The sequence below is a fragment of the Lissotriton helveticus genome, chromosome 5_1 (assembly GCF_964261635.1).
Source record: "Lissotriton helveticus chromosome 5_1, aLisHel1.1, whole genome shotgun sequence".
In the NCBI taxonomy this organism is placed as follows: Eukaryota; Metazoa; Chordata; class Amphibia; order Caudata; family Salamandridae; genus Lissotriton; species Lissotriton helveticus.
Window position 1 is genome coordinate 1,480,662,631 of NC_136065.1, and position 60,948 is coordinate 1,480,723,578.

The following is a 60,948-nucleotide window of genomic DNA, read 5'->3' on the forward strand; positions in this document are numbered from 1 at the left end:
AATATTGGCGCCAGGTCTTAAACGAGGTGGATGCCCACTTCGATACGGAAATCCCGCGCTTTCCCTCATATGTCATTCTGGGGCTGCCTAACGCGCTGACCTACCCGTTAAGGTCACGGAGAGGTCGCCTGATCGCCATTGCTCTAGGGTCAGCGATACAGAACATTATGGTGCATTGGCGATCAGCGCAGATTCCTACGCATCGGGGTTGGCTCCACCGTCTGTGGATGGTCCTGGGCATGGTAAGGCTCACATTGTCCAAAGCAGGGGAAGGGGCCAGATACGCTGAGCTGTGGAAGCCATTTCTAGTCCTCTTGTCTTCCGAGTTTGTAGAGGTAACCTGCCCGAGATACCTCAGATTGTTGAGATTGACAGATACTGAAATGGAGAGGAACGAAGCAGAGCCCGCCCGGTAGGTCGGAAGGGACCGAGGGGATGTGAGGGAGACCATGGACCATACGGGGAGGGAACTGGGAGGGGCGAGGGGAGCTGGGTAGTAGGGTGGGGGGGTTGTTCGTAGGGTATAGGATAGGATGGGGATTGTTGGAAGGGGGCCGGGGTTTCTTCTTACTGTTTGTGTCAGAAGACAGAGGTACGTTGCACCTTTAGCGGTCTGGGGAGCGCATTGGCGATGGGAGGGTGCTGGTCTGCGGGCGGGACGGCAACAGGCCACTTGACACTGTCATGGGATCTAGGCACACGCCCATGTTGGAGCCAGTAGCAAAAGGGGGTCGCTCCCAAGCCTTATTGTGTTTTTGACGCGGCCGGCCCATGCTGGGTTGTAGGCGACTTGCTGTGTATAATCAAAAACACACGAGGGTCCCTGAAATTAGATGCTAGGGGGAGGAGGCAGGGAAAAAGACTGTGATCACAAACAAGGAAACCCCTGTGTATAACCATGATCTTGAATGTCCTGATCCGCAGTGGGCGCCCTCTTGCCACATTGTCTTGCCTGTCATCCATCGGGCTGCACAGCGGCCTCTTTCAGCCTTACTGTACCCGTATTTTGTTGAAATGCTCAATAAAAAACATTTTATACTAAAAGATGAAAAAAAGTGATTTTTTTTTTAAACCAGCTACTTGTCCTGTGACTTTCAAGTATTTCATGTTCTTTTTTGCGTTCTGTGGTGATTGTGTTACAAACACACGTTCAACATTTGGGAACAGATATGAGGGAGATTTAGGAAAATGTGGGGATTTAATTATCCAATTAAACTTTACTGAAAAGGGCGACATTTAAATTGGGGAAACACTAAATTAAAGCAATGTTTTGCCTAAAAAATGAGTTTTCTGCCTACATTGGATGTCACTGCATTTATGTTATTATATGTTATTATCATGTGAGCTACTTAAATGATATTTTCTAAGGAACAGTATTAGCTGCTAAAATAGTCTTAAGCGAGCCGACATGTACAAAAACTAGGGCTACAGCAAACTTTCGAAAGAATGGTGGAAAACACACAAAGTTCCACAGCTAGAAGGGCCGGTGCGGGTGCCTTTGGTCTGGAATTGTGTACTGCATGTTTTGCTGGTTCAGAGGGAGCATCTTCAGGTGAGTGGCCACATTCTTGACGGCTTTAAGTCTGCAGAGCAGCCGCATGGGAGCCATAAGCGCACGAAGGTCTGGTAGGATAGCACTGTAAATACATACTGGGGTCTAGTTTCGCTGCATGTGAGGTGAGGGATGCACAGAACAACCCACCTCTGTTAGCAGGGGAGACAAAGAGAGTGTCGACAGGGATGACACTGAATCTGCTGGCCTCGGGGCGAAGCCGGGGGGGGGGTGTTGAATACACCAGGTGAAGGTATGAAAACCTGCACGGAACCTCTTATGGAAAGTAGGATGCCAAGTGTGGAGAAGGCACAGGTGGGGGCGAGAAGGCACGGACAACAGGAGGGCAGACGGCAGGAGAAGGCACAAACAACGGGAGGGAGGGCAGGGGGAAGAGAAGGCATGACAACAGAGGGAGGGGGGAGTAAAGAAGGCAGTAGGATAACCTCATTAAAGAAAATAGAGCTCACAGTCTGAAATAACATGCACTGTATAACACTCGAAGCAAAGGGGCCAGTCGCCATGGGAGGTGACAAATGAAGACAAGGCGATACTAAGGAGGGACTAACAAGCCTATTGATGAATAAGAAGCCAGCATTTAGGACAGACAATGACACAAGCCAATGGCAAACATGAGTGGGCGGGGCTTCTATCCGTTACTCCACCACAACAAGTCTAACAACAAGTCTAGCAGAGCAGCTCAGGCTCGATCTAAAAAGGACATAGTACATTTTCAGCACCTTTACATGTGGAAACTATTTTTTGTATTTCTGCTCTTTTGACTGATGGAAAGACATGGCATTTGGGTAAATTATCCAGAAGTAGATACAGAAGAGAAAGGGACGAGGGTAAAAAGAATTTCAGTTGGGAGGAGAGTGAGATGAAGGATGCTGAAAATTTAGAGTTGAATGAAAGAGGTTTTGGAGATGAGAATGGAAGTGTTGAAGAATGAGTGAGAATGGAGATAACTGTATGAAGGGAAGGTTTGGTAGGAAGTTGGGGGTCCATGGAAATTAGAGGATTTCATTTTTTCGTACATTTTCCCAGTGTTTATGACTATATTTTTCTCTTGGAAGTCAATTAGCTTTCATTCTTACAGCGTTTATGTATATGTTGATCTCTTTGAAGTCAATGATTTCATAAATAAGACATGTATAGTTACTTATAAATTGCCATTAGGATCATTTTCTGTGTTATATAATATTATTTGGTATATAGATTGTATTTCTTTTGTGTATTGTAGAGAGAGGGATGTGTTATGTTGTGAATTCCTTTATAGTATAATTCAGAATGTTGACTGCACCTAGGTGGTTAGAATACTGATAATCGGTTATGAGAAGTTGCTCACGGAGGAAGTTGCAGTCACCTGGGTACACCAACAAAGATTTGGAATTACTCTTCGTATCTGCCTCATCGATGGAACATATGTATCAGCAGGCACCCTGTTTGCTGCATTCTTGCTCTGTCCCTGTATGGGCCGAATAAAGTTCATGTCAGTGGTGTGGGCTTTAAAATATAGTGGAATGGTCCTAAGCTGTTTCATATCAGGATATTTGGGTTAGCTGAAGTTGTGAGAAATGTAGAGTAAAACATTTGCTCGCTTACCAACTAAGAACAAAGTCAGTTTTTATCTGGTTTCTTGTAATCTCTCCTATCTACTGGACTCAATGCCTGTCAAAGGACACCTCACTCACTAAGCGCCTTTGGTGAGGAACTAAACACACGATCCAAGTTAATCACTTGGTCAGGCATTGAAACCTATGCTTTTCTAAACATCATAGATCCATGAGCTACCGGCTGAAAATAAATTTGGAGAAAAAAACCCCAACACTGCTTTAAAATGCCAGTATAAAAATCTAAATAAGAATCAAGTTATATTATGATCACAAAAGGTGTTCCCTTGGTACTTACTTTGTTATTTTATTAATATGTCGGTGCGCTGTATGCCACAAAACATTCCTCTAAGTTTTCAGTTTAAGGTGCAGGACTATACCTGTCACGCTGTCGCATTAGAGAAACTTTCACTGTACAAGTGCAGAAAATGTCCCGTTAAGTTGATGCTGACGACGAGCCCCTCAGCTTTCGTCTGCAGTTTACTTGAGCAAGGCCAAGATGAGGTCCAAAATGGTTTTCAGAGAAATGAGACTGCCTCAGAGGACTTAGAAACCTACAGGAAATAAGCCTGAGTGATGCCATTAAAAGCAAGTTCTTTGGTTATCAGCAGATAGAGTGGTCACTGACGTTTAGCTGCGGCCCACGACCCACCTATCAACGCCAGAAGAAGTAGACAGCTAGGATAATGAAGACATATTCACAATGACAACGTCCAACAAAAGGGTTGTACCTGTCTAGAAACTGGAAGGGAAGAATAGACAGACACCTCTATTCCTCTCCATCAGGCTAACATTGGATCGCAGCAGCAACAAGTCTTTCCAAGCTTACATGCCAATTCTGCTACCCAAGCAACAGGCATGCATCAGTGCTAGGTCCACATTGCAGGATTCGGAATGCCAATTCCAGCAGCATATCAAAATGGGCCACAGAAATACACGTCTTATCCCAACCATCCAACCAACTAAGATAGTGACCAAATGAATTTCATTGGAAGCACTGGGAGATAGCTGTATGCTCAAACTACCCCAAAAAATGATGAATGTTTGAATTCTCCATGTCCCAAAAAATGTATACTAACTGCCACTTACATCATCACAGACACCATTCAGCCTGCAAAAGAGGCCGATAGGTTGTGAGCCTCAGTTTCACCCAGCTCTAAGCGATGTGTAAGTCCAGAGCATTACTATTCCCCTTTGACTTCTAAACCCTAGTTGCTGGTCCTGGTTCTCACAGCTGTTAATGGGCAGGAGCTTTTCAAACACAAATTCTCTCTGACATCATACAAGACAACTTTGAATCTTTGCATATAAATGCTCTTACAAATTAGAGAAGTGTGGTAAGAAGCGTTATACAGTTTTTATAATACATATTACTATTGTTGGGGAAGATATTATTATTAAAAGTTCTGGTTGCGTCCAGAATAAAAATAGCCATATAGAGATGCCATGGTCATCATAAAAACACTGTGGCAGCGAAATCCTTTTTTCCCTTTCAGAAAACGCCATGACGCATTAAATATACCCTGCATGCACACATTCTCTGAAAAATATATAGACCATATCAACACACCGACTCCCCCTTATGCATTTTGCTACTTCAATCTACAACTGCCACTGCAAGAACTCTTCTGCAGGCAGCTGTTTACCTACCTATGTACACAAAAGAATGTTGTGCCACCCTTTTTAATGCTGTGTTGTCTTCTTTGCTAATGTTTGGCCTGCTTTACAGTGAATGCAGGGCACCCAATGGCACTGCATGTATGTCCCTATAGAAAATGAATTTGAATGAAAAATAATTTATGTTTGCGCCTCACACTTGTTTATTGATTTATTTGTAAAGTTTTATATTGTGTGAACATGACCCAAAGAGGGTATTAGAGCACTTTACAAGAGGTCAAGAAGGAAGAAACAGTAAAGCAGATAGCAAATTCTAGAGAGAAACAGGAAGGGGGATACCCAAAATCACCAAGCCCATGCAAACTGCTATATATACATATACAAGATCCTAGAAGTCTAGTACTTTACATGGGTATATCAAATGTAGCTGGCTAGTAGAGTACAGGAGCCTTAGAGCAAACATTTGTTCATTAGTAGCACTTTGACTTCTTTTTTAAATGATACAGTTTTTTTACAGACTTTTTGAGGCTTCAGCAGTAAGGTTCTAGAGCTTCTAGAAGCTCTACAGCCACCAGATAACTCCAGTTTTTGAGTCAAGTATCTTGGGGTATTGCTGTCTAGGGCTTTATAAGTCATGCAGGCAATTTTTAACTCAATCCTTGCCGCTTTTGGGAGCCAATTTAGAGCCTGTAGATCAGGAGTGATGTGGTTGTATCTTTTACAGCCTGTGATCAGCCTTGCAGCAGAGTAAAGGGAAGCCCTTAAAGAAACCAGTGTTGATCTATGTAGGGTTGAGCAATGTGGAACATTAAGAACATTCACGTTGTTTCCTATTGGTTGTGGGTTCATTTGTTTTAAGACAGGTTCAGTTTTGTTACTTATGTAAATTGTGTGTACTAAAAATACTGTCCAGCATTATCTGTAATTTACTGTGTGTTATTGATTTAATATTCACAGGGAACTGTGCGAAGAGCCTGCCTTCTGGCTGGAGGCACTGAAAACCTGTTCAGCTACAGAACACTTGTTAAAGTCAACATTTACTTAGGTGAGCTGCAAAGCACTATGGGTATTCAAGGAAATCAGAACTGGATTACATTACTGTCAGTAAGTGGATGAGGAACATATGTCACATGTTGGTCAGTGGGTTATAATTTACATAAATGAAACAACAGCAGAATGTTTTGTTATACACCATAGTGCAGCACAATTGTGGTTATCCCTTTATAATTGAAATGTTGTGTTAGTTATAGCGGTAGTAGAAGAAACGCTTATCAAAGAACTGTCTTATCCTAAAAGCTCTGTATTTAGTGTTGGTCTTGAAATTAGCCTTGTACAAAGATGGTTCAGAATCTTTGGTCCTCCTCCATACTGTTTGTTTGGAGCCATACCCAGTGTTCACAGTAGATTATTGGAGCTACCACCCCTCCCTAAGTCTGTCATTTGAGGTTTTGCTTGCGGTTGTTTGCTGCAGTTGTAGACATGCACATACACTGGAATTACGATTTCTATAGCTGCAATACACCATAAGAGAGGTTGTTCCAGACCAGATGGTCAATGTGATGGAGAGGAGTGTGAGGACAGTTTCAAATGGTGGGTTCCAATTAGGACTCACTTCTTCTTCTTTGCTGTACATGTTCACATTAACGCACCTTAAGCTCCCACACTTTTATTCACCGCCAATTTCGCACTTAATAAATACCCACACATACATACAGAAGTAGTTGTGGGTCTTCGGTAGCCTGCAAAATTTTAGGTCATCATGTTTGTTCTGTTTTCTGGCAGAGGATTTCAGAAGCATCTACTAGGACCAGAGGTGGCCCAGGATATTAGGTGAATAGAATTAAAGTACTGGAGTTTGATGAGGAAATGAGAGGCACTTCATAGCTTGTATGTTAGATTGGCATATTTATTCATTATGTTAGGATAGGGCTTTAGTCCTGCTCATTGATGGTTATTGAGATATTAGCCCTGTCCCAAATTTAGTATCGGGGATTTAGTCCACCAAGAGATAGTTCATTGTCTACACTGTCCATCAATGCTTTACTTTCTTTAGTCCAACCCACTGATGGTTACTGAGAAATTATTCAGACCCAGGCGTGGATACAACAGATATTCCCATGTCAATGGTTGGCTAGTGAGACCGTATGGAGACAATAGTTATTGAGGCTTTCATTTCACGACTCTGCAGGTTACTGAGGCATTAGTCGCAATCAGAGATGCTTAGCAGTTAGTCTAATTTTCCAGAGGGTTATGGGGAATTTAGCCTCCACCTCAAATGTCTACTCTTGATTTGGCCATGCCAACAGATATGTACTGAGGATTTGCCCTTCAGGGATAATTATTGAGGTTAAACACTGCCCACTAGTTTTTATGTGATTTAATCATGTCTAATAAGGGTCATTATAGCTGTAGCCCTGCCTAAAGATCGTTATTTGTGCTTTGGCCATGACAGGTGTTAAAATCTAGATTGCGACGTAAACATTATCGGTGCCATCTTGTCCCCTTTTAGCTCAAATGTGCGCGTAAGTAGCAGCCATTTTGAACGCCATGGCCTCTCTGCCCACTGCCGATAGCCAGCGCGTCTCTCTCTCTCTCCCTCTCTGACCCCGCCAGCATCCCCCGCGCTCTGACAGCCCACGTTCTCACATGCTTGGGCCATAAACCACCCCTTCAGCGCGGCCCTGCCTCGGAGCCACATCCCGTACCCGACTAACACCTCCCTCCGTCCCTTTAATGATCACGCATCCTTTGATGAACCCCCTTCCTCTGTGCCCGATTGTCCCGCCCGATCCCAGGCCATCACCTAGCCCTGCGGATACAGTTTATTGCCCCTTACAGTAGGAAGCTGTCCCTCTTCAAAGAATCTATGACTGATAAAAGCCCCCACCCCATGAGATCCGATCAGCCGCACACATTCCGGGAGCCGGCGGGATATCCAGCTGCGCGATAGTCATCACCTACTGAGATCGGGGTGGGGACTTTTACTGTAAATATGTGTGGGAACGGGTTTGGAGCGGAGATTCTGAGGATGCCTTTCCATACATCAAAGTATTGACAAGAATGTGTTTTATGTAATAAAGCAATAAACCTGTGTATAAGAGGCCAGGCCTCAAGGATGCGTTTAGAGCACCTCGAGAAGATACCCTGTTGTCTGATTTGACGTGTTCTGCTCCGTCGGAATAAACTCCTGTTTCCTGCCTTCTGTCTCCAGCGCCTGCCTCTTTGTTTGATAAACTCGAATGGTATGAGAGGCGGCTAACGCCGGGCAAATACTGAAGGGTTCTTGGTCGAATTCGGCCCTACCTTTCTACAATTGGCGTCCCAAACGTGGGGCCCATCAGCGACGCGTGGATCCAGTGGGAGAGGTCCCAACGACAGAGTGAACGACTGCAACGATCGGGAAGAGCTCCTGCCCGATAGACCCTCGCCTGGCAGCCGATCATCCGAACTTCACCGGTTCCGAGCAGACCTCTCTCGACTGATCTACGGTCCTGACTGGGAACCATCAGGAGTGCCACAGCAATTACGGAGAACAGAGGACGATCAGGCGCTGGAAGCGGAAGACGAGAAACTGTCCATGCGGTCCGGGTAAGGTCGTGTAACACGACGAATTGCGAATTGATTGTTTGATTGTTTGAAAATACTAGTATTACTCATTTGATTGTTTCTGAGAGATTCTCTATTTGCAAACAAGCACAGAGTCGCCATACTCTGTTTAGTCTTTGCAGATAGTGAAGGGTAGGTAACACAGGCCTTTGCCCCCTTTGTAATCCGTCGTGCCTACTTCCCTCTCCATTTGATTGATTGTTATCCAAGCATTTACTGTTTTGGAATTGGTTCTCTTTGGATCATTCTCTATTTACAAATAAGCACAGAGTCGCAATACTCTGTTTAGTCCTTGTGAATAGTGAAGGATAGGTAACGCAGGCTTTTGATCCCGTTGTAATACGTCGTGCCTATTTTTATCCCTCATTTGATTGATTGTTTGTCCGAACATTGATCGTTCGGAATTGGTTCTCTTTGGGTTATTCTCTATTTACAAATAAGCACAGAGTCGCAATACTCTGTTTAGTCCTTGTGAATAGTGAAGGATAGGTAGTGCAGACTTTTGTCCCCTTTGTAACCCGTCATGCCTATTTTTGCCCCGTTTGTTGGTAGTTGGTTCAGCCCAGACCGCTTATTAGAGGTGAACCATCCGGCTCCACTGGAGGGCACCCCTAATAAGGACATGTTTACTAAATATGGACTAGTCACCGTGGCTTATAGTAAGCTGTGGCATAAATACACGAGAAAGGATCGGGGAAGTCAGTGGCCACTGATAGGATCCTTTGATAACGACAAAATAAACGCGCTGGAAACAGCCCTTTATAACAATAAGACAACACCCACTATGCTCGATAGCTTCGGCATGTGGCGCAAAGAAACAGAACAGCGAAAGAAGAGAAATGAGGTCAGGTTAGAAAAGGAATTACGCAAGGCAGCTCACCTGGCCGCTAACAAATTAAAGGAAGAAATAAAAGAAAGAGAGGAAACCAAGCTAAAACAAGATTCCGAATCATCAGGCCAGTGTCCCGTCAGGACACCCTCTACACTTTACCCCGAGCTACCTTCGAAACAGCGAACGAACGATGATTTACTATTAGGTCCCCCGATCATCTACATGCCCCCTCCATACGCCCCTTCCCAACCCTTAGCGCAGCACCCGCAACCCCTACCGACAGGCGAGAGTAGTGCCGGAGCCTCGGTCCCCATGGCCTCTGCGCCGACTGAACCCCTCGTGCCCAGCGCAGCACGAGCAGCGACTTCAGATGATCCCGAAGCTGGGAGGAAAGACCCTGCGAGATCGAATAGATTAAGTAAGGATGAACGAGCTGGGATCGATAAGATTGTAAAGACACTGGTGGTGCGAAAGGAAAGTGAGGATTATATAACGGATATGTACCATACATATGCCAATAGCCACAGGCGACACTTTGTCGTACGCCTTTGTTACCATACCCTTAATGCCTACGAAGACCGCTACCAAGGAAAAGGCCCTGAAAACCTAACGACTCTGTATAGAAAAGTTGATGTCAGAGATGGGGACGAGTGTGATGTGACGAACCTCTTCACGCGTACGCTTGAAGTTTTCCGCCACCTCACGGAACAGAAACCAGAGACTAACACCACGACTCCTGCAGTAACTGAGGCCGGAGTAGAAAAAATTGACACGATGATGCCCATAAAGGAGGCCGCTCCCTATTGGGTTCCCCCACGAGGACAGGGAACACACGACGATATTAACCACCAAGATGCGAGAGGGAGGGTAGTTTACAACTGGGTTTACCAACCATGGGATCGGCAAGACATCCTGACTTTCCGAAAGTCCTTGCCTGATCTGCGAAAGAACCCCACAGCCTTCTATACAGAATTAGCCACCGCTCTGGGTTCAATGATTATGACCCTAGCGGATATCGATTTGTTTTTCGGGCTATGTCTGCCAGCTGATGTGTGGAAGCAAATCCGGAAAGTCGACCACCTTGAGCTGTTCGGACATACCTGGATACAACTCGGTAATGTTGACAAACAACGGGAGCCGGGACAGAAACCTTTGAAGGCCATTCTAGACTTACCAGATAAGATTGTGCAGAAATTAAAAACCCTAGTTCCAGAAAGGAAGGTGGATTGGTCGATAGTAACGGCCTGTCGCCAGAAACCCCAGGAAGACGTATCAGAATACTTCTCCCGGTTTGAAACGGTGTTCTCCGATTACAGCGGCCAGGACATGACCACTGCGACCGGACATCACTTGTTTGTCCAGAACTATGTGAAAGGCCTGACACCAGAAGTCTCGCAGAAACTACAGACTAGCGAGAGTAGTTGGGCGGCCTCCAAGCCCGCAGCTATCCTTCAGATGGCTCAATACTATGAGCGACAAAAGAACGAGAACGATCAAGCGACTGAGAAGAAGAAAAAGGACTTGAAAGAGAGGGTGATGATTGCTCAGTTGCAAGGGGTGACTATAGGAAGGGAACAGTATAGAGGAAACTACCAGTCGAATGCTCCTAGAAATCCACCCCCTAGAGACCGCACACCCGCACCCGGCGCTCCACGAACAGACCTCGATGAGGACCAGTGTGCGTTTTGCAAAAGATTTGGCCACTGGAAGTCTCAATGTCCAGTTCTGCAAGAAGCACTAAGAAATAAAGACACGAGAGACGTAGCGGGCGGGCCGAGAAATAGAGGACAGGGACGAGGGCACACAAGCGACACCAACAATGACAGACCTGGTAGACCGAACGCGTTTGACCGTCCCCGACAGAATCAGTGCCAACAGTCTGACTGCGACAATGCCCACGACTTTGCATAGGACTGCCAAGGGCAAGGAAGGGATCCAGTCTAGCTCTATGTTGACCAGCAAGGCCCTTATGTCACCGCTAAGGTCCTAGGTACGAAGTCTCCATTTCTGGTAGATACTGGTGCAACACGTAGTGCGTTGTCTAAACGATTGATTCCCAGGGCACCCTTGTCTGGCTCACATGAGTAGGAGTAGAGTTGACCTCCGAGACACTGCCTTCCCAAACCCTGACGGAGAGCTATGGGTAGACGGCTCTTGCATTAAACTCCCCGACGGCACCACCTCAGCTGCCTATGCAGTTACCACAGCCCGAACTGTAGTTGAAACCGCCCGCATCACGCAACGATCCGCCCAGGCGGCAGAATTGATTGCCCTCACACGAGCATGTATCCTAGCAAAGGGGACGACAGCAAACATTTACACGGACAGCCAGTATGCCTTCGGGGTGGTTCATCATTTTGGGCTCTTATGGAAGGAGAGGGGATTTCTGACATCTCATGGCACGCCCATCCTGCACGGAGATCTAGTCTCCGCTCTGACTGAAGCGGTTCTCCTCCCCAAACGACTTGCCGTAATCAAATGCAATGCACACAAAAAGGTGACAGACATCATTGGACAGGGAAATGCACTGGCCGACATCACTGCCCGAACCACAGCCGAGAACAGGACGACGACTAGCATGTACGTGACTAGGTCACAAGCAGAAAAATGGACGGACGCTAGGGAAACTATTAGGGACATCCAAATGGCCAGCTCACCACAAGAATTGACTGAATGGGCATGGGTGGGATTAAAGGATGATGAAGGCTGCTGGCGGACAAAAGACACGAACAAGTGGTTGCTACCCAACTCGTACCTGATCCCCATACTGACGATGGCCCATTCCCCTGCACACATAGGATCTGCCCCTATGGCCGAACTTGTCTCCCGAGTTTGGCATAACGATAGAATTACAGACTCAGCCAAACGATTAGTCCAGCAATGTCTAGTCTGCCTGCAACACAACCCTGGGAAAGGAACTGTCGTACCCCGGGGAGGGTTTGGGGTCCCCAACCATCCATTTGAAGTCCTACAGATGGACTATATCCAGTTAGAGAGATGTCAAGGACTGAAGTATGTACTTGTTGTTGTGTGCGCTTTTAGCAAATGGGTGGAAGCCTACCCGACGCGTGACAACACTGCTATTGCCACTGCAAAAGTACTACTGAAAGAGTTCTTCCCTCGCTACGGCCTTTGCCGTATTTTATGGAGTGACAATGGCCCCCATTTTGTAGCCAAGGTTATCCAGCTCATCCTGAAAGGACAGGGGGTACGACAGAAATTCCACGCAGTTTTTCACCCCCAATCTGCTGGACTGGTCGAGCGGCACAATGCCACATTGAAACTAAAACTGGCGAAAATAGTGGCTACCACAGGACTAAAATGGCCAGACGCTCTCCCCCTAGCATTGCTGTCAATGCGTTCCACCCCCACCAAACACCACTTGACCCCTTACGAGGTCGTTTTCGGCCGGCCCATGAGTATCTGGTCCGCACCCAAACCGACATCTATTCACGACGTCCCGGACGTCCTAATGTCTGACTACCTGTATAACCTAACTAAAACACTGTCTGTTATTCATCATCAGGTGCTGCAGGCCATCCCCGATGCTTCCAGGGGCCCCGGATATACCATCCAGCCTGGAGATTTCATCCTTATTCGGAACTTCCAGCGGGAGAAGAGTCTGGAACCCCGCTGGACGGGCCCCTGGCAAGTCTTGATCACCACCCAAACAGCTCTTCGAGTGGAGGGGAAGCGAAATTGGCTGCATGCACATCATTGCAAGAAAATCTCTCCGGCCCTGACGTCGACCGAAGACGTGAGCACCCAGGAAGAGCTCCTGAACAAAGACCGACCATCCCTGAGCTGCTACCCTGAAACAGAGACACTCGAATTGGCGAAATTCCCTGATCCCACTGTGCCATCCAGAGAAGGGTATAACCTGCGACGAAAGGAGGGAGCTTCGGTTAAGTAGACCACTGACTAAGTTATCATTCTCAGAGCGGCGGCCTAACACTACAAAGGCTGCCAGGAGAGAAACCAAACGAAGTCTGTGGTTCTGCCCACTGCCGAGCACCTTGAAGATGATGGAAGCGCCCGATACGAAGATGATGGAAGCAACCGGACATCCGAAGACCCGCTACAGGAACCCGAAAATTGACAGTTTGCACAGCTCAAAGACTATTGCTCTTCTTATCACTCTTCTCTTTTGCCTCCTCCTCATGACTACCTTCTGGATCGTGGAAGAGAACGCACCGGCTCATAAGACATTTCTAACGACTGCACAGCCTACCACCATGAAAGAACACTACCTGGTCTCTCTTTCACCTCAAATCCAAGAAAGGCGTAAGGAGTTCTGGAACAACTCCTTCGTACAGTTGCTGCACCAACACAACCTTGCTGCAAATGCCACGAATTGCTGGATCTGTGGGTTGATACCACATGCCACCAGACATTCCATCCCCTTCATCCCTTCACCTTTCTCTGTTCATGGCTCCTGCCTTGCCTGGCTGATCCTCTTGCAAGAGAGCTACAGAGACAATGCCACTTCCAGCGAAACTATGTCACACTTTTATCATGGAGTCTGGCTGAACAAAACCGGGAGAGCTGCTGCTCCTTTTTGCCCTCTATCCTCCAATGCCTCTGTTCACATGGACATCCCCGCTAAAGAAATGGTGGAGATGCAAATATTCAACAATCCAGCCAGACCCACCGTCTCCTACCTCCGGAAACGAACAGCTGCCACCCTGACTGTGGCCCTATCTGTCCTCAATGTCTCCGGCCTCGTATGCATCAGAGGCCATGGGACACAAATGGTGGGCCACAGCACTTGCCGCATCACCAGAACTTTGTACTCAACCGACCCACCCTCTCTTGTCACCTCTCCAAACATGTACTTCGTCTGTGGTACAAAAGCCTACACCTGGCTCCCAAAGGGCTGGGGAGGTACCTGCTACATAGCCTTCATCCTTCCTCCAACCTATGTGGCTCCGGCAAACCATCACTGACAGAGACGAGCAAAGGACATCGAGCAGGCCGACTCCACTGGAGCACAATTCTTGGATGCAATGAAAGGACTTGTTCCACTTTGGGGTCCGATGGCGAACAGTCGAGCCATTCGACATTTATCCCAGGCAGTCGAGACAACGATGAACATTACAGCTGGTATCCTCGGAAACAATACAGCCGAGCTTCAGGCGGTCCGTCTGGTGGCTCTTCAAAACCGCCTTGTTCTAGATGTGGTTCTGGCGGACCGTGGAGGAGCATGTCGTATCATCGGGTCCAGCTGTTGTACCTACATACCAGACAATTCACCCTCCGTTTACAAGGCCATCGAACACCTCCACAGACTCTCCTCAGAAGTTCATCAGGAACAAGAAGGATGGTCGCTCGGGAGTTGGTTCTGGAGTGCTGTAAAGGACTGGGGATGGAGGTTGCTCATGATTGTACTGATACCAATCGTCGTAATATGCGGACTCTGCCTGGGTATTCAATGCTTGCCACCTCTGTGTTCACTATTTGCTAACTGTGTTTGCCCTAAGACTCCGAACTTTGAAGCTGAACGCATGAAAGCTTTGTATGATGTAGAAATCCGTAATATGATGGGGATAGAAATAAATTGACAAGCTGGCTAGATATGTTGAAAAGGGAGGACTGTTAAAATCTAGATTGCGACGTAAATATTATCGGCGCCATCTTGTCCCCTTTTAGCTCAAATGTGCGCGTAAGTAGCAGCCATTTTGAACGCCATGGCCTCTCTGCCCACTGTCGATAGCCAGCGCGTCTCTCTCTCTCCCTCTCTGACCCCGCCAGCATCCCCCGCGCGCTGACAGCCCACGTTCTCACATGCTTGGGCCATAAACCACCCCTTCAGCGCGGCCCTGCCTCGGAGCCACATCCCGTACCCGTCTAACACCTCCCTCCGTCCCTTTAATGATCACGCATCCTTTGATGAACCCCCTTCCTCTGTGCCCGATTGTCCCGCCCGATCCCAGGCCATCACCTAGCCCTGCGGATACAGTTTATTGCCCCTTACAGTAGGAAGCTGTCCCTCTTCAAAGAATCTATGACTGATAAAAGCCCCCACCCCATGAGATCCGATCAGCCGCACACATTCCGGGAGCCGGCGGGATATCCAGCTGCGCGATAGTCATCACCTACTGAGATCGGGGTGGGGACTTTTACTGTAAATATGTGTGGGAACGGGTTTGGAGCGGAGATTCCGAGGATGCCTTTCCGTACATCAAAGTATTGACAAGGATGTGTTTTATGTAATAAAGCAATAAACCTGTGTATAAGAGGCCAGGCCTCAAGGATGCGTTTAGAGCACCTCGAGAAGATACCCTGTTGTCTGATTTGACGTGTTCTGCTCCGTCGGAATAAACTCCTGTTTCCTGCCTTCTGTCTCCAGCGCCTGCCTCTTTGTTTGATAAACTCGAATGGTATGAGAGGCGGCTAACGCCGGGCAAATACTGAAGGGTTCTTGGTCGAATTCGGCCCTACCTTTCTACACAGGGTCAAACACTTGAGTATTAGTCCATCCCATTAGTGGATTATTAAGTTGTATCTCCACCCACAGATGGTTATTGGAAATGCAGCCTTTAGGAAAGTAGGATCTGCTTGTTATGGTTACCCCCCTTTTTGCTGGATGTAATACTGCTTTTGACTAGTCTGACTTGGATCCTGCAAACCAGGACCCCAGTCTATCTGCTTTCTCCCTAAACTGTTATGTTATGTACTTAGGTACAGTCCAGATTGGATACAGGGGTCCCTTGTCAGCCTCTAGTATGTGGTACACATGTACCCATGGCACATGTACCCCAGAGGCATCCCATGGGCAGAAGCATATATTATACCACCCATGAGAGGACAAGCAAAATGGAACTACATGCCTGCCATTACAGCCCGTGTAAGCTTATGCATGCCCGACTTACTTCACTATTCACTATTCAATTCAGTTTATTAAAGTTTTGGAACTCCAATGAGGTCCACTTAGAAGAATACATACCCATTAATACATAAAATACAATAAAACCATGTGAAAATACAGAATGACAAGGCAGTCCGAATAAACTTTTTTTCAACAAATAGCAGTTTCAAGGGATAAAGTTTAAAATTTAGCAGCCAACAATGAGGAAACAGGGCATATCCTGAGTTGTGCAAATAACAATTAGAAAGCAGCCGGGACAACATAGAGCACCATCATGGATCAAAGTTTGGAATTAGCAACCAGCAATGAGAGCACAGGGCATATCCTGAATTGTGCAAATAACAAGTAGAGAGCAACCGGGTCTAGTGCAAACTTACAATTTAAGGTTAAAAATGAGAGAAGCAAAAATCCTTAGAATGGAAGCAAACACAATGTGAAATACATTCGTATTTAAGAGGGCAAAACGACTACAAAGAGGGTCAACGATTCAGAAATTATATCCCACTTGGAAAATATACCGTTAAAATATGTACATAAATTCCTTTAAAAAGTTGACCAATTTTATGCACACTGCTTCATTTTTGGGATTAAGAAAAGTTGCGAGCTGAGGCTACATACTTAACACCATTTTGTAAAAACATCGGCCTAAGCCAGCGACGACGATGAAAGGCCAGTGCCGGACAAACGAACAAAGCATGATCCAAGTCCTGGATGCTCAGTTCACAAAAATAAAAAATAAATCAATTTTTCGAATTCTGAGACCAATGTGCCGTTAAATCATTTAGAGGTAGGAGACTTAATCTAAATAAAGAGAACCAGCGTCTTGTTCCATGATCTAAGTTCCAAGTTAAATATTTCTGGGGAAGTTTCGGGGAAGTGGTCCTTGCTAATATCTTTAGTCTCTTTTTAGTATTACAGAACTCAATATCTCTATTAAAGCTGATCTTACCACTTAAGTTTTTTATGATGGATTTAAAATCTAATAGCGGGAGGGAAATCACAGATTCTTCCTGAACACAAAAAAGTTTTAAAGCCAGACAGAAATCTCGATATAAAGAGTATTTCTCCTCCATACCACCGAAAATTTCCTTACACATGAAACCTCTTAGAGAATAAAATTCACAATTTTTTAACTGGTATCCCCAACGTAAAACTCTGGAAATGCCTTGAATATAGGTGCTTCCCGTCATAATAGCAGCTGAAGAAACTAGCGTATTAAAATTACACAATTTTATAAAATCTGGCTTTCTATCTTCTCTAAAAAGCTCCATTCCTTTACCGGGATTGATTCTATAGCATAGATTAAGGTTGAGGGAATTTTTGCTTTTAACACCATCAGTAGATTTAAAAAATGCTTTCTACCCATTGTATTATAAAAAATGCGCAGACCAGTTCCGTGGGACATAGCTTTACTGGAGCTGTGTTCAATATGAAGTTTATTCTTTGTATTGCTTGTGATATATTTCCATAGATATAAATATGAATCAACCACCTCCAACTTTTCAAGACCAATATGCCATTAAATTTGCTTAATTTTCTACTTCTGTCACTTTTTCATGATTAAAATTTTACTTTTGGAAACATTGATCTTCAAAAAATGAGCTGTCGTATAACTCTGTAATGATGACAACTTTTTGTTTAGCCATATAGGAATAAGAGCCATCACTACTATATCGTCTGCATAAAGGAGACATGCAAAAGGATGGCTACCTATCTTTGGAGCATCGCCCTCTCGCTGAGAAAGACCGTCGGGTAAATCTGCTAAATATAAGGAAAATAGTAGCAAGGCTAATAAACAGCCTAGTTTCAGACCATTTTCTATTGGAATTACAGATGTTAATCCTTTATTTCCTCCCATTAATACCCGACAGCAGGTTTGAGAATGTAATGCGATGATTAAGGACAACAGGGGAGCAGGCAATCCCATATTTTGTAGTTTCCTCCGATGAAGTGGCCGATCTACCTTATCAAAGGCTGTAGAAAGATCTTTGAAGGCCATGTAAACATTTGATCTGGGAGATAGCGTATATTTCTCCTCTATTAATTTCAACATGGTCATATTATCCAGGGTGGAATGATTTTTCCTAAAACCTGCTTGCTACAGGGAGGACCTTATTCTCCATGACCCATTCCGTGAGATGATCAAGAATACTGCGTGCAAATATTTTGCCCACTGCATCTAATAAAGCAAATTGCCTGTAATTACCCGGATACGTTCTAGGGCCCTTTTTGTGTAGGGGGATTAAAATACTTTCCAACCATGACGGTAGTGTCTTCCCGTGAGTATATTTAAAGTTAAACAGAGGGACTAAAAACGTAGCCCACAAAAGTGGTTCCTTTTTAATTACCGTCATCGGTATTTCATCCGGACCCATTGCTCCTGAGGATCTCATTTTTTTAATAAAACCAACTATGTCACTCACTGAGTGTACACAGTTGGATCTATGAGTTTCCAAAGGGTCATGGGCAGCGGGGAGGAAACTAGGAGAGTTAGTATTTGCTGCGTAGAGTTCTACCAAGTGGATTTTCCAATCCTAACCGGAATGGGGAAAGATGTTACTCTTGTACCGCAGCAGTCAGCAATTACTTCCCAAAATTTTAGGGAGTTGTTTTTGGAGGCTGCCTCTTTTAACTGCACCCATGCACCATCTTCCTTTAATTGCTTCAGAGAGCGTTTTTTCTTTTGCCTTTTCCTCTTCACTAAGTTAATTAAATTACTACGTTCATTAGAAAAGTTCAGGAACTGTGCCCTCACCAATTTGTTAATTTCCCTATTTAAAATAAGCAATGGATTAAAATAAGATTTCTGTTTAGTGGGAACATGCGATGATTTACTTAATGCAGCCAAAGAACCAATATTACCGAAAAAAACTTCCAAAAGATCAATTTGAGACAAAAGGTATTCGGGCATACCAAGGTGGTGCTGATCGTTTATCAGAACTGTTAAAATTGCTTTTACTTTGACTGTCGCTTGAGTGTTCCAGTGAATACTACCATTATATACATTAAACCCTACATTACTATCTCTAAAGTTCCACAGGCCTATCTTTGCACAAGTATAGTTACATTTAAAACAGATCAGCATATGATCACTAAAATCAGATCCCAAAACTTCCATACTTATGAGATTACAAAAAAAAGTCAGAGGAAACAATTAGATAATCTATTATAGAATTCCCTGTTGGGGCCTTATGAGTATAATTTGCAGGAATATCGTGTTCTAACCTCCCATTGGCAATTATAAGATCTAAGCTTCTCAGACCTTCAAGTAATAAGGCACCCCTTTTATCTGTCCTACTTTTATTCAGAAATTGTGCCGTGTGGATTTTTAGGGCTTCATTTGTTTCAGTGTTGGAAAATACCCTGATACTATGTGAGGAGATTTTGGCATTCATATCACCTACCAGCAGTAGAGACTTACAATCTTCCCTTTCCAGAATAGAGGAAATAAAAACAAATAGATATTTTATTAGGTGAGCGTGGGATGCATCTGGAGGAAGATATACATTTACAATTAACAGAGTATTTAAATGATCCTGGGAGTCCTTGAGATGTAACTTAATTGCCTGAATGAAGTTAGAATCATGGAAACATTCTTTATAAGACCAGCTTAAATTTGTACTAAGCATAATGGCGATTCCTCCTTTAGCATGTCCTCTATTCACTTGGAGCGCAGGCCGGCTCAGCACTATATAATCTTCCATGGACCAATCCACTGTGATCCAGGCCTCTTGTAAACAAATTATATCCGTGCTCTGATCCTTCAATAATAAGAATCAATTTTTTTATTAGAGTTTAGGCCGGCTGCATTCCAAGATGTTATGCAGATATCCCTGCTAGGAATAATTCCCACAATTTAAAGCAAGGGATTTTTTTTATTCAAAGCGCCTGCCACCCAACTCCATTTCTTATCTTCCTCATTTATAGGGGGGGTCATACTGAGTCTTTTCCTCTGCAAGAAGCGAGACCCTCCTGCCGTATTTACCTAGGCAAACCTGCAAAATGCTTTCTCTCTTCGTATGGAAAAGGTCCCTATTTGCGACTTCAGAGTATGAATTAGACTGCAGATTTTGAACTACTTTTTTTAAAGCTAACTCTACTTCAGGAATAAGAACATCAATGCCACAACAACGCAATTTATCACAATGCAACATTATCAAATGGGAGATAGCTTTAGATGTAAATGTACTCTAGCTCCCCTAGGATTATTATACTTTTGAACTTGAACCAGAGCAAGGTCATTGCTTCGGATCATTTGAAGGCCGGTGATTTCGGTAAACATCCTAACAAAAAATATCTATTCATAAATGGTTCATGATCAAAAATAAATGAAAAATTCCAGGGAGTAAGGTGCAGAAGGTAGATGGTGGATCTGACAAGATACCTTGGAGTTATTCTCATTAGCATTGTAAATGACATTGGTACCTACAGAGGAAGCAAACAAAGAGGCATTACGGTTCAGAGTACTCTGAGCAATAGGAGCCACACTTATAGCAGATACCGAAGGCTCTTGAGAGAGATGAGTTGGGGTACTTAGGTTCAAAAGAGGTGTACAAGGTCCCAATCTGTTGGATTCGACTAGTCCATCTTCATTCTTCAAGACATTTAGGTCCTGGACTATTGGTAGATTATAGATTACGTTAGGTTCGAACGTACTTCTTACTGATGATATTGGATTTGTTCTTAGTATTGTTTTCTTTGAGAGAGGGACTACCAACATTTAGACCCTCCACTGATGTACACTTAGGTGGATTTATGCCTGTCTTTAGAAAAACAGGAAAACCTTTACGGGATGGGCATAGAATACCCTTTTTTCCTTGTGCGACTTATGTAGATACTCCCTCTGAAACGAAACTCTCAGGATCAAAAAGTTCTTGGAGAAAGGAGGAGTGTAGAATATCAAATATATCTTTGCTTTCATTCAATTTCATTTTGTTTTTCCTCCTAAATAAAGACTAACCAGCCTGTACACCAAAATCCCGCCCTTTAGCAAGATGAGGGGAGGGTATATGAAAAGAATGTGGCTGGTTAAGATTCTCCTCTATAATTAAAGGTGGAGAAGGCCTCTTCATAATATTAGGCATACAAGGGGGAAGAAGATCAGTTTTACCCAGCAACGGTCTTTGTTCAGACCCTAATGACTTGGTCAGGGCCAACAGAGATTCTAAAATGGAGTCGGATTTACTGATTTATCCATTAGTGCTAATATAGAAGACAGTACTCTTTATAAACAGAGTAATGAGTCCGACATCAACATTTTTGACTCCGGATTATGAATTAAGGGATGGGAATGCAGGGATAAATCAGGTGTAATCGAGACCCGTGTATCTAAAATGCTTGTTCTACTATGTGTACTGCTGAACAATTGCATTTGTACCAGATGACCCTGAGAAGGAACGCAGGTATTGAAGGACAAGGAATTAACTGGGTTAAGGTGTCTGGACGACTCTAAGTTAAGTACACAAAGCATCTTTGAGGGCTGATTTAAACTAGTATTGAAATCATTAAGATCAGGAAGCATAAAGTCTGCCACTATATGAGATACCCCTTGAGAATGAGAGACTTAATTTGCCAGAGAATGGGTAGTTAAATTTGCCAGAAAAGAGTCAGTTTCCCTAAAATCCAAATATTGGTTATCTCTAGATCGAGATCCACCAATTTTGGGTAAAGGATTGATGGATACTTCTGGATGTGGGTTTCCAGGAACTGCTTTAGCCTCACCAAGTGCTTCCGGAGTAGACTCCCCCATCCCTGCTAAATTTAAACTTATATCCTTTTAAGGGAAAAAGGAAGTAATAGAATTAAAACTTTTAAAAATATTTATTTGTAATAAATTATTTCTTAAAGGGTTAACTTTAGTTTTTTTACACGCTCTTGTATATAACACTCTACCAGAGCGCAGTTTCTTTGCAGTCATTACTTGAACCTCACAGCCACAGACCCTTGGCCAGGATACAGGTAAAACCAGAAAAATGTAGCTCCTATTTGCAAATGGAACACCGTACACCGACTAAGGACACTACTAAGGATAATAATTCTGGTAACCAAGATAATCTTGGGAGTCCTGAACAGACACAAACTGGCCAGACGAGGCACCCAGGGATCCCCATGACTGTATTTCTAGGCATCTCCAAGTGACCCCAGAGGCTCACAACCAGCACAAGCATCTCCCTACCAGCCCCCTAAGATCCTCCTGGGCTCTGGGGCTCAAACCAGTCTTTCTTAACCGCAGTCGGCAATCAGGAAAACGATTCCTCTGGACCGCAGCTCACAAGGAGGCACATGATAGCACAGGGAGGAACAGGGAGGCTCAGGGAGACACACGTAGGCTACTCCCGGCTCCTGTCGCACAAAAGAGCCACTCACGGCACCCACCACACAAGAGAACGTCTCATGGCTCTCAGCTGCACTTAACGGTGTTCCTGCTTCAATGAAAGGCACTTTGCAGCACTTTGCAGCCGCACAGGAAATACTTGCGACTCCTGCAAGGGACCACAGCTCGCGGGAGAGATCACTCGGCCGGCTCCTGCCGCACAGGAGGACAGTCCACGGTTTTTCTTTCACCCACTATAGCAAATAGCATTAGGCAATGGGTCGGCTCACTATAGCTTGGCAATTAAATGGTAAATACCATCAACAGGCTCAAAATGTAGCAACAAGGGACTCTGTGAAAAAGTTCAGCTTTGCAACAACGTGCCTTCTTCACAGAAATCTAGGTCTCAGCTGTCCATATTCTCATGTAGCGATGAGGAGCACACGCAGCTCGCAACAGGACCAGAATACAGCAACAAGGGACTCTGTGAAAAAGTTCAGCTTTACAACAACATGCCTTCTTCACAGAAATCTAGGTCTCAGCCGTCCATATTCTCATGCTGCGATGAGGGGCACGCGCGGCTCGCAGGATAGAATCACCCGGCCGCCATTCCTGCCGCTGGAGGACAGCCAGCGGCTCACCGCTACACCTGGCCACTACATGCGGCTAACCGCTGCACCCGGCTGCCACTCGCAGTACCTGCAATAAGGGGCATATGCTGCTTCTACAGTTTCAGCACCGGGTGTGTTTGCCGGTGTTTGCAGGCGAAGGCACATGCTCTCGTGGCTCCCACTACCGCGGCTCTCCTCCGCTGCCGCTCTGCTTGCGTCTGCTCCGCTCGCGTCGTGACTCAATTCCAGTAGGTGGCGCTGCTCGAGTCACCCCCAGTGGTTACAAAACGAGATTTAGCCACTGTCACGGGTCCGACGAGCAAGAGTCGGTTGAACACAAAGACTGGTGGTCCGCCACCCCCCTTTCACCCTGCGCCTTCTCCCCACAGCCGCAAACCAGTACCTGGTACGAGGGTCCCGGAGACATCGAGACGGAATGGTCGGACGGGATAAACATGTGTGGTCCCTTTAAGGCCGAGGAGTGTGAGTACGCGGCTCCTCCCCTGATGACGACAAAAGCAGGAAGTTCCAGCCAGCAGACGGACGGCGATTCCCCGGCGGAGGTGAAAGCAGAACGAGGACGGGAAAGCGTGGAGAACAGGAACGACAAGCCAGGAGGCCACCGGTTGGACGCTTCGCCCTGCCACGCGCCCACGGGAGGAGCGTAGCTACGAGAGGTACGGGGCCGGGTCACGGGTTGGGTCGGGAGGTTTAAGCCGCCACCTGTGTAAACCCCGCACGACATCCTTCCCCTGAGCACGAGCACTCCTGAACCACCACGTTTGGTTAATTGAGCACTACACCGTGGGCGTATATCCTCACTCCTGGCCCCTTTATCGATCCCCACAGAGTACAGGACGTAACTCGTCTTTTCTATTTTTCCTTTGGGTACATCGGGAGCATCGACTGCAGAGACGTGTCCTGGAAGACCACCCCGACCACAAGACACCGCGACCGAGCTCCGTGTACAGAGACTATAGACATTTGGGATCCATGAAAAAAACCTATATACCAATAAAGCCCTCCTTGAAATCGTTAATTAAGGCACCTGTGTTTCTCTTTGAGCCACCAGCCCCTCCTCCGAAGGTCGACCCCCCTAAGAACCCGGCACCCCCGGGACAGCCACTTACTTAAGATATAGGTTTACTATATCCAAGGGTCACTGCACTTAAAACTTATAGGTCACCCCTCTAGCGGGCCTTTACAATCCTGAGGGCAGCGTGCATGGTTCTAAGTGAGAGGGTGCCCTTGCATGAGCAGGACTCCCCTCCAGCCTACGGATTCTCCTGGGTTGTCGGTGAAGCAGCCATAGATTACTATAGAGGGGCATTATGAGACAGTGTGATGACCAACTCTGAAACAGCTGAAAGAAACTCTATTGTGTTTGGTGTCAAACATGTTGGAATCATACCCCCACACCGGTAGCCAGTGTGGGAAGTATGATTCCACCCCTCAGAAGCCTCCTTCGTGGGGCCCCTGGTTTTCCAGTACCAGCCTTCTAGCTCCGGACAGTACAAAATGGTTGCTGCCGACCAGAGACACATTTCTGCCCACCTGCTGCTGAGCCAAGCTCTAGCAGGGGAAGGCAGAACAATAGGCATCCTGTCACAGGGAGGTGAGACCACCTCCCAGACAGGATTTAGTGTATTAGGGCTGGGTGGGTGCACTTGCCAGTGACTGAAAGTCTGCATGAGGGGCACATTTGGTGTCCCTGTGCATAGTCCAGTTCATACCAGTCTTGTGAACCGTTGGCTCCCGCTCGATTGCAAAACTGGACAAAGGACATGGAAGTAACCTCCCCCATGTCCAGACATTCACCTAGGAGGGTCCCCTGAATCTAACCCTCTCCTGTGGTTACTTAAGGGCTTACCTGGCCATAGGGCCGTAGATTCGTCATGGACAAGATTCAAAACAGAAACCACTGCACTTCGACTGTCTAGGCACTCTGGACTTCGCTGGACTTCGTTTGGGCCTAACTTTGTATCCCTCTAAGTCTGCTGCATCGTTTGTGCACCGTCCAGGATCCGTGTAGGACCTGTGAAGCATATAAGACACCTGAAGATAATCTCCCTTGGAGTGAAGGAGTCACTCCCCTGCATTCGCAGGCACCACAGCACTGCTGAACGGTCTGCTGATCCCGACTCCTATGGATTCCGAAAGGCTCAGCAACACAGGAGGTGGGTTTCTACGTCCCTCGAGGTCCAAGCTGCCCTCTCACCGAATTTACGGTCAGAATCCCTTGTGGGGGCTGCAATACCCGAACCCCTGTGCACCGCATACTTTTGTAAGTGCATGTTCTAGTTGGCAATGCTGCTACAAGTGCATTGGGCTCCAAGAAGGCCCAATCTCTGGCAACGTTTCCTACAAAGATCTTCAACCACCTCGCACCGAGTGCTCCGTGGCCTGTTGTTTTGTAAAGCTGCCTTAGGTCCTCTCGGGACTCCTGTGCCTCCGGCCTGTGGGTCCAATTGAGGGTCATCTTTAATTTCCTTGGACTCTACTGATTACATGGGGTCTGCCCTGACTCCCCTGTGTGTGGTGAGTCTCCTGGACCTTGCTGGTCGGAACCATACACTTGCTTGACTTCCTGCGTGAGTAGTTTTTGCCAAGGATTGTTGGTGCTCCCGCGGGACACCGGCCCCGCAGCGCTCGACATCCTTTGTGGGACAGCTCGCATTCCGGCTCCTGGTCATCCTCAACATCGCATGGTCCCCGCAGCTGCAGAGTCAAGGTAACTGCCAACTATCCTGAAGCACCCGACATCGGTGGTCATTTGTCTACCGAGCCCCTAGTCAATATCAAGTGACCCAAACTCTGTCCCCTCTGCTTTCAGGTACTCTTCGACAAGAAACCATGTTTGGATTCTAATGGACACTTTCTCCCCTTCCAGCAGCGGCTCTATTGGGTTCGACAGCGGTTTCCGACGCAACTTCATACCTATGCACCCGGCTACCCTGGGTTGGGTAATTTGGGTACTTTGGTATCCAAGAGTGGGGTGGCTCTCCAGCCTTCTGTCTTCCACTGGGTTTCTTCGTAGTCCACTGGGCAGGGTCCTTAATCTTTAAATATCCAACCGCGACTTACCCATAGACTTGTACGGAGCACGCGGTTGTGTACTCACACTGCACATGCACTGACTGGGGTCCCTATCTACTCCCCTTGGGTGGTTCCTTGGGGTCCCAGCAATTCTACGTCCTCTCGACATTGTCCTGACTCGAGTCGTGGTTCTTATACCATTTTTTTAGTATAGGCTTTGGTCCCCCCCCACTTCCCCCCCGGCCCAATTATTTACTGTGATTTGTTTCCTATACTATTATGTGCTTTGTGTATATCTCTGTGCAGGAGATAGTGGAATGTACTAGAGAGTATTATATAATAAATACATATTTTCATAAATACCTTGTGTGGTTCTCTTTCATTTAATCTATACTATAAGATTGCTTTCTGGTGAAAACAATCTGCTTTACACTCCTTCAATACTAGGCCTGAAGGATGCTCTCCACAGCTACCACTTGGATAGCTTTCTGAGGTTGTCTGAGAGCTCTTAAATCACCATAAGGAATGTCTGGACTTGTGCAGGGTGCCCACTTACATTACATTACATTACAGCCCTTCTCACAATTAGCACTACTGAGTATTGCTTTGGGAGCTTTAAACCTGCTGATAGGTTGGTATTATGACTTTAGCATTGAGCCAATTGGAAATAAGAGACTAAGGAGAATGAAGACCTGCCTAGAGCAGCTCTTGTAACATCGCCAGGAAGTTTTCCCCTAGAGGCCAGCAGCCTTGGGGTGGTCACAAAGGCTTGGACAATCTCCACTGAAAGTAGGTTCTCCTAATCTGCTGGTGGATAGTTTTCTGTGTTGTGCTTGTACCCACACCTCTCCCATATGACCGGAGTACCACTATATGCAGGTGGCAGCATGGTGTGGCTCTTGAAGGATGACCCAAATAGAGGTATCGTTGTTGAACACAAATCTTTATTCTTTTACAAGTTTTAACAGTCCATCTCTATCTCCTGGTGTTCTCTCCTCTGGTGTGGAGAGGCTTGTCCTTTCCATTTGAGCCTAGTCGGGCTTGTTCCTCGGAAGAGAGAGACTCTTGAATAAACTGTTCAGTGTTGTTTGATTATTGAGGGATGAAGGAGTGGGGGTTGACAAACACCCGGTTTTCCCGTCACCAGTGTCGCGCTTTAAGCAAGAGGTATCGCGCTGGTCAGTTAATTGCACAGACCCAATACACGCTGTGAGCATACTGCAGAGTACCCTCAAACCCCTCCCTTCTCCACCTCCAATGCTCTAGCATCAGAGCGACCCTTGTTAAATAGTCCCCTGAGGCAGCCATGTACCTCTGTGAGCCACATTCATTCAGGAACGTAGCTGGCGAACTCGTGTTGCCAGGTTGGGTCCGGCTCCCTTCTTGGGTCTTCGGGGTGAGTCCTTGGTGCGACCTCCCAAAATGGAGACTCCGCGGCTTGGTGCACGACGTCTTCCTCCGACGTGCTGCCGATCTCGGGGTTCATCTCTCTGCCGGTCCTCCTGCTCCTCTGGTCGTACGCGCGGGAGTACTCCCCTGTACTCCGGATCTCCTCATCCACATGAGGGAAGCCGGAGATGAAGCCCCTTACGGGCTCTCCAGGGCGTCTGATTAGCTCATATGACCCCGTCACGTGTGCCGACTTGGAATCCAGGAAGCGGAGTCCCTTAACGGCGTCCTCCACCTCACAAACAGCCACAACCAAGGGAGAATGGGAATAGAGGAGGGGAGAGACGTAAGGGGGAAAATGCATGCTCACTGTCTTCTTCACCCTCGATCCGAGCAGGCAAGTTGTGACACATGAATTGGAGGATTCAGGAGGAGAAAGAGGAAGGGCTTTTCTTTGAGCGTATTGGCGTTTGGTCCATGAACTTCACACCCTCCCCCAGAGATAAAGGTAACACATCTGCAATTAGGGGAGCAGAGTTAAACAGTATTGAAGTGGGACCTTGATGGTCCAGTTAGAAATGAACAATTGCTGGGAGAATCACACCAGTTTTCCTGGTTATTCCTCATTTCTCTAAACAAAAGTGGAAGAGATGAGAGTATTACCAGTCCAGCACATGTCCTCTCTCTATCAATGAAACCATAAGTGTGTGTGCAGTTCCAAGAAACTTAGTTCCAAACTATCAACATTTGAAAGAATGGATCAGGATAGTTGATAAATATGTTTCTTGTCTTGTATAGTCCCATACTGGATCCGTAGCAATTTTTCAGGACTGCTAATGTTTGCCTTTTTTATATAGGGGTTGTCTTAATCAATATATGTGAGAAACCAACTCCTATTGGCCAAATACAGGTGCCCACTATGGTGTTGTGGACCATGAAGATAGGCAGGCAAATGTCTGGGACAATACAGGAGACAAATGACCTGCACTAAAGTCCAAAACTCCAGGAGTTCCCAATTGGCCAAATTTCTTTATACATTCAGGCTATCATATGGATGATAACTAAACGGTATTTAACAGTGATTTGATTGGTTTGACACCTGGAGAGATACTAAAAGGTACCTAGAATTACATATGATATATACCTATAGCATTTCTGTAAAATAATATGAAATGATAAAAGTGAAACATATGTAAATGTCATTGTTTATTTGTATGTGTGCCTCCTATTTGTACTGCTATGCATTGGTACCACACATCCCATGTTTAGAAAAGTGAATACCATGAAATAGCAGGGTTATTACCTAATTTACATCTGTTATACATTTCAAAATGCAGTTCTCATTCCTAAAGATTGTACCTATTTTGATCAAATTAGGTAAAAACACTATTGATGTTTCACATTGTTTTAAAATCAGTATCAATTAGTAGAAGGCTAATTAAGTAGACTACTTTGGGTTAAAGGAGTATCGGGTCATAAAAATACATGAACATATTTGAGAGTTACTCAAAGTATGCTCAACAAAGTCGACAAAAAAGAAATAGGACATGGCCCCTTTAACAAAGAAAATGTGCAGTGTAGCTTTAAATTTCAGGAAGGCTCTTGTTGGACCTCTGCCATGTGAGACCCATGATGCATCATGCAACTGCAGAGAGGGAGTTTTCCTCTTTTTTCCACTGAACTCCATCAGCGAGCTGCATGTCCTGTTCTTAAACATTTCCAGCTACTGCTTGGAATCAGAAAGCAGCAGAAACCCACTTATTTGGGGCAGAATATATATACACACACACACACATATATATATATATATATATATTCTTTTTTTTTTTACAAATCATAAGGATGTTGGAGGAAGGGCAAAGATTCTGGAAGGCTCGCAACAAAAAACGAAGGAAAAGGAAATCTGAATGCTGTCTGAAAAAGCGAAATATAATTTTATCTCAGAAGAAATACGTTTATTTTACTAGCACGTAACGTGGGTATGTTTTTCACCGCCTTTTTTTTTATGGCGCTAAATCCGTTACACCCTGAAAAAAGGGCGCCATGCGACTGAGTAGAAGTGAAGTGAGTATATTTTGTGCTTTTATTTCTTTTCTTTTTGTCATCAAGCTGTGCAGACCCACAGTTTATCATTGTGGGGTTTGCAATCCACGATGGGTAGTGTGCTTAAATGACTGTGTTTAAAGGTTCTATAAAAAAAAAAGATCTGCATGCCTGTTGTGTGCCTAGGGGATATGATTACTTTATAAAGATTCTCTACTCCCTGTTTTATTTTTCGGAGCAGCCCCTGCCCAGTAGTTCAGACAAAATGCAAGGCAAACGTCAATATAATATTTAATTGAAGGTCTTTATTTTATGACTGTGTTAAGCAGGAACCATGCCAGGTCAGGCGTCAGAGCACTTTTCATATTTATTCCAGCGTGCCTCGTAGATTCTTTTACTGATTAGCAAGTTTATGACTCGTTTCATTATGTGAATACTGTACATTCTCCTATGCCAGTAGGACTGATCACCTCATTTTATCAATTAAGGGTTTTGCAGAGTGAACACAGTGGATCAAATTCCCTCGAGGAGCTTTGCTCATATCCGTATATGTCCAGAATGCACGTTTTTTTAAAATTATATAGCACTACAGACCACGTGCATTAACTGCAAACCGACCAAACGTGCTGTCCATAATGTATATTCCTGAAACGTAAAGAATCCACCCGTACGCATTTGCAGAAATGGCCAGCATGGTAGGGTTGCGACTGAACATGACTGAAGGAAAAGGAGCAGAGATTTCATCATCCGCCATTGACATGCAGTTGAAAGCGTATACTTTCTTTTTAATTACGGACGACGAGAAATAAATTAAAAAAACACGAATGTCGGGGTGTTATTTTAAAAGGGAATAGTCCTTGAACATGGGTGGAGTGGACAAATGCAGGTCTTTTCTTTAATACGCATTTGCTTCCCCCTCTGCACAGGCTTCTTTTCTCTCACATAAGCATTTTTTCCCTGACTGCTCGCGTGGCATGGCACTGAAGCAACTGAGTTTCCTCTACCGATCATTGGACGAATACTTGGATTATAAGCGGTGGGGATTTCTCATTGGCTAAGCGGAGAGCCACTAAAGCACTTTCCTGGAACAGTAAGGTAGGCTGCGCCAGTTCAACCGGAGAGTCGAAATTTAAAGGCGCAGTAAAGAGCAGTAATGAACTATATTTTTGCTGTGTTTATCGAGATATGTTCGTATAAAAGTGCGATTCTGCGATACATATTTTTTTCGTTCTGTTTCTAGCATATTATCATTTTCTGAAACAGGAAACTGATATTTAATGCTAACTTCCCCAGATGAATAAACAGTACGGTGCTCCTATGATTTTAACAAGGAGAGCTTGGCTCGAGGAGCCTGTCTATGAGCCGAGCCATGAAACTGTCTGGCATGTAAATAATGCAGCAAACTTAATTTATAAATTAGGCATGCAAAATGCAAGATTGTGTTGATGTATTTCATGCAATTTTAGTAATTTTCATTTACGCGTGATACCCACAAATTATGGAATGAGGCATTCCACTTTGTGAAATCACAGGCCTTTCGCACTTAAATGATCCCGTAACCCCTTGCATGCTGGTGACGAACCCCAGCCGTCATGCTCCGCGGTGCTCGTGTGCGGATGACGGCTGGGGTTCGTCACGGCCCCGCCCTGTTCGTTTGTTTACCGCACAGCGGCGGAAACGGGCCAGCATCGAAGGGGTTAATTCACTGGAGCAACAGAACGTGAGTGTCTGTTGTTTGTACTGCCTTATTTTTAGGGGGGGGGGAGACTTATTTTATGGCGTGAAATGCATTTTTGCTATAAAATTGATGCAAGTCCACCTTTCATGCTTAACCCTTTCCGTGCTGATGACGGAACCGCTCCGTCATCAGCCGCGGTGGCGCTGTGCTGATGAAGGAGCGGTTCCGTCATGGCCTGCCCGACGCGCCTGCGCGGCGCTGATTTCGCGCATATGCGGCGCGTTCTATTAAGCAGGCGGGGCCATGACGGAACCGCTCTGTCATGAGCACAGCTCAACCGCGGCTGGTGACGGAGCGGTTCCGTCACCAGCATGGGCGCGCCGCGCGGGCCCCCGCCCCCTTAGCGCTGCGGCGGAATAGCCGCCGCAGCGATGAGGTTAAATATAGGACTACAGATGGATTTGCATTTCAACTAATTAGACTTAATTTCCCGTAATTTTGCCAAACTTTGTGTGTTTACTCTATTGTTACTCACCCCTGTAAATAATACTTTTGAAAATTCGAAAAAAGTGAATTTTTTTAACATGCAATTATATCCCTACACTACATCAGGGTATATCATTACATTGAGAGACATTTATTAATGCCCTTCTAACCCGCCCTGATGACAATGCTTTTAGTGAACTAAGAAGCTAGTCGGTTATGTTTGGCCAAGATGCTGATAATACATGGAGCACCATTAAAGTCTATTAAACAAAATACTTTTGTACAGCTCACATCCTTAACTCATATTTCAAGCTGCTCTCAAATGTAATAATAAAAAATAGGCGGCATGGTGAAATAAAATAGTTGCTACGATCACTCATTTTGTAGGGAGGCTGAATTGATCCCATGTTTTCTTATTTCAGGTGCAAATTAGCCACTAGATGGGTATGTCTTCCTCTCTCCTGTTTTACGTTAAAGTTAATTCTTTTTTTCTAAGTCTTGGTCCATGAGGTTAGAGATTAGGTGGCAGTCAGAAGCACCATAACAGCGTGTTTTGTTTTGGATTTGAGGGCTGAAGAGTACATCAAGCTGTGCCAGAGCCAGATATTTCGCTTGGGCCCGGGTGGAGCCTTCATTGGCTTGCCCACCTCTATTAAAAAGCCTCATAATAGCTTTGCCCCCAGTCTATTAGTGCGTTTATATGTCACCCATTTTAAATCAGCATCATCCTAGGTGTGCCACCATTGGCCAATCCTGTCTTTTCAGCTAACAGCACTTGCATCCTTGTATTTTTTTTAGCCCACACTAACTCGTAAAAGTGAAGCTGCAAGTAACAGAATGTAATACACTGTTGTCTAGGAAACTAGAAGTACCCGAAGGTGTCACAAATGGAACAGCTATGCCTGGGAAAGTAGTTATAATCTCAAGAGCATAGTCCTACAAGTTCATGTGTGGAAGGTCGGGCGTGAGCTGCTTGGCAGCACCGTACAGCTTAATGTACATTCCTTCATGCACTACTACTTCAGAATTGGAATGTTTAGTGTCCTGCTGTGAAGCAGGAGAGCACGTTATAGCAACTGAGTCAGTGACGGCCACAAAGTTATGAGACTGAAGGCAGTGCTCAATGCAAATTGTTTCTGAAAGTTTCAAATCGAGAAAAACAAATCTCAAAAAATGCTAATCAGGAAATGCCAAGTTAGAAAGTCTCAGGCATTCTTAAATAGCACTGTGCTTAAAATATGTCATATATTTGAGTCCCCGGCAGTGTACTGGCTGATATCCAGAGTTTCTCTACAACCTCTACCAGAGTGACTGTTCACTCACAGGCTGGAGATTATGATGCTTATAAATCTTGTTGGCTGTTTTTTCTTTCATTTTGCTCTTATGATTGAGAACACGTAATACAGGAAGACTCATCCTAGCATTTCATGTAGCCATGACACGCCTGCCCCTTTGAGTGTGGAGAACTTTGCAGCAAAGCAATTGCCATTCTCATGTGTTCATTATTATAAAGGCTGTGAAGACCGATGTACCAAGGTGTGCTGGCTAAAACGCCAGGTTTGAGTTATGGTGTCACTTGTGACATGACGCCTTTTGGTTACGGTAAGAAGTTAAGAAACCTGGAAACCAGTTCATCTAGTCATACTGCATAACAAACAATACAGTACATACATATCCTGAGAGGATTTTAACAGTAGCTATATGGTCATGTCAAAGTGGTTTTCATGATATTTTGTACACTGAAAACCTTGATGGACTTTTCAACGATGTCGGAATAAAGGTAACTTCTAATGGCAGACAGCAAAGGTCTACCCAGTTTCCCAATGGTCTTCCAGATGTTGCACTCTGAAATGCTGGCTGCATGTGCTTAGAAGTGACAGGTACATTTTTATCTGGTAGCTTTACCTGCTTCACAGATGCATTCTATGGTAAACTAACTTAGTGAGTTAAATATACCCTGATGAGATCCATGTACACATCATAGATTCGATTCCCACAAAGGCCATCATAGCCTTAGCCTTCAATCATTTTGAGGTGGGTACTAATATTAACTGTTTATATACAGTGCTATGTAAGGAACAAGCTTATTATAGAGATATGTATTGGGCTAGATTCACAAAGGTGTTATTGACAGTAACTGAAAACGAATGGCTGAAAATAATTAACCTCATTTAAGCTTGCCAGGAATTCACAAAAGTATTCATGGCAGGCATAAACTTATTTACTACTGCACATGGGACGTTTTTCTCCAGGTGTTGTTTGCCTTGTAAGTTTGTGAGCGCTTACAAACTTACATTTGTGGACATTCACAAACTCCGAAGTGCCCCTCCGCAACCTGGGAACTGTTGGATATGTACCCAAGGAAAGGCCTCCTCTTCTAGGATGGGAAGTGGGACGGATCCCCCCCAGATTTGTTGGGGTTTTAGGGGACGGGCTTTTTCCAGTGGGAAAAAATGTTTTACCCCACTGAGAAAAAATATGTGCTTTCACCATGTGCTTAAATCTACAATGTGATGATTTCTGCACAGGTGGAATATGAGACTCTTGACATGAAACATGATATTACTTCTGTCAGTACTTGTTAGTGATGTTTTGGGTAATTATAGATAATTGTTTTCATTTGGGGAAATTTCTTACTTCTTCAAGGAGACTATAATGGTAGCGAGACTGCGTAAGAGGGCTGGCAATAACAATTAGGACAACATTGTAGACCTCATCCAACAAATCAAGGAAACCTCAACCAGTAAAAGACGATTTACCTGCTCTTTCTGGTCGTGGCTTGCTTTACAGTCTGATGAATTGGGAATCATACCAACTTACTCTGTTGCTATGAACACAGTGTGATGTTGGGATAACTGCTTTAGCTTGCAGGTTCTCAGTTCCCAGATAGCTGTCATTTTGAGAATTGTTCTGCATGAAGAATTAAGATAGTCCTAGAATAACAATTAAAATAGTGCTTGCAAGTTCAGTTCTGCAGCTTCGTAGAACTGTAGCTAACAGGTTACCCAACGTTACCCTACTGAATGACAGTCAATTTATTGACCTCGGAAAAATGGAAGTCTAGGGCAGAGAATTCTGCAGAAAATATGTTAACCATTTGTGCTACCTAACAAGCTCACCTCCAGGCAAGAAACAAAGCAATTTGAAATGAAACCTGATACCTTCTCCCCTCCTACTGCGTATCCTTGTTAGGGATATTTCTTAGGTACTTTTTGTTGGTGTTTTTTTGGACATATAATCAGTAGAGTCATATGAGGTAAATGCTAGTACTCACAGATTTGAAGATTAAATACCTCCTTGGAACACTGAATATTTTTGGAACATTTTTCCTCAAAATACTGTCTATTTTATTTCAGGCATCTTTCTAACTAATGCTCCAACCATTGTGTCATGTGTGGTCTTTATTGGGCAAAATTTACAAAAGTGGTTGTCGATCTGAATTAGATCTGCTCTTCATCGGTAATCATCCAGTTAGGAGCAGTACTTTTTTTCTTTGAATTTAGGTCCTTTGCCTTTCACTCCTCTGAGATTAGTCAATAAACGCCGCCGTAAAAGTGGCAGGGCGTAGTCATGACTGACCAACGGAATATGTTACATTACACATACAAATTGCTTAAGCTAATCATTAAATGTGTAATTGCGGGCAGTGGATGTACACTTTTATAATGTCCCTACATCTAGTTACAAAGAAACCCTTCTATCCCGTATAGAGATTCAGACACTGTGCACATTTAATTCATAAATAGTATCTGATTAAGCCAAAAGCTCAGCTACTCTTACTAAGAGCACACCCCAATCTTCTTTTTTTAAAGCAAGGTTTATTTTTTATGCAGAAAACAGCATTTTTCTGGTGTCTAGAAAGTAACCTGCCACAAAAGCCATCAAAAATAATTTAGACAATGAGCAACACCTTTTATCCATGACTGGGGCGGGGGGCCCAAGTTAGCCATTACATGATTATGAGTCTTTTTTGCTAGCATTAGGAACGAACTTTAGATTTAAATTTTTTATTTCCCATTCTGGGATCAGGGTGTAGACCCAACAAGAAGTGTTTTAATGTGTATGTACCCTAGACCTACTATTTCCTTAATCCTGCGAATAGATATCTACAGCATACTTTAAATACTAGGCATAATCATATTTCGTGTTGTAAGGTAGCATCATCACATCGACATCTCGGGCGTTCCCCTGACCTTGAGAACGTCTCACTCTTCTATAAATATAATTTTCGCAAGCACGTGTGTGTTTTTTTACTGTTGTAATGTTAAATTGGTATTTGTCAAGGAGAATCATTGTATAAGTCTGAAAAAGTTGTCACTGCCATTCGTCTTAACTCGAGAGCCTCAAGTGGCGTTCTGCACATGGAAATTACAATTATGTTTAAGAGTAGTGTGAGCAGATTTTCTCCGACCCTGAGACTTGTTGGGATGCCCTGAAAAGTTCCAAACCATGCCAATACAATAAATATTGTGCATTTCTCATATTGGGGATGATCTTCTGTATGCTCCAGGTCAGGTGTTGGTGGCTAAGGCCGAAGAGCTAAGCTGATGTTCAGCTTTTCCCTACTCTCCGTCCTTCACCCTTCTCCTTGATGTGTTAAATGGGAGAACAGCACCTTATGCCCGCAGAACTTTGCATAAGACCAGTGGTCAGCAGCCGTGTGTAGCGGTGGTATCCTGTGAGATAGATGGTTCTGCCTGCCATCTCTTTGTTACTGGTTCACAGACAGTGGTGGGCCTGGAAAGCAGCCCCTAGTTAGCCAGCTCCTGCCTCAGTTCCCTTCATAGGGCTGCCAAACAAATCCTGAGAGACAAATGCACTGTCACAGCACACACAAGCTCACTAACACCTCATTCTTATGGCCCAAAGTTCTGTGCTTCAGACTATTGCTGATGCACTCCAGAAATCTGCCTCAGGCTGTAGTACCCCACCGTTCAGTAGCCCAGTCCTGCAAATGAGACACTGCCACAGTGGGCCTCTAAAACACGTGGAGAAGGGGACAAAAATAATATTAGAACATTGGAATGTTGAGAGCTATACTGCAGACAATCGGGTATCTTTGGGCTTATAATGACTCAAGCCTTCTGCTTCACCATTCCAATGTGTCTTTATGTTTCTTCTTTATCTACTTTAGAACATTCTACACTTGTTGGGTGGAATGTTCTAATAGCCTACGACTCTGGCCTAGGCATTTCACAACCAGCTTAGCCCTCAGCAGTGAGCTATAAGTCTATGGGTCAGATGTACGACCCTTTTTTGCCGTTGCAAATGGGAGCACCTCTAGTTTGTGGCATGTACACATGCTATTTTGCGAGCAGCATTTGCGACTCTCGCTATTAGGAGGGGCGTCGCTTCCTAATAGCGAGTCCACATGCTATGTACTAGTGTTTTGTGACTGCATGTGCGGCTGCAAAACACTCGCAGTTTACCACCTTCTTCAAGTAGGTGGTAAACCACTCGTAAAGGGGAAGGGGTCCGCTGGGGACCCCTTCTCCTTTGTGAGTATGTTGGAAAATATTTTTTAAGAGCAGGCAGTGGTCCGAGAGACCACTGCCTGCCCTTGAAAAATGAAACTGAAAAGGTTCATTTTTCTTTTTCAAATGCATCCGGTTTTCCTTTAAGGAAAACGGGCTGCATTTAAATTAACAACAAAAAAGCTGCTTTATTTAAAAGCAGTTCTATACATGGTGGTCTGCTGAGCCCAGCAGGCCACCATACCTGGGAGGGCCTGCCATTCCCAATGGGGTAGCAAATTGCGAGGGGCTCATTAATATTCATGAGCCTCTCAATTTGCGACCCCATTGGGAATCGCTAACAGTGTGTTACACACTGTTGTACATCCGAAATAGCGCCTCGCAAATTGCGAGTTGCAAAATACTCGCAATTTGCGAGGCGCTATTTTGGGCGTCGTACATCTGGCCCTATAATTTTCCACTAGAGTGTCAAACCTGTGCTCGCACCACCCGACTTATGCAATAGGAACAACTTTACTGACAACCTTTCGGCCTGCAGTGACGCCTGGCTTCTTAGCTGTAGACATTGCATTGTTGACAATATCAGTACGGTGAGTGTGCAGTGGGCGGAGCTGCCACCAGACTATTTTTTCCTCCCTATATAAAGTTGGAGCTCTGACTCTCTGCCCTGAGAGCTTGCTTGCCTGGGCAGAGCACGAGTGCCTGGCAGGGCGCGCGAAACAAGCCTCAGCTCATAATAATAGTTATGACTGTGCAGCAAACGCCCAAACAGCAGAACGCTGCGCTGTTTTATGATCTGAAATTAATTTACTTCGCCACACAATTGGATTAGTTCTTTTTCCTGAGCTAAAATTAATCTGCTTTGAATTTACAGCAAGGCCTGCTCCTCTAGTGTAATGGCTTTTAGGTCATTTCGAGCAGAGGCCTCGGGTCCTCTGTTTAAAAGGGACAGTTTAAAAAGATTAAATCTACACGAAAGGTGGAAGATTTGGCTTTATATTAAAAAATAAGTAAAACATAACAAAGTCCTTCACCTACCAATCTCTACATTCTTTGAAAAGCATTCCACCTTTTTCATTGCCCCTTTGAGAGCTAACAGTCATAGCTGCCAGGGGTTCAGATTGCCTCTGTGCTCCAGTTTCATAATTTCAGTGTAATTATGAGTGACATTCAGCGACTATGAGCGACACCTTCTCACGATCACAATCAAGCAATGAAGACGAAGAAAACCTATAAAACAGAAATTGAACCCATTTTACAACTATAAACTACAATATCTTGAAAGCACCTGAAAAGGAAGTGCACTCACCTTGTGTCCTTGTAAGCTGATCGTTCTTTTAAACAATTGTGTAACTGTACAGTATATTTTAAGTGTTTGATCTGGAGGACGCACGCCAATGGTTGGGGTTGGTTTTGCTAATAAGAATACAATTCTACCCAAACTAATCCCTTTTAGCAACAATAGGTTCTGTGATAGGCGTGATGCGCGTTCTTTGCAGTAGGCACATTAACCCTCTGCGTTAACTTGCCCCGACAATTCTACGATCTCTCCCCAGAAGGGACATTAAATCCCAGGCTAGCACAGTGACCTAGATGATTCTGAGGCTCCTGTCTGTATACCATGAGTACTGTGTTGAATCTAATTAGCAGCATTAGATTGTGAATTTGTAAAGCTAGCTTTGAAGGAACAGCATGCTTTTTTTCAGGGAAGGGTTAGAATTTTCTAAATCAGTTAAAAGGTAGCTCATACACAGTTAAGCATTACTCTGCCTCTTTGGACCGGAATAATTAGGGAGAGTAGTACACTCGCTCGCAGCTTATTTTGCCCCATGTATGCCGTGTGTGTCTCTTCTACTATTCACATTTTTTTTCATATCTGTGTAAAGGAACAACCTTGAATCTCAGCCAACCCGATCTCATTTTCTAATAACTAAAGCAGATGATTACAACTCCTATAGGCAGTGGAAGCGAAATTGGGAATTGGAAATGTATGTTTCTATCCTTTACGAGAATCTCCGTTATCGATCGGTGTTTGTTTAAACCAAAAACCCATTTTTGCACAAACTGTAATAAATCGACAATTTCAACTTAGAATGTCTCTTTCTTTAGGCAACATTTACAGGTGATGCGGGAGCACTGCATTATAGCACTAAGTTTTAGCACTTAAATGATCTCAAACAGTGATCAGAAATTAAGTGTACAATACTCATCACAAATGAAGAGGGCATGGCCTGGCGCGCTGTCTTCAGAGCCTTTAGGCCCTCTGCACCTCCTCTTACCATGACTACACAAAGCCCCTGGAGAACACCCCCAATCCCCATCAGGGGAAAGCAGCAGGTGTCGATGAGGACTCCCTTGTCCTTTAATTAAATTCAAGTGGCAGTAATTCCTGGTGGCCCGGGCTGGCTACAGCAGGAATTTGAGATTGAAAACATCCTGTCTGCGCCGACTTGAGCCTTTCAGTCCCTGTCACTGTCTGTCCACATGAGGCGGCTGTTGAACTTCTTACTTTAGCAGAACTAACAGTGCATGAACCGCCTGCCAGTAAAAAACGTCTCTCTATTGCCATACGGCTGCACGCACGTGCATACTATACTGACTAATTAGTGCTTGGGTAGGTAAGCAGGTCAGCCTACCTATATAACACATGCATAACACTGTCCAATCAGGATGAACCAGCCTGGTCCCATCAAAGCATAGCAGAACTCTCATTGGCTGCTGTGCGTGCGCCACCTGCTTTGTGATTCTGAAGGGTCATCAGTCGATCCGACTGGAGCTCAGCAGTCAGGTTACTAAGGGCACCAGCAGTTTCAATCACGGTGGATTCAACTACCCTTGTCAATTGCCTTATGTTTCTGCTGTTAACCATGGCTCCCCAGAACGGCAGAACACCCATTGCAAAGTCACCAAATTCTTGACCCGCAGTGTCTTCTTTACTCAAAACACCTCGAACTACCCTTGTCCGATGGTAATTCGCCGCTGCTGTGTAGGTGGGAGGTAACAGGAATGAAACAAAACATGAGCCCGAGAAGTCAGGGGGCAACCATGTATAGGCTCTATCATGGCAGATAAAATAAGTACCCTTTGCGGCTAAAAAGGCAGGGGAAGTCTGAGATCCAAAAACGTACGTTTCTGTACAGACACTCTTCCCTAGCTGAGCTCTGGGATTCCTACCAATACCTTGCAGACACAGGTGACCTTGATGGGGTACGATCCAGATAGGGGACGATCTCTTGGCTTGCTGTTTCTCACTTAATGTAGTGCCATATCCTGTCACATTCCAACCTACATATGCAAGTATCTCATCATCCGGGGTATCTTCGTAAGAAGTTACTACCTTGATCATGTCAACTATACCCTTGACTAGGGGGCTAGTCTTGAAGTTGTCTTTTACCGAACGTAGGGGTTGGATTTCTCGTGCATATATGAACATTGTTCTATATGCCCATACTGACCCATTGCGACTAAATGGCAGGACCAAATAGGGGATACCTCTATCCGTGGTGTGGGGCATGAGACCACACACCCAACAGTTGGTTGTGTTCATTACAAGTTGGTGTTGGTATAATAGCTGAACGAAGGAGTTATTAATGAACTCTAATCTCCTATTTGATTCGTGGTCAGGCAAAGAGTGGAAAGAATGAGAGGAAACAGTAGGGGGAGGTATGGGTGATGTAGTGGGCGTGAATGTCACATGAAAAGAGAATAGAACATAGCTTATTAAAAACACCATTACGCTAAATAGCATAAAAATACACATTATTATAAAAATTTTCTTTCTCATTGCTTTCAAAAGTCTCTGCTTAAAGTTCATTTGTTTGGCAGTTCTCTCCACATCAGGAAACTCCATCCTCTCTAAGGTGCTGCCCGCGGCGGTAGGTTGTTTCTGCTAAAGGATGCTTCCGTCAGTCTAGGGTGGCTCCCTTCGACCAACTGGAACCAGCAACCTATTGTTGTCAGCTGCACCCAAAAGTCTTTAATCAACCGCGACCCTAGCAGCGGAACCCGGATGGCGGTTCGAAAAAACAAAAATAAGCAAGTTACCTAGATGGGAGAATCTGTACTTTCAAAAATAGCATTTTGGGAAAAAAACTTATTCTTTTATTAGTCCACAGGTTGTTCTCTCGGATCATAAAAATAAATCACTTTTACTTTTAGTCTGTTTTTCTTGGTCGCAAATTATAGCGTCTTTTCCCGGTTATTGTCTGGTCCGGAAATAGTAGCTCAGGTTCCACAGAGTTCAATTGTTCTGATGGCGGCGTAGTTTCTTGAAAAATGTTCTCACTGTCACAATCACGTTTAGCTTCCTTTACACGTTCATTAGTTGTGCGCTTTGAGTCAGTGCCTCCTGTCCGGACCCATTGGTCATGTGGCAGAGGGAAAGGTATTTTCTTACAATGGATCCCGTGGACCCAATTGGCCTTCCCCTCCACTCTAACGGTCGACCTTGTAGACAGGAGGACGAGGTGTGGTCCGGTCCATCTGGGCTGGTCGTTTCTTGTCCTCTGGAAATTCTTGACCAGTACCCAGGAGCCGGGGTCAATGGAGTGACCCGGTGTCTCGGAAACCGGAGGCAAGGTGTTGTGGACCTGTTGATATAAAACACGCAATTTAACCGTCAATTCATACAGATAGTCGAGCAAAATGGGGTGTTGCAGCTCGCTAAACTTCGTGGGCCTAGGCACTCCCCATATGTTGGCTGGCCGAAAACCAACAGCAGACCCCACTGATCTAAACAATTACCGCCCTATTACAAACATTCCCACTCTCGCTAAACTGCTGGAAAAATGTGTACAGCAACAACTGACTAAACACATAGATAAGTTTGATCTCCTAAACGCTCATCAGTCAGGCTTCCGAGCAGGGCACAGCACCGAAACTGCCATGACTCACATAGTGGACGATACCCTCCAAATCCTAGACCAAAACGACACCTGCCTCCTCATCCTTCTGGATCTCTCCGCAGCATTCAATACAGTTAAACATGAGAACTTACTCGAACTGTTAAACACAAGAATGGGCATATCTGGGACTGTTCTAAAGTGGTTCACCTCATTCCTACACAACCGGACACAAAGATTCAAAAGCAACAACCTGCTGTCCTCTTCGGTACCTGTATCGCTAGGCGTCCCTCAAGGATCCTCCCTCTCCAAAACACTGTTCAACCTAGTTATGGAACCTCTCACTACGTTGCTACAGGCATCTAATGTGCACTTTCACATGTATGCCGACGACACCCAACTTTATCTCAAAATACAATCTCCCAAGGACATCATGCTTCTGAACACCACAATCAGAAACACTCAATCCTGGCTTTCTGAGAATCACCTCAAACTCAATGCTCTGAAGACCGAGTTCCTCCTGATCTCACCTCCCGCTAAAATATCCACGGCTCAAACATGGCTTAAGCATTTAACGGCTCTAAATGTACAGCCCATCGTAGTTGACTCCGCAAAATCTTTAGGCATAACACTGGACACCAATCTCAACATGCAGCAGCACATCAGCAAGGCAACCAAAGGAGCGAACTTTCAAATCAATACCCTGAGGAAACTCAAACCCTTCCTCCCTGCCAAAGACTTCCAAACTGCAGTACAATCTATAGTCATCCCGCACATAGATTACGGTAGCACCGCCCTCTGCGGGCTCCCCCTAACTACAACGGCACCCCTAAGAGCATCCCTTAACGCCGCAGCGAGACTCGTCACTGGCTCAAAAAAACACTCGCACATCTCCCCGGACTTTAAATCACTGAAATGGCTACCTTTTGAAGCCAGAATACAACTGAAAATCGCTTGCATGACACACAAGGCTGTGCACCGGAATTCACCCGCCTATCTCACTCAAAAGCTGACAATTTCGGGTGGCTCCCGAACTACTAGAGGCACAAACAATCTTTTGCTGAAACCTCGAAGATTTCGGAAGGAAAAAACGTATAAACGCTCCTTTTCAGGAATGGCACCCAGGATCTGGAACTCACTCCCTCCGGAAACAAGGCTCATCTCCTCCGAAACAATCTTTAAGAGGGAAGTTAAAGCGATCCTCATGGCAAAATACACATGATCTATTGCTCCGTATCACTCATGAATCTGCCTTGCAAGTCCTTCCCGACCCTGGTCTACTGTGCCACCCGTGTTTTCGAATTACTTAACTGTATACGCTCATTCTTTGTATTTTGTTATAATGTTTGATGCACATGGTTGATTATGTATATTGTTATATTGTTATATTATTTACGCACCTGGTTGACTTTGCACACTTTACCCTCTCCATCTCAACGTTCCTTACTACTCTCGCACCTGTGGGACTATACACCCTGCTCACACCTACCTCAACCTAACTGTATACGCTCACTCTTTGTATTTTGTTATAATGTTTGATGCACCTGGTTGATTATGTATATTGTTATATTGTTATATTATTGACGCACCTGGTTGACTTTGCACACTTTACCCTCTCCATCTCAACGTTCCTTACTACTCTCGCACCTGTGGGACTATACACCCTGCTCACACCTACCTCAACTGTACCCTCCTTTAAACTCTAAATATTCTAAACACGTTTAAGCAGGTATATGCTCCTTATTATTGCACTTTATACTATTGACGCAATTGTCTGTCTATACACTGTGTACCGACACTACCTCACCTGTTATCTACCTCATGTCCTTTATCCCACCTATGTAACTAGCACCTTGTACCTAACTACCTCATATATTACTCTGTATATACGCTTTATTACTTTGTATTTTTTACCCCCATCCCCTTGTAAAGCGCTCTGATATCTGCAAAGATCTTGTTCGCGCTATATAAAACTTTCAAAATAAAAAATAAATAAATAAATTCTGTAACCTTACAAGATATGGAACTCTACAGACCATGAAAACCGGTAATATGCTCAGCTTTCAATTAAACTTATTTGCTTGACAATTGTTTTACATCCGGTAATGCGGTATTGTAACTTAAAATGAGTTAGTGTAACGCGAGATGTGTGACACTTGGCAGGGCTGAACATTCCATTGGGCACCCCGGGATCCTTTTTTAAGGACCTTGACACAGCTATTAACTTATTCAAATCCTCCACCCCATTATAATTCGTGGTGATTTTAATCTTTACACTACCAAACAGCAACAGAAAAATATATTCTTCAAACTATGTTTTGATCACTTACTACAGAACACACACTCCACACCTATGCACATAAAAGGCAAACCACTGGATCTCATCCTTACATCTAACATACTACCCTCTCTGCAAAATATTGATCCTTCTTCCTGTGGCTTTCTCCTAATACATACTGTGCAGACTATCTCTCTTACCCAGCCCATCCCTCCCTCTGCTGTCTGAAAAAAAGCATGCCTCAGACTCTGCTGCCTTTTAAAAAAACTAAACTGAAAATAAATTTAGTCTACTCCAGCACACCACATCTGTTGATACATTCATTAAAAGAATTGAAGAAGCTTTTCACATGGATTATTACCTATGTACATGCTCTCCAACTAATCTAAATCCACAGCCTTGGATAACAACTGACTTTTGCACACTACAAGCTGAGGTAAGGCAACTCCTGCGTAAGTGGCACAGACCTAAGACCCCAGGACCTCAATGTGCCCAACCTTACCCTGGACATCGTACACCATCTATAACCCTTGACAAAGTCAAAGCCTCTTACTTTCAAACTACCATTTTACGCCCACTTCCCCGAAGCCTCTAACGTACAATTAGTAACTTATTCTCTATACGAAGTCTTTCCTTCACACACTCCACACGCTCAGCCACAGACATTATAAAATACTTTACATTCAAGATCACCATAGTCAGGAATGTCCTTCCTACCCTACTTGCTACCCTCACCTTACACCTTTACCCCGTATCCCTCATGCCACTACTCTCTCACACTTCTCACCTAGCTTTCCCATAGAATGGATTCCGATTATCAGATCAGCCAGTTCATTTTATGCACCATCCAAGCCTTTCAGGATGACTAACCACTAACCTCTTAACTTTTTCCTGTAAAGCAGTTCCCTGTCTAACTCCACTCTTCACTTCCAGTTGTTTGGGATCTATTCCCACTGTTTCAAATCAGCTGTGGATTTACCAATATCAAACCCCCCAGTGCTAACTTTTCACCCTTCAAATATCGTACAGTAGCACTTTTCCTTTTCTTCTCTAAGATACAGGAGTGGGTTTATATTTTCAGTTTTACACAACTATGTTGCATGGCAGGGAAATAGTCTTTGTACTGGTAGTTTCCGTAGGCGGAGTGAGTTTATGGGCATATTTTTCGAACACTGCATGTGCAGACTTTTCTGAGAGAGATATTGCACACTGTCTATACATAGGTAGGTGGCAGAAATGGCATATCTGGTAATAAGTTCACACGCATGTATTTTTGCAAATTTGTAAAAAGGTACGGACACTTACTAATAATGCTTATACTTTCTGGTAGGAAGAGGCTGCTTCGAGTGTCATGGACAATCCTGGAAATCAATGTGGCATTATCACCTCCTAGTAATTTGGGGAGATGTTTGTAATGCTCTGGAGAGGAAAAGGTTTCTGGTAACCAGATTACCTGACATTTCCCCTCAACAGAGCATTACCTGGAGGTTCTAAATGACTCCCTGGATGGGATGAGCACTTAGTTTGTGTATACCCAGTGGTGTGCACGTCTGTCTCCTCAAGGCTACTTGTGACAGAGAGTCCGTCTCATTCAGACTCATGATTGACCCTTTCTCAGCCCTAGCAGACCTGCACTGGCACAAGTCTAGTGAGAAATGAACAAGTCTGCCACTGTGTGTTGCTTTGTAACTTTGTGCACTGGTTTTTCATGAAGAGGAAGCTGAATTGAAATTAAATTTGATGTAGATCAGATATATGTGAATTTATATATGTGAAACTCTGCATACCCATGTTTCATCAAGATCATCGTTCTTCCCTGGACGGGATGTTGGGCATTTCACTGGCTGAGGTAGTAGTTTGTGTAGTTACAGGGCAGTTATTTTTGCCCATTGGAGATAACTATACATTCTACTGCCTTGCTGGTGTTGTTCGATTACTGCAAAGACTTCAACACATCTCCAGGTTCACTTCTATTTGGGACAAAGGATCATGTGATTTGTAGCAAATGTTTTTCCCTGTCTAGTGACCTGTTGATTTTGCTGGTGAAATGTTATAAAACGGCTAACTTTACTAAAACTGCACTTGAGTCTGTTGACTCTTGATACATATAGTACAACAGGTTGGAAGAAAAGGCAACCCGTATCTATAAACATACCTGTTGACTTACTTAAATTATTGTCTGCCCCCCACATCTGTTCTGTCCATGAAAACCTAACCTGGGATATAAAGTCTTGGAGTAAAGCCTTTAAACTTGTCGCTAGGCCTATATAAAACATCTATGACATGTTTTAGTTCTCCAATACATGCATTATTGGGGGGTGGGGAGTGACTCGACATCGGTGTGATGCCAGTGTAAAAGGTGTATCATTGGACTCTCCAGTTGGCGTGTGACCCATGTAATACCTATATCATTGTTAGGTGTCAACTGTCATGATGTGAGCCATGCATATGTATCTTGGGAATGGTGTACAACCAATGTGAAATGAATTATGAAGCGTGGGGACATTTTTATATGGGAGCTGACCAATCAGAAATGTATAATGGTGGATGTGATCAGCACCTAGAGACTGCTGACTGAATAGAGACCTTAAAAAGTGTAATTCCTCGAACACAGATGTGATGTGTGTATTGTTGTGTGTGTAATAAGGATGTATGACGTTACAACGCATACTTTTACCACGCCTACCGTTACCACGCAATTTTTACAACGCAGAATCCATTACAACGAAGTACCATTACCACGCATGTATTTACAACGCATATACTTTTACAACGCATACAATTACAACGTAAGTATTGGTAAGTATATAATATTTTTTAAAATTTAATTAAATTAAAATTAATGTAATTTAATTAAATTTAATTTAATTTAATTTAATTAATTAATTAATTAAATTTAATATTAATATAATTAAATATGAATATAATGTAATTTAATTTAATTTAATTAATTTAATTTAATTTAATCAATTTAATTTAATGTAATTTAAATGTAATTATATTTAACTTTTACCCTGTACCCTTTTACCCAAAAACCCAAAACTGACCCTGAACCCTAAAAATACCCATTTACCCAAAAACCCAAAACTGACCCTAAACCCTAAAAATACCCCTTTACCCAAAAACCCAAAACTGTCCCTAAACCCTAAAAATACCCCTTTACCCAAAAACCCAAAACTGACCCGTAACCCTAAAAATACCCCTTTACCCAAAAACTGAAAACTGACTCTGAACCCTAAAAATACCCCGTTACCCAAAAACTGAAAACTGACCCTGAACCCTAAAAATACCCCTTTACCCAAAAACTGAAAACTGACCCTGAACCCTAAAAATACCCCTTTACCCAAAAACTGAAAACTGACTCTGAACCCTAAAAATACCCCGTTACCCAAAAACTGAAAACTGACCCTGAACCCTAAAAATACCCCTTTACCCAAAAACTGAAAACTGACCCTGAACCCTAAAAATACCCCTTTACCCAAAAAACTGAAAACTGACCCTGAACCCTAAAAATACCCTTTTACCCAAAAACTGAAAACTGACCCTAAACCCTAAAAATACCCCTTTACCCAAAAACTGAAAACTTACCCTAAACCCTAAAAATACCCCTTTACCCAAAAACTGAAAACTGACCCTGAACCCTAAAAATACCCCTTTACCCAAAAACTGAAAACTGACCCTGAACCCTAAAAATACCCCTTTACCCAAAAAACTGAAAACTGACCCTGAACCCTAAAAATACCCCTTTACCCAAAAACCCAAATAATATTTTTAATAAAATAATATACTTACCAATACTTACGTTGTAATGGTATGCGTTGTAAAAGTACCTGCGTTGTAAATACATGCGTGGTAATGGTATGCGTTGTAATGGATCCTGCGTTGTAAAAAATGCGTGGTAATGGTAGGTCGTGGTAAAAGTTGCGTTGTAAAGGTTGTATACCGTGTAATAAGTTTCCTAAGCCGTGCTTGGACAGTTACCTAGCCCCAAGAGACCGTTTGGTGTATGTGCGCTATACAAGCTGAAGTAACATCATAACATAACATTGTGAGAGGAGCACTACCCTTAAGGTACCACTGTAATCTAGAAAATGAGTTATCTAAGGGGTGGACAACCATCAATATGTGTGTGAAACCAACTTGACAAGAATGCACTAGTAATTCAGCTTTATCACTGTTACTACATTTAAAATACGACATTAATATTAATGCCAGGGGGCTGGGGTGGAGTGTTTAGTAGGCTGCTGGCAAGCAGGGCAGATGACATGTCTTAGGGGTATCGATTCTTGAGAAGAGATGCATTTATTGACTAAACCGGTTCACCTGTTCATAGATTGCTGTACAGATTTTACAAAGGCAGTACTTAAAAAGAGTTTATCTGAATGAGTGAAGTGGCTTTAAAAGGCTTAAACAGAGGCGCAGAAAAGTGAAGTTTGGTGCGTGGTATCTGGCCATCACACTATAAAACATATAGCTGAATACATTTCACATTTACTAGTAGTTTACATAATTTAAAAGGACTTACATTTTTCATGTTGTGGTACATGTTGTGGATTGTGGCGGTTCTAACAGGTAGGTATCCCAGAGCCAGGAACGGACATTCAAGATATTTTTTAAACTCAGAAAGGGATTTGTAGCAATATGATAGTTGTTTTCTGATGGTCGCTGGCGATTCTCAAGAGTACTGTTGTGATACGTGTAATGTCCCTGATAGGGGTCTTTTGTCAATGAAGAAAGGAGACCCAGAGGGAGCTTGGGGCGAGCCGGTCCCCCCCTGGGTGTTTTCACGCAATGGAGCAGGCCACAGGTGCGGATAGGTGCAGGTAGTGTAGAGGGCGGATTCTAGAGGGAGGTTATAGCTAGGGGTGTTTTTGGGCGGGAAGACACTCGCGACGGTGGTCGTTAGGGTGTGGGAGTTTTTAGCTGACATATTATCCAGTCAGGTCACATAAGTGTTTATGAGGGTAGCTTTTTTCGGTCTTAGGCAGGTATTATGATGAGTAATGAGGAAATTTGCAAAGCAATAAGGGTCCTTTGTGAGGCGGGTAGGGAGGACTTACTGAAGCCGGGAGTCACAGGTGAAGCATGGGTGGGTTGGAGCGGCCGAAGAGGAAGGCGGCACGTGGCCTTGCGGTAGCGGTAGTTGCTTGTTTGTCTCGCCGGGCAAAGCAAAAAGTTTCCCTTTGACTGACTCAACAGTGAATATTTTGCCAGACAAAGAGAATGCACCTGAGGTGCCTTCAGGGCAGCTAACACTGTCTCCAGTCTCAGCATTGACTACGCAGAAGGAGAAGAGCGCAGCGCGAATTCAGCGTGCTGCCCCAGTCACTCGCCAGGGGCGTTCTGTGGGAGGTGCGGCGAGAGGGAAGGGAGGTGCCACTTGGGTGGAGCCGGCAACCCATCTACCTTGTGGAAAAGGGAGGCGGGCCAGGAGCGTGCCGCTAGGGAACTCGCAAAAAACACAGTTGATGGACAGAATGTAGAACAATGTCATACATTCACCCCAGTACAAGGATCTGGCCCTAAATCCATCGTTTTTTTGCACTCCACACCACCCTGGGTTAGACACTGGCTATATGCAAATCAGTTCTGTCCCTGTGCCTCATGGGAACAGTCCAGTCCGAACTACCAAGCCATGTCTTTCCCAGACTAGGGAACTCAAGCATCGAATGCTGAACTAGGCGGGCTCCACCCCTGCGGCGGTGCTTACGTTTTGTCTTGGCTGGCAGTGAAAATGTTTCCAATTCTCCCGGTCAGGCATATTTAATGCTGGCTAAACCGAGTGTTAAGTTTGTACGCTTGTCATTAGTGCCTGCAGTTCAGGTGTCTGGCGGGGAGGCAGGGGACCTGCCTGCAAGGGAATTATTCTCGGCACCACCTACATTGATTATGAGGCAGCCCACATGCTGTGGGAATGTTTTCATGCATTATAAGTCAAGTAACAGCGACATGGTTTCACAAGTACCAATTTTGGCCGAGCAGGAATTTTCTGTTGATGCATCTGTAGTGGATGGATGGTTTTCCGGCAAGGCAGCTGAACACCAATTGGTTTTTAGGCAAGGTTTACGGCCGTGTAATGAAGCCTTATTGGGTTAGCAAGTTCAGTACATGGGGGTGGATGGGCAAGGTGAACAGATCAATAAAGGGTGTGCTGTTACGATTGGTCGGCGCTCGGGCTCAACAGTGGAGACTCAAATTACTGGGGACCCTGTTAAAGAATCAAGTGGGCAGTTAGGACTGTGGGTATGGGTGGAACACACAAATAGGGTTTCAGCGGAGGGTAAGAGTAGTAAGTTGGTCAAGGAGGGGGGCTTGGGCATAGGGGAACAATTGGGTCAGAGCAACTTGAAAAGAAAGGCGTCATTTAAAAAGTTGGCGGAATTAGTTGGCACATGAGGATGGCCAACAGAGCACGAGGCGGCTCTAGTACTTTGGCCCGAAGAAAAGGGAAGATCTCAAGTGGGTTTTCCTTCATTTTCAGAACAGTTTAAACACGTTGGCACCTCAGTGGAGGTTATATGATGGTCGGGTGGGAGATGGGGGAAAAACCAGGTGTGAGTGAGACTTGTGTAAGCGGGTATGAAGAACAATTGGATATGATGATGATAGTGAGGAATTAGAGGAGGGTGAGTTGAGAGATGGGGACTGTGGGGACCATGACAAAGTGCAATTGCAAAGCGATGGGGATCAGAGGGATTTGTTGGGGCAAACCAGTGTTCTTCGTATATTGCAGACGTCAAGAGCGAACCGTGCAATTGAACAAGAAGAGACATAGACCAGACAACACAAAGACGATGTCAAGGAATTTCAAAGGCGCTCTTCACAATTGCCAAAAGGTAAGGCATTGCGGTGGGCAGCGTGGCAAAAATCTGATAATGTGCAGAAGATTTCAACAAGATCTATTGGTGTTGGTGGGGGTGAAACGGGTCATGATTTTGTCACTATCAAGCAAGGTGAAGTACAATCTGAGGTTGTTTAAAGAAAAGTTATGGGGAACATGCAAGAAGAAGGGAGCAGTAGTAAACAAACAAACAAAGGGGTTGAGGTTGCAGAAGATGATCAGTATGAGGAGGAGGAAGATAGAAATATTCATACAAAACTCCTGTATATGGGTATTTGCAATGCCCCTAGGTTCTCACTTATTGGAGAAGACTAAGAATAGAATATGGAGACATGAGTTTGTTGATGTTTTTAAACTATTTCATAGGGATATTCAGGTAAAAGAGAGCTCCAAGGAGAAAAAGTGGGAATTAGCTAAAAGACCTAGAGTTCCCAAAACAATAGAAAATTGGACATCTGCTTTCCTTAATTATGCGAGCATTTATTATGAACGTCATCAAGACAGAGCAGTATCTGTTAAAGTACATAGACATAATATGCAAGGCACAAATGCATTTTTTGTGGGTACACTTGGTTTAGTTATGACGAGGAGTTTAGAGCGAGGATTAGTAACTCAGGGCTCGAAAAATCCAAAAAATGGTACTAGTCCTGCAGGACTAGTACCTTAAACAATGTCCTCGACCTAACTGCAACCTACTTGACCTCCGTCTCTGAAAGCGGGGCAAATGTGACAAGATAACAAGATTTAAAGGCATCTTTATTGCTCATTAACTTTGTGAGCAATACAAATGCCTTTAAATCTTGTTATCTTGTCACATTTGCTCCGTTTTCACAGACAGAGGACAAAAGTTGGTTTGTTTTCCTACTCACCAGAAGTGAGTAGGAAAGTGAGTGAGTATGTCCTACTCACCAGAAGGGTGAGTAGGACATAAAAACAGCTCGACCGTGTTAAATTTAGCTCGACTATGCGAGCGGTCGAGTGGAATTTCCGAGCCCTGTATCTTTAACGATAAACCATGGGGTGACATAGACTCAGAATTATGGTTACAATGGATGTCTTCCTCTCACCCTCCAGCTACGACACATACAGCAAGTGGTTTACCGGTCACTTACGGGCCCTTTAAGTATCGCCCTGCCCAGTCTGGGGCGCGGTTATATGGGAGAGGACAGACACCAGTTGCAGGAGCGTGCTGGAATTTTAACAGAGGTTATTGCAACAGGCAATTCTGCCGTTACAAGCATGAGTGCTCACAATGTGGGGGAAAACACCCTCTCACCCAATGTTTCACGGGCTCAAAGTTTGGTGAGCAAGAGAGAGGGCAATGAGGGAGAGGTCAGTCATTTCAATTTACAGCAAAATGCCCATATCCAAATTAGACTTGAAGTATTGTCAAACTGGTTGAAGTTCTATCAAGACACAGAGGCGGCATCCAGACTGTTTGGGGGTTCAAGAGGGTTTTAAAATTGGTTATCAGGGGCCTAGACAGAAGCGTTGGTCAGACAACTTAAAATCTGCTAAATAGCTTCCGCAAGTAGTTCAGCAGAAGCTACACTCAGAAGTAGCAGCAGGTGGAATAGCTGGCCCGTTCTTACGGCGTCCCCTTGTTAATGTGATAATTTCTCCGCTGGGGGTTGTACCCAAGAAAGCTGTTGAGGAATGTCATCTAATACATAATTTATCGTGGCCAGAAGGCCTATTGGTAAATGATTTTATTTCCCAGTCGGATTCAAGTGTGTCTTATGCATCGGTGGATGATGCATTAAAATTGGTCAGGTCAGCTGGGAAAGCAGTGGAATTGGCAAACAGCTATATCTAGTCAGCATTTAGACTTCTGCCCATATATCCTTCTGATTTTGAATTATTAGGCATGCATTTCAATGGTTCATTTTCTGTGGATAAAGTACTCCCTATGGGTTGCTCAATATCCTGCGCCTCATTTGAGACATTTAGCACTTTTTTACAATGGTGCTTTACGTAGTTTAGTGGACACAATCTGGTTTGTCACTACTTAGATGCTGTCTTGTTCATAGGTGAAAGGAACACTGACCAATGCAGGAAGGCATTACAGAAATTTCAGGACATGGCTCAGGAGCTTGGCGTACCGGTGGCCTCAGATAATACTGAAGGTCCAAGCACAAAGTTGACTTTCCTGGGAATTGAAAGAGATACGGTGGACATGTTAGCCAGGCAACCGGTTGAGAAGGTCACAGAGATAAGGTCTTGTTTTCAGTAGTCGAGTAAAAGAAAGTGGAATTCAGAAAGGTACAGAGATTATTGGTTTACTTGAATTTTGGTGTAGAGTGGTCAGGGCGGGCAGAACTTTTTGTAGGCGTTTGTTCATGTCCGGTGCCTATCACCCTGAGCATAGAATAAGGATATCCACGGCTGTTAGGGCTGATCTACACATTTGGCTGAAGTTTCTTGTGTATTTTAATGGAGTATCTTTGTCGAAGAAGACATGATCTGGCAGATACAAATATTCTCGGATGCGTCAGGTGCAAAAGGTTTTGGTTTGTTTTGGGAAGGTTCTTGGTGCGCTGAAACTTGGCCTGAACAGTGGTCAAAGCAGGGACGCAGCATAGCCTTTCTAGCGTTCTTCCCATTGATTGTAGCATTGTTTGTCTGAGGGGACGAAGTCAGCAACAGATCAGTTCTTTTCAAAGTGGACAACATGGCTGTCGGTGATTTAATTATCAAATAGAAAGAGAAGGACCTGAGAGTTCTGCATCCCTTACGTGCTTTTATGCTCAAATGTTTACAACTTAACAATGTCTTTAAGGCTAGGCACATTCCTGGTACTAATAACAGTATAGCAGACGCTCTGTCAGTGGCAGAAATTTCGCAATCTGGCTCCAGAGGCGGACACCAACAAGAATCAGATCCCACAAAACGTTTGGGCCTGGGAGGATTGAGGATAGTTGAGCTTGTTGAAAAATCAATAGCCTCATCAACAAGAAGTTATCAGCAAGCATGGAAAGAATTCCTAAGTTATGGTAACATTGATGCTCAGCGTTTGATTGTAGTGGAAAGGGAACAACTCTTCTTAGGTTTCCTGCTGCATTTGATCTACAAGGGTTTATCACACACCACAATTGCAGGGAAATTAGATGGAATTGTGTGGTGGGGTCAGGATCCAGTGGAGGGAGTACTGATGAAGCAAGTTTTAAAAGGTCTAAGCAGGGAACAAAGTGTCAAAAAACGGTTAAGAGAACCAGTGACTTTTGATTTACAATAACAAATGTTATTAAAGTTGAATTTTTGTTGCCAAGAAGAATTTGAATTGTTCAAGTTTAGGTTATGCATGCTGTGGTTGTTTTTTGGTGCATTTAGGGCATCTGAGTTGTTGGGTTTAAGAAGTTAGTCTGGCATCCATAGTAATGAGATATTTCTGGAACAGCAAAGAATAAGGATCAGGTTGAGGGCATCCAAGATGGATCAGGGGAAAATGGGCATCTTTGAGCCAAAGTGGGGTGGTGGGTTGTTGCCCCGTGGAGGAATGGGAAAAGTTTCAAAGTTTAGGATTTTTCAAAGCAAGGGCCATATTTTGTCATGCAGATGGGAGAAGGATCAAGCAGAGTTATTCCCGCAGTATTGAAAAAGGCTATTAGCAGGTTTGGAAAAGATCCTATGTGTTTGGCACTCATTCATTCCGTATTGGGGCAGCTACGGAGGCTGCACGACTGGGTTGGTCATAGCCCGATATTCGCAGCATTGGAAGATGGAAATCAAAATGCTGTGAAAGATACGTTAGAAAATAATTGTATCTATATATTTCGTGTTACTAATATTTGTTTTTCTATTTAGGTTGTGTGCAAGGGCCAGTCTCTGAAAAAATGAACACTTGGATAGTGGGACATTCCTTCATAAAATGGGCAGCTATACACGCTGAACAGCAAATTTATGGCAGATCTCTTGGACTCCCAAGTAGCAGGCATGAGGTGGTATGGAGGGAGAAAGACGAAATGCTTTGGGGGGGCTTATTTAATACATTGACTGAAATGTGCTCGAAAAGGGGTTGTCCTGATATGTTAGTTATTCACTTAGGAGAAAATGATTTATTAAATTCATCGGGTCTGTCATTAATAAAACAAATGAAATTGGAGTTGGCTGTTATAAAGAATAACTGGGGAGGTACATGTATAATTTGGACTGAATTTTTTAACTGGTCAATATTGGAGGGGAGGGAGAAGCCAAGCAGCAATCAAAAAAGCAAGATGTAAATGTAGTTGAGCTTATATAGCGCACAGCTACCCGCAGTGGGTTTCCCGGCGCTTGCTTAGGGAACCCTTCCTGGTATTCCCCTGTGAGATAGCCGGGTATCTACAAGGTGAAAGTCAGGCATCCCGCCGCGAGGGGCCGTTGTGGAGATTAAGCAAGCTATTGCCCAGAGTCGCAGAGTGTGAACCCGTGAGTCGAGGAGGCACCGGGGCGAGAATTATCGAGTCCGTGGAATTTTTAGCCCAAGACCCTGCCGAGGCGGGGAATTGAATCCTGGTCCAAGACCGATCTCAGCTTCCGGGTCTGCTGCCTCTAACCCCTGAGCCACACTTCTCAACAGGGCAACAATAGTTTTCTGTGGCACTATGGGGATTACAGTACTGCCTAATGACAATATAAAAAGAACTGAGGGGCATCTATTTCGTGATGATGGAGTTTGTTTATCTCAAATGGGGATAGCATATTATTTATTGTAATTCAGAGGTTTGTTGCAAAACTATGGAAAGAAAATGTATGGTGCTCCAGCAAAATTATATAAAGATGCTTTGTTCATCGATATGGGGAAGGGACAGGAAAAATTGTCGGTTTTCCTGGCTGGCGGGTTTTTGGGGGGAAGGATGGACAGTCTGGAGTGGGCTTACTCATCCCTCGGGGGGGGGGGGACAGGACACAGGTAGAAAAATGATGGGGCTTGCAATTACATGAGTGCTGTTCTTTTGAGGATGCTCAATAACCATGGGGTTTTGTTCTTGAAACTATGTTGAGCTAAGTTGGAGATTTATTTATTTTAAGGTATTAGTATTTTGATTTGTTAATGTTGTTTACATATAAGTTATGAAATGGACCTGTCTTAACCAAGTGGCCTTTTTTGCTAAGACAAAGAAATAGTGGGCTGTGATTTATTGTGAGAGGGGGGGACCCAGGAGGAGCTTGGCACGAGTTGGTCTCCCCCTGGGTGTTTTCGCGCAATGGAGCAGGCCACAGGTGCGGATAGGTGGAGGTAGTGTAGAGGGTGGGTTCTAGAGAGAGGTTATATATAGGGGTGTTTTTGGGCGGGAAGATAATTGCGACTGTGGTCGTTAGGGTTGTGGGAGTTTTTAGCAGACCCGCCCTCTTTTTTGTCATTGTTGAATTTTTACAAAATAATTTTTATTAGTAGGCTTTTAGGAATTCCTGGAGTACATCTAACATTATGCCTCTAGAAGACAGATATAGGTTTTTATATGGCTTGTAGATGTTTTTTTTTGTGGGAGGGGTGGACAGTCTGGAGCGGGCTTTCCCATCCCTTGATGAGAGGGCGCGGAGGGCAGGACACAGGGGATGGGAAGAAAAATTATGGGGCTTGCAATGACATGAGTGCTGTTCTTTTGAGGATGTTCGATGACCATGAGGTTTTGTTCTTGAAGCTATGTTGAGTTAATTTGAGGATTTAGTTATTTAAAGGTATTAGTATTTTGATTTGTTAAAGCTGTTTATATAAAAGTTATGAAATGCACCTGTCTTAATAAAATGGCCTTTTTTGCTAAGACAAAGAAGTAGTGGGCTGTGATTTATTGTGCGAGTCAACGATAATGAAGAGACGAGGAACCCAGGATGCCGAGCCCTTTATGATGAAAAATCAAGTTCAGATTGGATGGACAATAATTATGACAAATACCTAAATGCTAAAAATGATGATGATCCCATACTCTAATCCCTTAACCATAAACCTTTAAATATAAATTTTAAAACCTTAGCCCTATTGCTCGCAATTATCATGCCCTGTTTCTAAACACAGTTATTTTTTGTTCGTCAGTATTTTATTTTTTAAAGTTTTATATAGCACAAACTAGACCCGAGAAATCGGGTATTAGAGCGCTTTACATGAGCACAAGTTTCGATACAGAGGGGCACATTCATTTTTTGTTAGGCACAGGAAAATTAAGTGATTTGCCCGAAATCACAGGATGTTGAGCATTATTGCAGAGACTCAAACCCAGTTCTCCAGCTTCGAGGTCGACCGCTCTAGCCATAAGGATACATCCTCATTATTACCCGATGTGAAAATGATCATTAACACTTTTCATGTTTTAGTCCCTTTGTGGGTTACAAGAATTTGGTTTCTCCATTTTCATTTAATGTCACCTGAAAATGCTAATACTTTTGACAGATAAGAAATCACAGTGTGCTTGTCATTTAACATTTAATCTCTATAATAGAAGTTATAATTTGAACAGGACATTTCTGGGCTATATTAGCATTGTAAGCATTTTATCAGTCCGTTAAAATGCTTAGAATGTTTTGATATCGAAATAATTTGGAAAAAATCACTGGACTGGGAATGTTTTCACAAAATGTAAAATTCCCAGAAATGATTTGTACTTTTTAACAGAAACAATAAAAGTGATGATAATTATATCAAGTGTTTTATTTGCAAAAACAACCTGTTGGCAGCTATGGTCACTTCTATTCATGTGTCTGTACAATGTCCTTGGTGTGCCAGTTTCCATTTTGAGAACGTAGTAGAGATGTACTCAAAGTGACCAATGGCATTTTGGATAGATGGGTGAGAGTAGGGGACCCATTATATGATCCCTCTACCCTTTTATCACTTAACCCAAACATGCATCTGCCATGGCTACGTTTGAGTCGATAAGTCACTCCTAGGTTAACATCTACCACATCTTGATGCTCCTCTCCAGCTTACAATAGATGATCCTGCTCACTTTTGGGTCAGAGAAAGAACATCTCATTGCACCCATGAGATAGATTCTTCCATTATGTATCAAGTAAGTGCTCAGTTCAGTGATGATTTCTGATTAGTTATTGAAAATGCCAAATTTTATGGAACACTTACTGTGTTTTTTTTAGCGATAACGGGGCTCGGATGCAGATTGATGGTGATTTGGCCATGCTCAAACAATTTAGACATTGGGGGAAGGTAATAGCTTCTTCTAAAGAGCTCAGCTGTCTCAACACACTAGTCCACATTTTCTTCCACAATAGGTGTTACATTTATTTATGGTTTTCTACACCCTAAACCTGTGCATGCGCATTTTTGACACAAAGGGGAATCAAAGTTCTGCAAGTGCAATACAGCCATATAACTGCACGCTAAATACGGAGCTTTGCTTTACAGATTTAAAAGTTGGTGTCCTTCTATCGCTATGCTAGTTAAGCGCTAAAATAGTAATGCCTGCAACTTGCAATATATTTTTGCGTTTTACATCCAAATGGGACTTTAAGATGATTTTCGGATGAAGGGTGCCTGACTTTAAAATGGCGACCGAGTAAGACATCGATTACCGATCATAACGAGAGGCGTCCGACTGTCACACTGCGGAAGTACAGAGCCCTAAAGAATATTGCAGCACTGATAAAAAAGATAAATGCGCGTCCAATGCCTCAAAATCCGGAATGTAGGAGCGGAGACAGTATAAAGACTTGTTCCTTGTTACTCCATGTCCCCACCACTAATCTTCTGCGTTCATCACCTTCAGTTCACTTGTCGCTCGATGTCCTTATCTCCATTGCTGCCTGACCTTAATGAGGACGACCTGCAACTGAGAGACAGTGACAAAACCACCTATTCCAAGGCAATCCACCCTAATGAGATCTCCAGTTCAGACATTAACCCCCCACCAACACCTTAACTGATACTTTTGATGGCACTTTTGACGATGCCTCCTGGTCGGAAACCAGAACTTGTCTTTATTTTCCACGGTGCCCGAGCAACCTTGGCTGATGCCCGGTGGAGCTGTCTCTTGCAGCTGAAGAGGAGTTTGGCTCTGGTTCACCCCTTGGCCGGCACCTACCCAGCCGGACATCGGACATTGTTCTCCTCGCCTCCGTGTTGTGTTTACAATTTGCATTCCTTACCTCTGTTCGTCTTCTCCCCTCTACCTTTCCACCCCCCATAAGACGGGTGTACGCGTTAATAAGAAACTGATGTCACCATGTAACAATGTTTCTGATGCAATGTCCTATCTCATGTAAAGCGCTCTAATACCATGGAGTCTAGCCAGTGCTTTATAAAACTCTTCAAACTTTCCCTCTTTCATTCTTTGTCTTCCTCCCGGCTCCTATCCTCCCTCACCTGAATCTCTCCCCTTGCCTCATTTATAACGCATGCAACTGTGCCCCAGCTACTGGTCTCTATGCTCTGTAAATTTGTATCTTGTAACTATTGTTAGCCATGTGCCCTTTACCTAAGCTCTCCCTCTCTTCTTGTTGGGGAGGGATCCAGCATTTATTCCCTGGAGTCTCAGAGACCCTCTGAGAGAGTCCACAGCGTCAAGGGAGTTCACACACAGCAGAGTTGTGGGGATGACGCCCCTTGCCAAAGCACTCCCTTTCCCCTTGTTGGGGAGGGATCCAGTATTTATGCCCTGGAGTCTCAGTGACCCCTCTAAGAGATCCCACAGCGTATAGGGAGCCACACACAGCGGAGGTGTGGGAACAACACCTTTTCCACTGGGATCACTGCACACTGGACGTTGGACACTTTTTCCGAGTCTCCCGGTTAAATTGCCTTCTCCCTCCGCTACCTCTTTCCCTTTTTCATTCTTGGTCTCCCTCTCCTGCTCCTATCCTCTCTCCCCAGAATCTCTCCCCTTGCCTGCTTTTTCCCTTAAGTATTAGTTTTTAACGCATGCAACTGCGCTCCAGCAACTGGTATCTATGCTCTGAAAATGTGTATCTTGCAATGTTGTAACTTGTAATTATGCTATGAAACAATGCTTGTCCTCATGTAAAGCGCACTGATACCTCCGGGTCTAGCAAGCGCTATATAAAACGTTTCAAATAAATAAATAAAATGTTAATAACATAATATTCAGATTGCTTATGTATGTTGTCCTAATGGTGTCTTTGTATCTTCATTCCTCTTAACTTGTAGCTCAAATTCATGACTCACTAGATAAGTATGTGCTGTTGCAGGTACCATGGTACCATGCATTAATCTTGTGATGCTAAACAAAGCAGTTGAAGGAGTTTCTGGCAAATACAGCATCTAGTCTTAAGGTCCTGGGTGATGTCTCACACACTTGGCCATGAATGGATCACCCTATCTCCATAAACCTGTGTCTCCTGAATTAAGGTTGTAGGCATTTAGAAGTAGACTTTGCCATCATGAAGCTCGGGCTGTGTTATTTGAAGACCGGGATAACCACTAGAGATCTGCAAGGAGTCGCTAAAGGCCTTTAAACCTATCCTGTAGCTCCACGAGAGGCTTGTATACTTTGATGCACACTCCATAATAAAAGGATTCCAAATGTTTTTGCGGGCGCTTGCATGGTCAAGGAAATTTTGCTCTTGCTGCCCTTTTTAATGTATATAAATGGACTTGTGGTTTGTGCCATATTGCACCACTTGAGTACCCACGCAAAAGCTTAGTAAATATATCACATAGTATTGCGTTTGTAGTGAACTGTAAATGGCAAATATTACTATTTCCCATCCCAGTGGTACTCAAATATGGTCATAACTCTAAGTGAAGGTCATGAAGACTGGAAGAGAATGGACACAAAGTGATAGCCATGAAGAGCTGGAGATCATGTAAACAAGCCTCACATAAGATCTTCCACCCTAACGAAAACCTTCTCCCTGCAGTCACCAAGATTGTACATGTTCTTTTCCTTTTCACTTACATATCGTCCATTTGGGATCTCCAAC

The 60,948-nt window shown here is 44.1% G+C and overlaps 1 long non-coding RNA gene across 2 annotated transcripts; it reads left to right on the forward strand.

Annotated features, from left to right (window-relative positions):
- Positions 1-29,130: 29,130 nt before the first annotated feature.
- On the forward strand, positions 29,131-59,561 carry LOC144755494 (uncharacterized). 2 transcript variants are annotated; one of them, XR_013594908.1, is made up of 4 exons: positions 29,131-29,501; positions 30,407-30,575; positions 50,971-51,073; positions 54,883-59,561. It is a non-coding gene; the product is annotated as an uncharacterized LOC144755494 (long non-coding RNA). The 2 variants fall into 2 exon arrangements; XR_013594907.1 differs by lacking the exon at positions 30,407-30,575.
- Positions 59,562-60,948: the final 1,387 nt, after the last annotated feature.